The 72,089-nt window shown below is 35.2% G+C and overlaps 5 protein-coding genes across 8 annotated transcripts; all 5 read right to left on the bottom strand.

Annotated features, from left to right (window-relative positions):
• Positions 1–14,572: 14,572 nt before the first annotated feature.
• LOC110709392 (F-box protein At5g07610-like) lies at positions 14,573–16,138 on the bottom strand. The gene is made up of 2 exons (XM_021887605.1): positions 15,629–16,138; positions 14,573–15,381 (listed from the first exon to the last, which is right to left on the bottom strand). Exons 1-2 carry the CDS (start codon positions 16,136–16,138, stop codon positions 14,707–14,709), a joined length of 1,185 nt encoding a protein of 394 aa, XP_021743297.1. The 3' UTR covers positions 14,573–14,706.
• Positions 16,139–17,669: 1,531 nt separating this feature from the next.
• On the bottom strand, positions 17,670–21,797 carry LOC110709415 (laccase-17-like). The gene is made up of 6 exons (XM_021887636.1): positions 21,521–21,797; positions 19,861–20,012; positions 19,498–19,742; positions 19,169–19,297; positions 18,109–19,074; positions 17,670–17,928 (listed from the first exon to the last, which is right to left on the bottom strand). The coding sequence occupies exons 1-6, from the start codon at positions 21,653–21,655 to the stop codon at positions 17,798–17,800; spliced, it is 1,758 nt and encodes a 585-aa protein (XP_021743328.1). The 5' UTR covers positions 21,656–21,797; the 3' UTR covers positions 17,670–17,797.
• An 8,603-nt stretch (positions 21,798–30,400) lies between these two features.
• LOC110709417 lies at positions 30,401–38,030 on the bottom strand. Of its 2 annotated transcripts, XM_021887640.1 has the most exons (10): positions 37,724–38,024; positions 36,877–36,937; positions 32,535–32,639; positions 32,259–32,435; positions 31,915–32,162; positions 31,605–31,820; positions 31,432–31,515; positions 31,236–31,349; positions 30,774–31,139; positions 30,401–30,635 (listed from the first exon to the last, which is right to left on the bottom strand). In XM_021887640.1, exons 3-8 carry the CDS (start codon positions 32,635–32,637, stop codon positions 31,278–31,280), a joined length of 900 nt encoding a protein of 299 aa, XP_021743332.1. In that variant the 5' UTR covers positions 32,638–32,639; positions 36,877–36,937; positions 37,724–38,024; the 3' UTR covers positions 30,401–30,635; positions 30,774–31,139; positions 31,236–31,277. The 2 variants fall into 2 exon arrangements, with proteins under 2 accessions (XP_021743332.1, XP_021743333.1); XM_021887641.1 differs by lacking the exon at positions 31,432–31,515 and having other exon boundaries at positions 37,724–38,030.
• Positions 32,747–35,289, bottom strand: LOC110709416. Of its 3 annotated transcripts, none has more exons than XM_021887638.1 (4): positions 34,302–35,289; positions 33,905–34,210; positions 33,753–33,807; positions 32,747–33,640 (listed from the first exon to the last, which is right to left on the bottom strand). In XM_021887638.1, exons 1-4 carry the CDS (start codon positions 35,216–35,218, stop codon positions 33,629–33,631), a joined length of 1,290 nt encoding a protein of 429 aa, XP_021743330.1. In that variant the 5' UTR covers positions 35,219–35,289; the 3' UTR covers positions 32,747–33,628. The 3 variants fall into 3 exon arrangements, with proteins under 3 accessions (XP_021743330.1, XP_021743329.1, XP_021743331.1); XM_021887637.1 differs by having other exon boundaries at positions 32,747–33,648; XM_021887639.1 differs by having other exon boundaries at positions 33,633–33,648; positions 33,922–34,210.
• Positions 38,031–45,820: 7,790 nt separating the features above from the next.
• LOC110709393 lies at positions 45,821–46,174 on the bottom strand. The gene has a single exon (XM_021887606.1). It carries the CDS (start codon positions 46,172–46,174, stop codon positions 45,821–45,823), a length of 354 nt encoding a protein of 117 aa, XP_021743298.1.
• Between the last annotated feature and the right edge of the window lie 25,915 nt (positions 46,175–72,089).

The raw sequence follows: 72,089 nt of genomic DNA on the forward strand, positions 1-72,089 counted from the left end.
ACAAATAAATCTATTATTGGCGATCACTTGAATTTATAATCATATTAACCCTAAACAAGATTATCAATTATCTTATTAAGCGTGATTGCAAAAACCAAATTCCCTTTAAGCATGCATAAAAGGTGATCAAGCAATAAAGAATAAAATAATATGTATCAAGCAACATAATAAATAATCAATATCATGAATAATAATTATAATCATCATAATAAAATAATCACCATCAAAATAATAATAACCATAAATTATAACAATTATAATAATTATCATGTTCATGTTAATATTAAGGCATAATAAAAATAGCAATATCCTAGGCATGATACTAACAAGATTAATAACAAACCCTAGCATGTCAGTAAGCAATAAAAATCAAATCTGTAACCCTAACATGATACTAGCAATCATAAATATTAGGAAGAGCATAGGAAGCATCACAACAATCATATTTAATATTAAAATTACCCTAGACATGATACTAGGAATATCATAATAACAATATAAACATGATTTCTACATCATAATATCAATAAATCAATTAAAGTACTTACTTTGATGCTTCGTACCTCTTTCTAATAACAAAATACACACGTTAGTAATTTCAAGGAAAATAATAATCAAAACAATTAAATTAAATAATTGAAATAGAGATTTGGGACCAAACCCTCAGAAATTAAAACCTTTCACGTCTAGGGTGAAGGCAACTTCGAATATGGCTAGGTGTTTCTAGATCTTATGAATGCGGAATTTTGTATTAAAAAAGCCAGAAAGAATTGAATGCTAAAGAAAGAATGTTATTGATAATTGATGAATGAAAACTTGTGAATGAAGAGAGTTGATTAAAACTAATTGTTGATGAGAATTCGTGAATGATGATTGTAGATGATGAAGGTAGTTGGTGAATGATAACGGGGTTTTTAATACGATATTTATAGAAAAAATCAGCCAAAAAAGATAATTTAACAAAACAGAGTCTGAAGATCACAAAACAGGATTGGCGCCAACCCTGGCTAACTGGCGTCAGGCACCAGTGGCTAGCACCAGGCGCCAATGGCTAGCGTCTGGCGCCAAGCCTGGTTCTAGGCGCTAAGGCCTGGGGTTGGACGCCTGTCTTAATTCCAACGCGTTTTCGAAAATCTGATAAGTTAGTTTACCGTAATGGAAGATAAAATAATATAATTTTCTTCGAAAATGCTATTTGATCTTAATTAAAACTCTGAAAAGTCCTAATTGAATTAGGAATGAAAAGAACCTTCTAGAAGATTCTAGAAAACTAAAACCATTCCTAATTGCATTAGGAATGATAAATCATATTAGGCCCTCCCCTAGATCATTGGGCCGTACATAAAGCTTAAACCGGGTCCAGTTTAGTAAATTGGCCATAACTTCCTCAATATTCATCGAAATTGGGCTTATAATATATCGTTGGAAAGGTCTTTGCAAGCCCCATCCAACTACACCATTATTGGACCCATATCATGGACCAACCAAACTGGATTAGCTGTTTTCTTAAAATAAAGTTTTCAACATCAGGGAGAAGAGAAAAGAAATAAAACTTTCCGCAACACTAGACCTTTCCACACTTTCGTTTCATTCGATTATGATTCGACGTGAAAGGTACTCATCACTGGGTTTGGTTTTGGGGAGACACAAATGGGTGTCTACAGAAACCCCCACTTTGACTGAGTTTGGAGAAACGCAAGTTTCGAAAACGAAAGTCAAAGTAACGATAGGGACGGAGAATGATTCAGAACGTTCTGCGATCCTAAATCAATCTTATAACGCCGATACCTGCAAAACTAGCATTAGTTAAACAGATAAAAGAGTTAAGAAACGCGTATCTTGCATCGTCGAGCACACGTCTCTGAAAGTAACCGATTTGCTTCTTTACTGTTGTTTTGATGACCTCCTGCAAGCTAGAGAATGCCATCCCACTTGAAAACCGCTACGCCCGTAACTGCTTCCAAATTAGAAGATTGTTTCGCCTGAAACTATCCTCCTCCGCCATGATAATATTCCACGTCCAAGGGAACATCATCTGTGACAACTCTCCACAATCTAGGGAACGCCACCTTACTGTTTCGATGTTCACTCGTCTCTGAACAAAGAGCTTCTTTTTTATATGTTCACGCGTCTCTGAACAAAGAGCTTGATAATAGGATGCCCACGCGTCTCTGAGCAAAAGAGCTTTGATGATAGGAAATGTCCACGCGTCTCTGAACAAAAGAGCTTGAAAATAGGAAATGTCCATGCGTCTCTGAACAAAAGAGCTTGAATGAAATGTCCACGCGTCTCTGAACAAAAGAGCTTGAAAATAGGAAATGTCTACGCGTCTCTGAACAAAAGAGCTTGAAAATAGGAAATGTTCACGCGTCTCTGAACAAAAAAGTTTGAATGAAATGTCCACGCGTCTCTGAACGAAGAGCTTGAAAAGGATTGTCCACGCGTCTCTGAACAAAAGAGCTCGATTGATATGCCCGCGCGTCTCTGGAGCAAAAGAGCTTTTGAATGGAAATTTTCACGCGTCTCTGAACAATAGAGCTTCGGTGCTTGAATGTTTGTTGCGACGTTTGTCGATCTCTAAAGCTCGCCTGAACTTTGCTTTCGCTAAAACCAGTATGTCGGTGTTTCCGTAATGAGCCATATCTTAGGCGCTTTAAGCTAAGCGAGACGATCTTTCATCAGGTCGACCACTTATTGTGATTGTAATCAAACTGACTATTTAATCATGTCAAATTGCTTATAGGGGCTAACTGGCGCACCAAGGAACCCAAAATTGCTTTATGAAGTCGAAATCACCTTTCTGAGAGACTTCGAGCTCTGTTGTTGTTGAGATATTTCTGGCGCCAAGAATTGACACTGTCGCCAAACGCTGTGATAGGGTCTTCCATATTCTACTACACCTGTATTTATTTTTGACTATAGAACTTTGTCAATTTCTTTAATTATCTTAGGGTTGACCAAAGGCTTAAAATTATCTTAGGCTTGACCTAAGGTTTAATGTAGATTGACTCATCGACTTGACACGACTCAAGGTATAAACTTGACTCGATATGTTTGACTGACTCAAGGTTGACTCGACTCGAAGTAACATGACACATGTGACTCGTGACTCGTGTGTGCATTGTAATATGATTGTGCGACTCGAAAATGCAAATAGCAAAAATTTTCCGTTTTCCGTCATTTTTGTGGAGGGTACCAACTTTCTCCCGAAAAAGAAAGACATGAAAAAGAAAATCAAAAGTTTGAAGATGCATGTTGAATGAGCTTAGTCAAATGTCATTTGATACTATCTCTCAAGGTGCAAGGATTAATCCATCCTAGGCTATCTCAATGGTTGACTCCATGATGAAAGTATTTGGGTAACTTATGCACGGAGGCTAAGCACTTCGTGCTTCGTGATGCAATGACAATTATGGGTGATGTTGATATGACAAGGTATGCTTCAACGTTGTGTTAAGATTTCATGACAAAGGGTTCCTAAAGGGAAGTATATTTGGTCATGTATATGTGCAGTATGTGATAGTGACACTAAAGCTAGGCCACAAGAGCTAAGTGTGTGGAAAAACATATTGTTAGAAGAGCCAAATAATGGTGACTTTTAGGCTAGGTAAGCTAATGATGTAAGGACCAAACCCCCAAGTCTAGCTCTAAGTGAAAAGGGATGAGCATTGGATATTCCTTGATATGATCATGGTGCAAGTGTGTGAATGTGAATATGAATGCATGTTTATTACGGCCGCACCTCGATGTGAGGTTGCCTACGTATCCGTTAAGAATCAGGCCAAACGTAGCTCTAGCCAAACCTCGCACAAGTGTGTATACCTCAAAAAGGTCTTTTTAAGGGTTGTAACGTGGTTAGGCTAAAGGCTGAAGAAAAAGGGGATAAAGGCTCAAGACCCTAGATAAGCCCCCAAGGTGTGCAACCTTGATTTTGAATGTTTGTATTTTCATGCTTGAATTTATATTCTTTTTTAGCTCTTTTTGCTTTAGCATTTATTTTTATAAGTGTGATTAATCTCGATCATGCGGTCTATCACTCACTTGGCATTCATGTTTCTTAGGCACGGTACCGAGCACTCGATAAGAGACGCAATTTGAGACGTGTTCTTATCGAAGATATTTTCATATCAAAGACATTGGAACACTTGCCCTTTTGTTTTTTTATTATTGCTTATTTTTTGCTATTGCTTTCTTTTGAATTTGCTCAAGCTTTCTTTGGAATTGCATAAGTTGCACGCCATCCCATCCAAGGTTAGGTAGATGTAGGTTGAAAAAAGAAGGGTCTATCGTTAGACGAGGCTCAAAGTGGTTTATGAAGAAAGGATTTGTAAATTAGAAAGGCGAAAGGAGATATGATGTGGCTACAAGGGGTGCCTCAAATCATTGGTATACCTTGTGCTTAGCTCGACATGGATTTTTTTTTTTTTTTTTTTTTTTTGTAATGAAATGCAATGTGATGATCATGTGCAAGGAAATAGATGCTCATTTTATTAGAAGAAAATAAAGAATCTACAAAGTTAATCTAAGGAAAGGAAAAGATGCCTATGCTAGACTTATTGGGGAAAGAAAAGATGAAAAAGAAATAGAAAAAAGAGGCCATGAAATCTTGTCGTTGCAGCTCGCCTCTTGTCTTGTGTCATTCGCTTAATCATCACCCAATCTTCTCGCTAGCTAGAGGCAATGGGACCTTGTTTGCTTCTATGAGGTCTTGAATGAGATTTTGAAACCTGTAGCATTCATCAGTGGTATGACCGTTTCCTCGATGGTACTTGCAATAGGAATTTGGATTCCATCTCGAAGATCGATTTTCTGGTGTTGGATCCTCGGTAGGGTCAATAGGTTTGATTAATCCTCGATCATAGAGACAATCAAAAGTAGCATCGTAGGTCATTCCAACGGGTGTGAACTCTCGCCTGGGTTTCCTTTTAGATCCTTGTTTGTGAAGACAGTCGAAAGCTTCATTGTAAGTCATTCTTATTGGTGTGTATTCTTCAATGGTCCGTTTTTCTTGTGGCTTAGGAGCATTGAGTTCTTCATTAAACTCTTGGAAAGGATTTTGTTCGATAGCCATCACCCGATTTGCTAATCCTTCTACCACATTCAAGAGCATGGCAATGACATCTTGCAGTTTTCGAATTTCCTCTTTTAGACTTGACGAGTCTTCCTTGGTATTATCTAAGAAAAGACTTTCATCCTCCTCAATTATGGCCACTTCATCGAGAGAGGTCATATAAGCTGTCTTGATCATAGGCTCTCCTACAGGTGTGATAAGAAGTGATGGATCAAAGGATGCTTGGTCATCTTCAATGGCTAGAATCTCGGAAGTTTCATTGTCATCGATCAGATCTTGAATAGCTTCTTTGAGTTTCCAACACTCCTCGGTGTCGTGACCCTTTCCTTTGTGATATTTGCAATGCTTATTAGGATCCCACTTAGGTGGCCTGGCTTCTGGAACCGGATCTTTGATGGGCCCTATGGGCATGACTAGTCCTTTGTGATTTAGCTTCTCGAAAGCCGTTTCATAATTTATACCAAGTGGAGTGAACACCCTTTTTGATCTTTGGATTCGTGGTTTAGAGGTGTTTGTAGCATGTACCTCATTAACGGGAGAGGAAGAAGAAGGATGGTCGCTCTTCTTTCCTCTCGCACTATTATCTTTCAGAAGGTCATCTTCAATGTCAATGCCTATATTATAGACAGCTTTGAAAGTATTCAAGTTGTGTTGGTACTTTAAGTGCTTTGAATACTTCTCTTGGAGATTCTTGATAAACATCCTCACAGATTCTTTTTTGGTAGGAGCCTTGACCATATTAGCAGAAGTTCCCTCCATTTAGTGAAGAAAGAAGTGAACCCTTCGTTTCCCTTTTGTTTTAACATCTCAAGTTGTCTGTAGTCTGTTTCGTCTTGGATGTTGCACTTATATCTATCTATGAAAGAGTTCGTTATCGACTCCCAAGAAGAGGTTTTTTCTTTCTCGAGATAAAAGAACCATTGTTGACAAACGGTCTCGAGAGATAGTGGGAACAGAGAGGGGAAAACCTTCTTATCAATACCCTTAATGCTCATTATAGTTTCAAAAGCTCTTAGATAAAAGTAAGGATTATCCGCTGCCTTGAATTTAGGGATTTCAGTGGCGTTGAACTTATGCGGAAGGTTCATTGTCCAGCGAGACCCCTTGCGAACTCATGCCCTGAAATTTATAGTCACTAGATAGCTTGCTTAGACTCTCTTGCATGAGATCCATCTGTTTTTGCTTCACGGGATCATCGACCTTAAGTGCGAGAAGTTTTAGTGTCTCAGTCACAGTAGCCAATTGGTTCTTAAGATCATTGACTTCTTCTTGAGTTGTCATTATCTTCTTAGCCTTCCTCTTTTGACGAATCGGTTTATCAAAAAGCGAGACTTGAATAAAGAGGTTGTCCTTGATTAATCGCCCTTCTCTCCTCGACCAAGTACTGTGGGAAAGGAATTTGGGGATATTTATTGTTAATTATTTGACTCAAACTTTATTCAACATGCAATGGATGGAGGAGGTGAAGAAAGATGGAAGAATGTGAAGAAAAATTTAGATGGAGGGATATGAAGAATTATGACTAGAATGTACCCCTAACTTAAACGACGGAAAAGACCGACTCATGCATGAACCTAAGACATGGCCATGGTGATGCATACTCGAAGTGTGTGCTAAGACTAGTGAGTGTAGGTGACATGTTAAGACTCGTGTCATGACCATGTGGCTAGACTATGTGACTAAGACTTGACTAATGACTCAACAAGGTGTTATTGACAGCAAAAATTAACCGAATTAATTAGCAAACTGGTTAGTTAGACATTAGGTGATGACTCGACCAATAATTCGAACTGTCGGCCAAGCGACAGGACTGTCGTCGCATTATGGTGATTGGCGCCAGGAAATTTAGTAAATGTTTGGCGCTACACACTATAATGTGGCACTACAGCTCAGACTTTGGCGCCAATATTGGAGCTTCGGTTTGGGATTGTTTTCGGTATTATTAGTCAACTGGGGTATGCCTAAAGTCGTACTAGGTCAATTCCAATTAAAAAAAAAGACTTTATTGACTCAAATTAATTAATTAATTAATTAATTAATTAGGAAAAGTTCTTTAAGTCATTAATTTTAGTCTCAACACAAAACAACAAACGGTTAAGAGAAACATAGAATATATATGCACAACAAATAATGCACAATTAGTCAAGTAGGCACAATATAATGCAATGAGTTCGCATCCTAACCATGGCTCTAGTTCTCTAAAGTTCGGGATATGGTTTAGTCAATAGAGGGTCCATGGTTAATTGTCCAAATGCACCGCGCGGAAGCCTAACCATGAAGGGTTGGCGCGAGTGGATGGGACACCGCGAGTTTTAGAAAAAACTCACTTCCATGGTTTGGTGAATTCAACATCTCGGATGTACCCTTTGTTACACGGAGCGTTCAATCGGGTAGATGGAGCATGAATTCCCAGAGGGTTATGTCCATATGTAGAACACATATGGGTTTCAGAAAAGTGAGAAAAAATTCAATTAGGAAGTAGGATCGAACAAACAATACGAAAAACCGGTCGAAATTAGAACGCATATTTCTGGCTCGGTACTGGGGGAAATTGGCGCCGGCAAACAGAGACTAGCGCCAACTTTTAACTGCAGTGTCTGGCGCTAATACTGGCATCTGGCGCTACGACTAAAATGTTGGCGCCAAGTTCTGGCCCTTGACGCTACTTCCCACATGCCTCAGCAGCTTTCTGTGCTCGATAAAATTTTCCAGTTTCGTGCGGTGTTATTTCAGTCCTAGTTGTGAAAGATATTTCTCAAATTTCCTACGTGTAAAACCCTATGTTTTTAACTCATTACGAATGGTCTTTCCAATGAGATCTTTTTTATGCATATGACAATAATGTTAATCAAAATTACGCACATGAAATACTTAAAACGTTTCGAGTCACATCCACTCATTCTAAATCATTGCCGAAACAAATTCAGGAATTAAAATAGAAATCCTCCCCAGTGGAGTCGCCAAAAACTGTAGGGAATAATTTCAAGCTTTAAATCCCAGTAGCTTGAACCCCACTGTGATCATACACTAAAGTACGGTGGCGTCCAAAAGGGAAGAAGATAGAGCAAAAGGGTCGCCAACAAGTTTTTAAGGAACTCGTAAACCGTTCATAGGATGAAGGTTACACCCCTTAACGATCCAAGAGATCGTCAACTCCATAAGGTCATGAACCAAATAAGGGTCCGGGGATGAAGGTACAAATCCAACCTAAAAGATATTGAACCTGCCCTAATAATAGGCCTCTACTTTATTCTGATCGTATTCATGTGCGCTTTCTGACTAACATACAATTAATAGATTAACCCTAAACCTGTTTATCTATGTTGGTTGAACATTAATGCACAAATAAATCTATTATTGGCGATCACTTGAATTTATAATCATATTAACCCTAAACAAGATTATCAATTATCTTATTAAGCGTGATTGCAAATACCAAATTCCCTTTAAGCATGCATAAAAGGTGATCAAGCAATAAAGAATAAAATAATATGTATCAAGCAACATAATAAATAATCAATATCATGAATAATAATTATAATCATCATAATAAAATAATCATCATCAAAATAATAATAACCATAAATTATAACAATTATAATAATTATCATGTTCATGTTAATATTAAGGCATAATAAAAATAGCAAGATCCTAGGCATGATACTAACAAGATTAATAACAAACCCTAGCATGTCACTAAGCAATAAAAATCAAATATATAACCCTAACATGAAACTAGCAATCATAAATATTAGGAAGAGCATAGGAAGCATCACAACAATCATATTTAATATTAAATTTACCCTAGACATGATACTAAGAATATCATAATAACAATATAAACATGATTTCTACATCATAATATCAATAAATCAATTAAAGTACTTACTTTGCTGCTTCGTACCTCTTTCTAATAACAAAATACACACGTTAGTAACTTCAAGGAAAATAATAATCAAAACAATTAAATTAAATAATTGAAATAGAGATTTGGGACCAAACCCTCAGAAATTAAAACCTTTCACGTCTAGGGCGAAGGCAACTTCGAATATGGCTAGGTGTTTCTAGATCTTGTGAATGCGGAATTTTGTATTAAAAAAGCCAGAAAGAATTGAATGCTAAAGAAAGAATGTTATTGAGAATTGATGAATGAAAACTTGTGAATGAAGAGAGTTGATTAAAACTAATTGTTGACGAGAATTCGTGAATGATGATTGTAGATGATGAAGGTAGTTGGTGAATGATAACGGGGTTTTTAATACGATATTTATAGAAAAAATCAGCCAAAAAAGATAATTTAACAAAACAGAGTCTGAAGATCACAAAACAGGATTGGCGCCAACCCTGGCTAACTGGCGTCAGGCACCAGTGGCTAGCGCCAGGCGCCAATGGCTAGCGTTTGGCGCCAAGCCTGGTTCTAGGCGCCAAGGCCTGGGGTTGGACGCCAGTCTTAATTCCAACGCGTTTTCGAAAATCTGATAAGTTAGTTTACCGTAATGGAAGATAAAATAATATAATTTTCTTCGAAAATGCTATTTGATCTTAATTAAAACTCTGAAAAGTCCTAATTGAATTAGGAATGAAAAGAACCTTCTAGAAGATTCTAGAAAACTAAAACCATTCCTAATTGCATTAGGAATGATAAATCATATTAGGCCCTCCCCTAGATCATTGGGCCGTACATAAAGCTTAAACCGGGTCCAGTTTAGTAAATTGGTCATAACTTCCTCAATATTCATCGAAATTGGGCTTATAATATATCGTTGGAAAGGTCTTTGCAAGCCCCATCCAACTACACCATTATTGGACCCATATCATGGACCAACCAAACTGGATTAGCTGTTTTCTTAAAATAAATTTTTCAAAATCAGGGAGAAAAGAAAAGAAATAAAACTTTCCGCAACACTAGACCTTTCCACACTTTCGTTTCATTCGATTATGATTCGACGTGAAAGGTACTCATCACTGGGTTTGGTTTTGGGGAGACACAAATGGGTGTATTCAAGTATCTATATGTATCTATTGTAGAATTCTCTTTTGCTTTCATTAATATCAATAGAATAGTTCTTGATTATATGATTTTTAGATTAACATATCTAGAATCAAGATCATGCTGACAATTATATTGACATTGCAGGCAGCAAAAACGCTTCCACAAGAGATTTATTGGCTCAGAGTTATAGCATCTGATATTTAGTACGACCGGCTTAGAGCATATATAGGATGTTCCTACTGTGGAAAGCGAACACAACTACCACTTGGAACAGTCTATGCTTGTATAGCTTGTGAGAGGAATGAAGTGTCTGCTACTTACCGGTAAAAACCGCCTATGGATTGCATGACACAGCAAAAACAATATGTTACTTATAACAATTGAAAACAAACACTAAGTTTTCAATTTATGCAGATCCACTATTACTTTTACTGCTTCAGATGGAACAAGATCTCTGCAACTTACTGCATTTACTGAAAATTCTGTTCCACTACTTGGCATGTCAGCCGAGGATATCTATCACATGAAAGCAATGGTAAATAGTCCAAAGTTTACATTTAATAATAACAGATACCATTTCTCTTTAATTTACCAAAATACTTACTATAAAATTAATCTAAGATCTATCTATATTTCAGGATGATACTGCTAAGTTTGCCCAGGTAGCTTCTAAGCTGCGCAGTACATACTTTTTACTCAAGATTGGCCCTACAATTGCTTTGGAACAGAATAACGTTCTACAATGGGGTATAAAAGGTTTGGAGATGGAAGACACTGTCACATCTGATGGTGCAGGAAGCAGTTCTGCAAATATTTCTGCAGGGGATGGTGTCAAAGATGCATCAAAAACAGCTGACATTGAACATGATAAACGTGAAAAAGGCAATGCACCTGCAGCCACGGATAGCCAGAGCTTGAGCAAGACCATAAAAAAAGAAACAGTTGAAGCTTATGACCTATCAGTCTTCAGCCAGGAAGAGGAAGATGCTTGCATATTGGTAGAGGCAATGGCTGCAACAAGGAAACTAGCCCAATAAAGTGCAGGAGATTCTGGCTCAAAGAGGAAAAGACTGAATGTTGATGCAAGTTCTGGAACCGCTACACCAGAAAAAGACGTTATTGAGCCTCAAGTGCAGTCAGCAATTAAGGCTGCACATGTCATAAAGAAGAAGGAAAAAGATCCAACTTATCAATCAGCAGTTAAGGGCAAGGGTGTTGCCTTTGACACAGACATTGTTTCTACTGAAACAAATCAAGCTATTAAGAAGGAGAAGGAAAGCAAACGAAGAGCACTTGTGTTTCAGGAAGATGACTTGGATGACCTTTGAAGAAGAAAAGAGAGACTTATGACAGATCAGTTGGGTAACAGCTTCACTTATTAAATATTTTGCTATGTACATACTAATTAGGGATATGCATTATAAGTAAATCTTTTGCAGAATGTGGCTATTATAAAAGACATGTATCTTCAGATTACTTGTCTTAAAATAAAACCACATATAAGCACAATATCGGTTATGCTTAAAGATTTTGAAAGCTGTGGTCTTGGAAAGGAACAGGTTTTACAGAAATACCTGTTCCTAAACAACACCAATTGTTGACGTGCTAGCCTTGATACTCAATCTAAATGAGCCTAACTTTTGTTATCTGATTGGTTAAGCTTACCTATAAAACCAATCAAGCATTATGGTTTTATGTAGCAACAGGTCTCCTAGACTACCTGTTCCTATATAACACTTCTTATTAGACTAATCTATTGTTGTCTAAGTGCTTGATTAGAGTTTCTCAAGCACTAAGTATTTAGAGTATAAGAGGAACTTAGCTTAATGATCCTGTTATTGTAATCAGTAATTTCCTACTTATGATGCAAAACTAATGTGAGTATGCCTTACTATTTGATTTCCCTTTTTTAAAAAAAAACAGAATTTGACGCATAAACAACCACATCAAACGAAAACTGTATAATCAAGCTCAATTCTTCTTAATTTTATATATAAAGAAAAAGCTTATTTTGTACTAATTACAATTTACTACCCTCACTGCTAATTACATTCATTAAAGTAGTGCCATCAAGTAACTAATTACCAAGATCTAGCTTAGCAACCCAAAAAATACACCAACAACCCTTAGAACACCAGTCATAGCCTAGCACAAAAAAAACCCCTTACAATCCCTTTGTTCATCCTACCACTACTACATCTTAGCCCCAAAAAAACCATCAAGAACAGACAAAATGCAATTAGTCAGATATTTTCATACGGAACATGGATGAATCTTCACTTGCTTCTTGATTTCCTTCTTGTTGGTTCCCAAAATCAGAATCTGGACCAGAATCATCATCATCATTATAGCTATCGCTTTTTGATTCGGATGATTCATCGGAATTGACAACAACTTTTTCTCACTCTCACTTTCTGAATCAGAATTCACATTGCTTTGTGGATTCTCATCAGTTTCGTCGTCTTCCTTGGTCTCTACATCTTCATCAGTCTCATCATCATCGTCTCTTTCCTTCCCATCCTCTTCTACACCAACTCCTTCCTTAGGATTAATTTCACCATCAACATTGTTTGATTCAATCACGATAGCAGGCCATTCTCCACAGTCATTCCTTACTACTTCTCGTTTCCTTTTTTTTACTTGATTCACCTTTTTCTTTTTTGCTTTCAACCTTTGAAAGCCCTTGTTGCAGAAATTTCAAATGCCTCTTCATCTTCATCTCTATTTCCAAAGAGTACAAATGGAAACTTGCAACGTTTTCTTCTCTTGATTTCGCTTCATTACGTCTCCAAATTAGTGGCGAAAATACTCTGCCAGAGTTGGTAGTGCTATCGGTGCTTGCCATTGTTATGTCTTAGAAATTAAAAATCAAGCAAAGAACAAGATAAACTTTTAAGACACAACAAAAAAAGGGGAAAAAAAAGAGATTTCAACAGAAAATGAAAGACAGAAAGGCAGCAGACTATACTTTATACACCACGCAATAGAAGTACACACATTGACCAATCAAAAGCAAGTGAAGCAATAATGACTAAAATCTTGAAAGACGGAAAACTTTCTGACTTCCTAGATTCTAGCACTGTACATGTACATTAAAAAATGCAAGAATAGAAAGTCCCTTTTCATAGATTTCCTTATTTGCACAATATCTATACACACGTGTGTTAGTCGTTTTTCTATTTTTAGAAAGCGATTTGCTACAAATTATCTTAAGCAATAATAACATTCGAGTATTTACAAATTTTACGACCTCCCATTACATACCTAGCTAAATCTAAACTTGGTCTAAACACAAAAACAAAAGATATAATAACACCCTTTACATGCAATGGCTAAATTAAATTAGTATAGCCCGTATATTAAATAACAACATTAATCACACTCATTCCGTGTTTATAGGGCTATCGCGCGCATGGCGCGCGATGGCTCAACTAGTATATATAAAAAGGCTTTTTTCGCATAAATTTGGGTGGTAGTATGTTTAAACTAGTAAACCTGGACAAACACTTTAAATAATACTATAACTTTTAACGTGTAACTATTTGAATTATACATAATTTTTCAAAATTTCAATGACTAATTTATTATCTACCTCTAAGGAAAAGTATTATAGTCATGCACGATTATATTAGATTTATCTCGATTTATATTTTCATAATACTAATTTGATTGAAAAAAATAAGTTGAATATACTTTTCATACGTACCGAATTACTTTATTTCTTAAAAATAATGAGTCAATCATAAACTACATAATCAATTACATTAAACCATTATAACTATCAGAAATCAATCAACCACTATCAATTTTTCATACATACCGAATTACTGAAATACGATCATAACTATTGTCATACGAACGCCGGGCATCACCGTGGTCCAAAAAATAGTTTATCATTTTCAAAAATTGATTGAAAAGAGTAGATTATGCTTGCGGAATAGAAATTTTATTATGAATAGATCTATGCTTTTTGGTGTTATAGGAACGGTGGGGTGGATGATGTCATGCAAATAATTAATTGCTTAGTCAACTACATAAAATAATCAAATTTATCCCGAAGCTTCATCAAAAAGGGCATATATGATTTTTTCCATAAATTTCACGAATATAATAACAAGCATCATGACTTACGCTAACAACATGCATGCTAGTTAGGTAATGGAGGTAACGATAACAAATATATAATTCCACAACTTCCTCCATTTTTTTCCTTGCAACACTTCCCTAAAAAGAAAATGTCACAATACTTGTAACACACTATAAAAGAAAAGTTACTTTAGGGAAAACCTATGCTATTTCCTTTATTTAAAGCACATGACCCACTAAATTACACTCCTAACAACCACTCATCCTATTTTAAAGTATATTATATCATGTGAACCTCACATTTCTTAATTAAATACCGTGAAAAAGTGTGTGTTGCATCTAAAAGAAAACGGAAGAAGTACTATGTAACGAATTTGCATGTCAATGTGCATGATATTATAGAGTATGGTACTATGAATGAAACAATATAATTTTATAAACATTTGTCGGGATACAAACATTTCTCTAGACATTGACATTAAGCGTTACAAAATTACACTTATGTATACCATACACTCATATGGTCAATCGATTGGCCGAACACGTAAACACTAAACTAAACAGGGCAAATGGTTTCGAAGTACTCATGCAATATGAAGTCTCTAAACCAAACAGACTCATCAAATGGACTAATTCTCAACTGAGCGATTTTCTTTGAAGCCTTAGTTAAAGGATTGAAGTACAAAATTTCTCCAGGAATGGATACAACAAGATTTACATGGCCGATTTCATCAACTTCATTACCGTTCTCTACCACACACAGCACATTGCACTCGTAAATTCGAGAAAAAACCGATGTGTTATAGAAATTCCTTGCCATACTTGGAAAATTTGTTGCCAAAACATCCAAATCAACTACACATTTCAAGGACCAACCCGAGTAATCATCCTCCATTTGATAGAGCATAAAGTTTGGAAGATGTCTCCTTACGACTAAGTACAAATGACCATTAGATTGACCAAAGTACTCACATTCAGTCGTATCAAACTGCTTTGTACGCGGTGGCTCCGGCGTGGACTTTAGGCACCCTTGATTGATGTCGAAATATAGGCAGCTAGACGTTTGTTTGAGCCAGTGGATGGCACCCTTGCAAAAAACCCCGTGCTTGAAGTCGATATCATTTTCTTCGATGAAAGGCTCTCCTGAGGTATTCCAATAGCCAGTCTCCGAGGAATAGACTTCAATTTGGTACTTTGGTTGTAGCCCGTAAAATTTCCTAACATAAACAACCTTAAGAGAGACGAGTCAAACAACTATATGACTTTATAAACAACATAATAAAATACATTTTATTTACACTTTGGTCAAAACAATTCTCATAAGAAAATTCGAAGTATAATTAAAAAAAAAAACAGAAAAAAAGAAAAAAAGAAAAAAGGGAAAAAAAACCAACTCCGTAACATAAAATAAGATTTGAATTATATTTCTTTTCTAAACAAAAACAAATTATTTAATGTACATCGAATTTTAAATTTACCTTGTAATGACGTGACTGTTTGGGGTCGTAAGCCAAATTAAGAGCGTAAGTGCCAAAGGTGAGCCAGCTTTTAGGCAGGGGAATTTGTTTCCTTTGTAAAGTTGTGGGATTACAAATATAGTATTTAGTATCCAAAGAACAAAGTAAGAGACCATTACAAGATTGTAAAATATGTAGGTCTAAGGAATTTTGTGCTTCAACAAACTGTAATGAGCTACCAACAGTGGTTTTTTCAATGGATTCAACCGCGACATACTCATGGGACAGAGCTCGTGGCCTTTCGAAGTAATGAAGGAAAAAACCCGAAAGCAATGGAGGGTTGTCGCGTATGTGACTAGTAATGAAATAAGGATCAGAGGAGATCGAACACCATTGCTTCGACGTATGTCTTAGATTATCAACTGATCTCGATGGCAAACGTAGCAAGATTTGGGATGTAAGGTCGTAGTTGCTAGCAATGACTTCCCCTGCATCTGTTGGATTTGATGGTTGTTTCTTAATGTTGGCCATGATTAAGCCTAATGACGAACACATCTATAAATATCTATAAATAGGCAAATAAAGGTCAAAATAGACAGTTTTATAAGGTGAATTAGTCTAATATTAAAGGTCATTTTATAACAGTCTCTTAGACAAATCTGTCCACAAATTTTTGTATGGGGTGTTTATTGCTGCATATTAGTCAATTGAATGTGATTCCTACATGAATCATTCAACTCTAATGCAGATTCTTAGTTCTATATTAAGGTGTTATTCCCACATTGTCTATTTTAATTTGTGCCTTATAGTTTGTTTTATTGGTTGAATTTTATACGAAGTATATATTATAAAGTCCAGTCTCAGAATTAGTCCAATAAAAAAAAAATGTCTAGATACATTTATAATAGAGGGGTGTGAACTTGTGACTTGTACACCTGTCAAAATTGGCCTAAAGTTTTTGCCTGCGAGTTGTTTATTATAAGAAAATTAGTATGGAGTAGTAAAATTTTAAAATGTTCAAAGCACTAATAAACTGTGTACTTGTAATAATGCTCGTTATTACTCAATTTCACCAGTAAATGATGATGGATTTTAATAATATAAAATTAATAAAAACAAGTAGTATTAATCAAAGATCCCCCATTAATCCAAGATCCCCCACAAACAAAAACTATTAGCATTTTATAAAGGAACAAGGGGTTATATTAGGGGTAACACAAAGTCTCATATGTGGTTAGCCACACCGTGTAACAGAGGTTAGTTTGTTAGTGTAATAGGAGCTACTTGGTCAGTGTTAAAGAGGTTATTTTGTTAGTGTTATAGGGTTACTCAGTCAGTAATACAGGGGTTAGTTGGTAAGTATTATATGGATTACTTTGTTATTTTAGAAGTAGTCATACAGTATGCTTAGCCACATGAGTTTTGGTTTGACTTAAACTACCAATAAAGGTCAACGGAAATAAAATAAATAGATCCCTCATAAACAAAAACTATTAGCAGTCGCCAATTTGTTCTCTTAACTATTTTTTTTATACCTAAATGAGATCAGAGCATTCCGTTGGCGACTTGGCGTATTATGCCACTTTATAATTTATAGTATTTGATTTGAAGCTGACTTGAGCAACCGGCCTTAGCACGGATACGCATGGGATGAGCCTCAAAACATTACATAATCATGCTAGGTCCACCTATTCCTTTTTTTTTTTTTTTTTTTTTTTTTTAATATAGATTAGCTTGTTGAGAGAGATTTTTTCATAAGACTGAATAAGGTTCGACCTTAATATCATAGGGCAATAAGGAGAATAACTCATTACTTCTTTTGTAAAATGATTAACTACTACATTTTAATTATTGATCGAGCTATATGAAAACGAGCTTCAACAATTATAATTTGAAATTTCAAACATTGAAGTTTTTCTTGACTACCTTCGTATACATGCTAATACAAACATAGGAGTAACAAAATGTACACAAATTGACAAATTGTTTCATATCACACTGGAAAGCCTAATTCTATTTATATGACAAAAATATATGAAATTTACAATGATCTTTACTTGAATTGTAAATTCACAATATAATTGTGATGCCTTTAGGCATTTAAAGAATGCAATCAAAAGAGAAAACAATGAAATCAAACTAAAGCTATTATTATTTTTAGCCTACATTAGCTTTAAAAGAACTAGAAGTTCAACATTTTGGAAGATCAGCTGGTGGAGGTGGCAAATTTTGGTTCTTTTTCTTTCCATCTTGAACAATCCATGCCATCTTCAATCCCCAACTCGTGTGTACTTCCAAGTGACAATGCATAAACCAAACCCCTATTCGCAATCATAAGTGAGTATACATTTCAACAAAAGAAATATTTTGTACGAGTATGTTAAAGGATCAACTCAACCAAAAGCTTAAGCGGATGGTTAAGGCCCAGAAATATGTTACATAAAATTTGTGCTATTATAAATTTATGGAACAAATTTATTTTTGGTAGTTAGTTTATTTACCTGGATTGTCTGCTCGAAATCTGACAGCAACCCAACCACCAGAAGGTACACCAACTGTATTTCTCTCAATAGGATCGACCAGATTAAACTTTGTAGGATCTTTCTTAGATTCAAAGTTTCCAAACCCTTGACCAACGACGAAGAAGTTGAAGCCATGTAGGTGAAGAGGGTGACTCTCAGCCCCAATAATGCTGGTGTCCTGCAATACTAGCTCGACCTTTGTATTGTATGGTAAGGACATTACTCTAGTTCCTTTGGTTAGCATAATGTTGGTTGGAGGAGTACCGGTGTAATTAAATCGAGTGGGTGGCTTTGTTGGGAAATTAGAGGTGTACACCCCATTTGACTGTCTTAAGAAATGAGCTTGAAGTAAAGCAGTCTTAGGTTGTACGAATGAGATATTGTTGATTGCCGCGCCAACCATGGTGTTGTTAGGCCCTGAGCAGTTTTGGTTCTTAGAGCAGGGGAGTAATCCTAGGCCAACTGTGAAGAAAAAATGTCTGTCAATTTTTTTCGGAACATTTGCAGGGAATTTAGAGTTTGCAAGACTTCTTAATTTGCTAGTAAATTTCGCTGCAAATGATGTGTCATTGAAGAATGGAAGCTTAGGTTTGATTAGAGGTAGTTTAGAGGTTTTAGGCTTTTGAGAAGGATCATGATGAACATACTCAAGGATAGCCGCAGTAGTTGTATTGTCAAAAGTTGCAGGTCCAGTGGCATAAGGCCGGGCTGCCATAAGGAACGAGGCATTAGGATGATGTTTTTTCGCTCTAAGTAATACATTTGTAGTCTGTCCAGGGGTGATTAAGATAGTGTTGGCCTTAAAGGGCTTGGTATAGATGGCATCTGCTTCGACAACTGTGAGTGTGTGGTTGGCGATGCTAAAAAAGAGCTCGTTGTTGAGTGCAGCATTGACAAGGCGAAGAAGGTATGTCTTGCCTGGCTTCACCTTGAGCTTGAATGTATCTACAGCAGTGTTTAGTAGCGCGATTTTAGATGTGAGGTACTAATATATAGTCATAGTAATTTAGTTATATGTACAGTTTAGATTATATATTACCTTTAACTGAGCAGTTGTATAAGGGTCCAGGAAGACCATTGATTGTGAAGGCATCAGAAAGATTAGGGGCTGATCCTGTTTTCATTGCTTGGTTAATCACTGCTTCTGTGTCTGCTTTCCACCATTCCCCTGTTTTATTATTTAAAAACATTAGTTTACATAAAAAAAAAATCATTTAATTAAATAAATAAGGTTTCATTTGTAAAATATAAAAAAATTAGGAAAAACAATTTAATATCCATGAGTAATAATCAGAACTTTTTTGTAAAAATAATGATGGTCTAATTGTTAATGGACTTTTATTTTCTTTGTAGTGTAGGAAAACTTACCAAAAACGATTGGAACTTCCTTTAAGGGGTGAGGAAATGGATATGGAACGCCACGTTTTGGTAAAATGACAATAGGACCGTAAAGAGTAGCCCTAAGCCATGAAATGTGAGCATGCCAAAATAAGGTTCCTCTTTGTCCTTTGATAGTGTATTTGTAAACATAGCTTTGTCCGGTTTGAATTGGACATTGTGTAACGTATGCTGGCCCATCGGCCCATCCGCTTCTTAGTTGTCGAATCCCATGCCTATTTTCACAAATTTTTAAGTATATTCATTATCCATCTAATCTTGAGTTAAAATTTCTACAATATGAGATTTATATAACAACATAAGTTTTGAGCTTATATTTGATTTAAAACTTACCAGTGAATAGTAACGTTGTATTTGACATGATTAACGACCTTAATTTCAAGGCTGTCACCTTCCCTTGCAATAATTCTAGGCCCAGGGAATTGACCGTTTATAGTTACTATGCTCTTTGTTTGGCATAGCCTTGTCACATTTTGCATCCTTACCTATTAGAAGAAAAAATAAATAAATACAAAAATGCATCAATATAATAACTCAAGCAAAACTATATATAAGTGCAAATCTTTTAATCTACATGGGCCCCTTGAAAAATCTCTATCTTCTTTATAATATATAGCTTTGTGCCCCGTGCGATGCGCGGGTTGTTTATTGAATTTTAAGATAAATTTTTAATCTTTATGTCAAATTTTAAAGTATATCATTGATATAAAATTAGTTATGAATTGATGTGCTTTTGGCACGATTTGTTATCTAGTATGCATATAATGGTAATGTTGGTGCAAATGTTCGATGTAATACATTAAAAAAAAATTAAAAAAATTAGCAACAAATAAATTAAATAAAATAAATGTTCAAAATCCGTTGCGTTGACTCTCAACCCAAAACTTTGGGCAAGGATTAAAAATTTCTTGAATTGTAACCTGAAGTGACCCAATCCGAGATGACTCATGACCCGACCCTAATTGACATGTCTACATAGTAATAAAATTCAATTAGATTATAAAGTATATTATGTTAACCGATTAGTATCATATAACTAATATATAAAGCTAAACTTTTAGCCAGGTCACGAAATAGTGACACTTGGCATTCTAACTTTTCGCCAAGTGTCGTGTCACCTTGGATAGATTTAAATAGATTAATAAGATAAAAAGTTAGTTAAAAATTCTTTTTTCAATCAAATTAGGATAGAATTTAGAATAAGATGGTTAGTTTAGAGTTTTATTTTCGATAAAATACCAAATAATAAACTTATAATTAGGGCACAAGACAACATCGTATAGCATTTTAACTTTTCACCAAGAGTCACACCACATTGCATAAATATAGATAGACTTTGTAGAAAAAAAAAGTTAATTTAGAATTCTATTTTCAATCAATTAAATTGAATTATAATATAATTTTATCTTAAAATTCCATAAACAACCCGAGCATCGCACGGACACAAAACTAGTATATTATAAATGTATGTTTTACGCTTTGAATTGCTTTCTTTGCTCCAAAAATATTATGATATAAAAAATAAATTTATATGATAATTTTTTAAAATAATAATTTAATAACTTTTTTTTTTAAATAAAATTATAATTTTAAGAACTTTATTTAAACTTATCCAACGTGGCACGACACTTGACGAAAAGTTAGAACGCCAAGTGTCGCTGCCACGTGACCTGGTTAAAAGTTTAGCTTTATATATTAGTTATATGATTTCAGTTCATTTTTTCACTAAGCTTGTTAATTTGTTATAAAACATATTGATAGCCTCAGTCGAATACAAACTTATAAGGCCAAACTATCACAAAATAGATGTTTAGGATGTTGGAAGGTTGAAGTGACGGAAATTAGTCATGTTTAAGAAATTTGCACATAAAATGTCTCGTCTTGACTTTTATTTGATGCAATCAATATAAAAAATTAAACTAAAATGACATGTAACTTATGCGATAACCCTAAGAGAAAAGGATGGAAAAAAGGAAGAACCCTAGGTACGTACCTCAAACTTGTAACGTCTAGTTATGCCTCGATGCTTAGCAAGAGCGAGCTGAGGGCCAAGCCAGGAAGCACAAACTAGTAAGAAGAGTATAGAGTATAAACAAGATGATGAATGAAAAGAGCAATTAAACCCCATTTTGTTTTCTTTTATTTATTTGCCAAAAAGATTGCCTACGCAGTCAATTAAATTTGTTTGTAAGAGGTTTTTGTATTGAATGAGTGATGAAAATGAGAGAAAATGAAGTAGTTTATATAATGATATAACTAAGTAGCATGAACCTTTAAGTTGGTTACTTTAGAAGAAAGATTAAGTAGACTTTTATTAATTAAATTAGGTGATTACATGAAAACATATGCAAGTAATATAAACTGTATAGATTGAAACTTCCGACCAAATAAACCATTAAAATCACCAGATTATTGTTGAGTTTTTAGTTTAGTAGGATGTCTAAGTCATACTGTCTTTTGATTTTGATCTTAATCTCCTAATTTTGAAGGATATATTTTATTAATTAAAATTTCACTAATTGCTTTTCACTTTTTGCACATTGAAGAAACTTTTGATAGTTGGAGTAGAATATAAAGTAACCAATTATCTAACTTTATAATTATAAGAAGTGGTTTGTGATTAACTATATGACGGCTAGATTCTACAAAAACCCGATTATATATTTGTTTTTTTTTTTTTTTTTTTTAAAAACATATATTTGTTTATTTTATTCTAGCTCATCATTTAATTTGCATTTCAACGTGTCTCACAATTGTTTATGTAAATTATAGAATAAGCAAGTATATTTGTCACGTCACATAATTTGGTGAACAAGTTATACTCCGTAATAATTATTTGATGAATTTGCTCAGTAAAATTATTGTATGGTGTATTATTTTACGTTCATAACTACGTTTATGGGGTAAAGGTGTTATATAAGTTCAACATTAAATAACAATTGTTAGCACGTAAGTAATTAAAGTGTTGTAGTAAAACAATCTCTTACCACACTACAATTTTTCCCTCACTAACAAGCAATATACAAGGTATTAATAACAAAAAGAAATATACTTCGTACAAGGTATTAGATTGATCAATTGTTTGGTGAAAGTACAAATACATATCGATCAAGTCATAAATTTAAAACCTAAGAATTAACTCACTTGGTAAACCAGACAAGTACCCTAAAGGTTATAAGGTTCGAATTTGTCAAGTTAAGATGATTAGAGTTAGGGCTTGTTCCCTTCCGCTTAATTTCACTTCATTCCACCTCCTAATTTCCTTCTCTCAAATATTCATTTCACCTCGGTTCAGTTCAATTCAACTCCAATCAGTTCAGTTCAATTCAGTAAATGTGAACATGTTATTAGACTGATTAAATTAAAAGCAACAGGGAGAACTAGCTCGACTTGAAATTTGTTCGGATTTGGGCAAAACTTGGGCCGATAAGTAGCTTTGGTCTAAAATAGACTAACACCCCCTCTGGCCCAAAACAACTGACACGGTTAAACTTTGCATACATGTCGATACACTATTTTGACCTTAATTTTATACAAACTTAAATATTAAAGAAAATTATTTAAGAAGTTATATTATGAAACTTTATATGAATATCTATTTAACAACATATTGTATGATAAGATGCTTTATAATATTATTAAAAAGTTATAGTCCCCTAAAAAAAAGTTATAGTCAAAGTTAATATTTGTATTGTGAAAAAAAAAATCCAAAGTCTCATTTATTCTAGGACAAAGGGAGTATTTTTTTTCTAGTTCGGTCCAATCAAGCCCATGAAGATCTCTATAGAGGTGGGTATATTCTTAAATTATTCTTCGTGTTTCCTCTTACTTTACATGGTTGCCATGTGATAGTTGAGACGAACACTACAAGAGGGGGGGTGAATTGTATGTGAGTTCCTATTGAAAACTTTTTGCGGAATGTAAAACAGAGTGTAAAGGAACTTGCAATGCACACAATATTTTACGAGGAAACCTTTTAAGGCCCAACTGGAAGTAAAACCTCGACCATTCTAAGGGATTTCCAAACCAAACCAATGCTCTATAATAGGGCAAACTTCACAATTACAAACCTATTATAATTAGACATATACTCACAAATTACAAAATGAACTTGCTACACAGTAAGACCTTAACCAACCCAATCTAAGTCCCTAACTTAGATTCACTCATACTCACTGAGTACTACTCACTCAACTTCAATCTAGAAGCTCACAGTATTCTATGCAAAGATGAATACGCACACACACCCAAGAACCCAACCAATTACAAAGTATAGACTCTAATATATGAGAGGCAAGCTACGCATGAAACCCGAAACTAATATGACAAAGATATAGACTTGGCAAACTTACACAATTAAACACACTTCGATTTCTTCACGCATAAACTTACAAGACTTGCTTGTATAGAAAGTAGGGTTTTCAAAAGATAAACATTTAATTTTCCTAAATCCAAAAACACAGTTTTTAAGGAAATCTGTTTAGAAGAAAATCTTTTAGGAAATTTATCAAAGATAAATTATGTCAAAGAATAATATCTTTTTGTTAACCGATTTTCAAGAAATTAAATCATGTAATGAAAATCTTTTCCTAAATACTTATCCTTGTTTCCATCCTTGAGTTCATCGCATTCATTCTAGCATGTAATTCGCTAGGTGCAGTTGGTTTGTTGTATCCAAAGTACTCCTTGTTAGTTATGTCTGATCCAACATCCCTAACAGAACCTCCATGCTCTGGTTTGTTTAAAGCTCTTGACAAGATATCATCTCGACCTGTAGCAACTATTTCACCTTTTTGTACTTGGGCCTCCAATCTAATCTGTAAAACGAGGCCAAGATCATAAAGGGTTAGTATCTATTTTTAGCCGAAAAGGAACTTATATTACATTATGGTGTTTACCAAAACACCAAGAAATTGCATCAGATTGTTGCTAACTTACTATTGCATCATGGATTTCTTTATCAGCAGGATTGTCAACGGTCAGAACTCCATTCTTGACGTGAAAATACAAAATCATAAATAAACTTACTTTGAAAAAGGTATATACCTAACACAAACATGCAATAATCACTAAAGCAGAAAATATCAGAGTAATCCCCCTTCTCATACAATTCCAGTTTATTTACTGGAACTATATTGTTTCTTTGATGCATTTCATGGAGATAATGTTGGAAAGGGCGTGAGAAATTCAAAGTTAAGAGGTAAGAGTAACCATAATTTGCTATTTTTTTGTACTATGTTGCTCATTGGTAAGCACTCTGATGGAAGAAAGATGCTAGAAACCTTTTCAAATTTTACAGCCGAGTAACTAGAATTTTACTAGCCAGATCGACAATCATATAAGGCCATTACCTTCTACAATTCAATGTGGGAATATAAAATTCACATGCTACATGATGGTAGAGATGCAGGTATAAATCTAGCAACACCTAATCTCCAAACTAGAGATCCCAGTGACTGAAATCCAAGAATCACCCTTCCCTTGTTATGCTCTCATCTCATATAAGCTACTCTGTGATTGCAATTTAAGTAACAATATAAGCTACTCTGTGATTGCAGTTTAAGTCAGTACTGAGGTTCATGGAAAAGGGGTTTGATAGCTTTTCAAGCTTGACACACTACTTCATCCTAAAGAGAGAAATTCCATACTTCCAGGTTTCCTATCTAGATAGAGAGTATCAAATGATAGTGGAGCAAGTATGAATATGTAAGATTAAGCTAGCAATAAACTAAGCACAATAGTATCCTTACATTACTATTTGTTACTAAATACAGACAAGATTCTTTGATCCCCAATGAAATGTGTAATCTAAAATAATGCAACATTATTTATAGGTCCAATATATGGCATAACTTTAGAATAAACAACTAGTTACATTAGTAGTGTCATTTGAGATGCAGTAATTTTTTTTTTTTTAGGATTTACCATCTTAAAAACTTAGCCTGCTTCATATTTCACTACAGATCCTATCTTCATACATTTGGGGAGGGGGGAATTCACCAATGGTGCAAGTTTATCTTTTTATCATATTTTGTTCACCTGAATTTGATTAAAAGCAGTAGAGAATTCTACTAATGAGTTTACGATAGATATACTCCTATTTTCCTTCAGTCACATAAAGTTGCTTTTCAAGCTATACCTTAGATTTTACTTTTTTTTTTTAATTTAGATATATGAAGCAAGCACCATCAGAACCTACTTTTGAGGTTGAACAAAATAGCATATATTCAAGTTCCACTACTTCAGCCACAGGACCACACTAGGACACTTATTTACAATGGACACTAATGAACTAAATCAAACCAGAAACAATGGCAGATATCATCAGTAGGAGTATGCATCATCTAACAAAATCAGTAGTGATACACATGTTAATTATCAACCTCGTTAAATTAAAATAGCAATACTATAGTTTCTACTTATGAGTTAAATCAGAGTATACTTACAGCAGCAATAAGCAACTTGTACTTTTCATGAAGGAGTTAACATTAAGGGTTGTGTGTTGTCAAGATAGATAATGCCAATAAGAATCTAATGCCAATAAGAATCTAATGCCAATATTAACAAGCATAAAACCGAAACAAAGATGATTACCAGGTATAAAGGAGAAAAACATGAGGCATATGAACTCAGGCATATCAAAGACTCACACTCAGCAGAGGCTTGATATTATACATATCATGCCTTATCCAAGATTTTAAGAAACAAAGTCTCTCTAGCTTTAGGGGAAACAAAAGAGCTATCCATATGCCTCTAACCTTAACAATATCAGCTAAACTTTCATGACCAAGATCAAGACACCTCCTATATATGTCATTAAACTCTCATTGTTGACTCGAATGAACAATACAAGAGGGGGGGTGAATTGTATTGTTGAGGAACTAGGGTAATTTTTGCGGAATTCTTAAAGAAACTTGAACAAAACTTTAAAGTGCAAGAGAGATTTTACGTGGAAAACTTCTTGGCCCTAATCAAGAAGAAAAACCACGACCACAAGGGATTTTAGTCACAACTCTTTATAATAATAGGGCAAACAACCTATTACAAATTAAGACTTCTAAACTCAAGTTCCTCTACGAACTTAAGTTCCCCCTCAACTGATCCCTCAATCTGTTGAGCTCTCGAATCTCTCTCTTTCTCCTTGCTTCACTCAAAGCAATTTCACACTCTAGAGTTTACCCAAACTCTACCCCAATACAACTTAATATAAAACTACTAAGATGCTAAGTACAAAGACACTCAAGGACTTAAGTGGATTTTTGACTCTTTTAGAAAAGCTAAGAATCGTAATGCTCAAGTGTACTTTTCAAAACAGAAAACTAATCCTATTTATACAGGAGGAAAGCAGTTGAAAACCTTACGTTTTCCTTAGCTCCCACTATACCACAACTTCCATGAAATAAGGAAATGCAGTTCGTGGATGCTTGGGCAACAAGCTGAAGCGCACAGCAAGGAAGTGGTTCCTATATTTTCTCAACCTCCTTTACCAAGTAAAAGCCGTTTGAAAAATAGTTTTACCAAGTCAGATTTTTCAAAATGTTAGGATAAAATCAGAACATAAAATCTTTTAAGAAATAAGATATTTTACTTAAAAGATATTTTTCCGAAATAAAATAAAATCTTTGTTAAAGAAAGGAAAAATAAAATCTTTATAAACTGAAATTAAATCTACTTAAATCCTATCAATTAACAATGTACTTAACATATATACAAGAAGCCTAAAATAAATAATAAAGATACAATAGACTCCTTGGAACACAGTGAAGCTTCGACTCTGGAGCTTCAGTTTCTCACTCAAGGAACTTGGCTTCTGATTGTCTTCTATGCTCGTCCATAGCTCATCCTTTAGACTTGTTCCATGCTTCATTCTAACTCTAGAACTTCGTTGCATATAAAACATGTCAATATATCAAAGCTAATAGACAAAAGTTAAAGCCCCTATGGGTTTGCTTAGGTTCCTTGAGTCATCATCAAAACTTAAGATCAACACTCATATATGATAATGCAACTCAATCAACCATATATAAAACAGAACAACAGGTGGCTGCAAATTTTAGTGACAGAAGGACAACAACAAGACAGAATAAAAGCAAATTTTAGTGACAACAAGACATCAACAATGTAGAAGGCTTAGTGATAGCAGGACATCAACAAGACTGAGGTGAAGTACAACAAAAAGATAAAACAATCAAAATCACAGAAGGCACTTTAGTATAGATCATATTAAGGGCAGAATAAAAGCAACATATACTTACAATTTCTTCTTCAAAATATTGATAGCCAAGTCTCCCACCTCGATATTTTGAGGTCTTCTTTTTAGACCTTTCACGATTACTTTCACTCAATTTCTGCAATTAAGTTCACATTCAAAGTTATTTTACACAAAAATTAAATTTATAAAGGCATACAAAAAATAAAATAAAAAGGTAATGCCATGATGATGAACTAACACCTTGAAGTCATTAGAACTACAAGTTGTGATGAATGCCCCCCAATCATCCGGAGTTATAAAAGGATATTTCAAAGGTGGTGTATTGTTAATTGATCCATCTTTGAGATACAACCACCTAAGTCTTAGTCTAGTCTTGAAAGCTCTCCATCGAACACAAGCTCGATTTAGTATCCATCGTTTGCGACCTTCAAGGACATAAAACCCCCTCTACATTCATATAATGTCATATATATATATATATATATATATATATATATATATATATATATATATATATATATATATATATATATATATATATAGAATTGAGATCATGTGAGAACCAAGGTGAATAATAGGAACTAAGAACCAATCTCAGCCATTGATCGCACTCAATCTGGTGGTTCACGTTTCATTCGCATTCATTAATGGCATTTTCGTAATTATGCGTTTTTTGCAACTTTTTTCCAGTTTTTAAACTTTTAAGGCAATTTCATTTACTTTATGACTGATTTCATTTACTTTTACTAACTTTTTATTTACTTTTTAGAAATGAAATTGGGAATCAGATTGTGACATTCAAATATTACAAAAATGTCATTAATGACACATGAAGCATGTGAGCCGTCGGATTAACATGATCTAAGGGCCTAGATTAGTTCCTAGTTCTTATTTTAGCCTTGGTTCTATATACATAACCCTAAACTTTTTTTTTATTATGTAACATATGAACTCAGTTTACTTACCGAGATATTGTCATACAAATGATATATGACTGCTCGTGGAACATCTAATCACTTGTTGTAGGTGGTACTTACTCTTTCACGCACAACTACACCAATATAGGTGGAAAAATGAACTCTATGACTCCCAATAGGGATTTTTTTGGTTGGATGCCATTGTAAAGGGATTTTGGAGCCAACATAGATAGCTTTTCCAACCATTTTAAGCACCATGCGACCTCTTTCTTCCTCGCATTCATTGTTGTCAGAAATTTTGGTTTAACGCACTTGCTTTTTTTTCGAGCCATCAACCTATTGAAAAGATAAAAAGAAAAAATCACTTTGATTATTTAACTAAATAAAATGCTATAAAAACCATAACGTGAATTAAATATTAATATATATATGGTAATGAGAAATGATTTTGACAAGAAAACATTTATAAATCAAGTTGTATAAACAAAGTAAGACTTGAAAATTAATGTTACCACCTAGTAAGTGAAACACACCTCAAATACATAAGGACTTATTGTGTCCACGATTTCTCTTTTTCCCCTTTTTTTCTTTGTCAACCCACACGCCTTCATTGTGGTCATCTCTAACTGTAGACACCCATTTCTGTCTCCCCAAAACCAAACCCAGTGATGAGTACCTTTCATGTCGAATCGTAATCGAATGAAGTGAAAGTGTGGAAAGTCTAGTGTTGCGGATAGTTTTAATTTCTTTTCTCTTCTCTCTGCTTTTAAAAACTTATTTTAAGAAAACAGTCAATCCAGTTTGGTTAGTCCATGATATGAGTCCAATAGTAGTGTAGTTGGATATAGGTTGAAAAGATCTTTCCAACGATATATTATAAGCTCAATTCCGATGAATATTGAGGAAGTTATGACCAATTTACTAAATTGGGCCCGATTTGAGCCTTATATGCAGCCAATGATCTAGAGGAGGGCCTAATATAGATTTATCATTCCTAATGCAATTAGGAATGGTTTTAGTCTTCTAGATTCTTCTAGAAGGTTCTTTTCATTCCTAATTCAATTGGCATTGATAAATTGACTTTTGTTGACTTTTTTAGAGTTTTAATCAGAACAATCTGATTTCAGAAAACGCGTCAATAATTAACACTACAACATTTACCTTCTTGTGCCATGGGTATATCCGTGGCTAGCCTTCAAATTTCCCATGGCACAAGTAATTAGCCACGGGTATTTTGGTCGTGGTATGCTGTGGCACAAAACCCTGAGGCTAGCTTTCTAGCCACTGGTATATTAACTCCCATGGCATATCCATGAACTAGTGCCATGGTTTTTCCCATCGCCAATTTACCACTTAGACATGAGTTCTCCTGTGGCTAAAGTAACAATTAGCCACGAGTTATCTTGTGGCTAATAGCCTACTGAGCACAAGTAAATGATGGCTAATATATTACATTAGCCATAAGCAATCCTATGGCAAACAAAAAAATAAATAATAAAAGACTACATTATTAGCTACAGATAAATTTATGTGTATCAAGTGAAATTGCCACAACATTTCATACCTCAAACCATTTACATAGCCATAACACGTCTTGTGGCTAAATAAAATACCTTGACACAACCTTAGCCATGGAAATTAGTAGCCAAAAAAATCTGTAATGTCCAACTAGTTTAACAGACACATTTTGTATGAGATTTGTGGTAGAGATATAATACTTATATTATATTATATTTATAAGATATAAAATTAAACATATAAAAATAACATTAACTTATACTTGTAAATATTTATACCAAATAATTAAAATCCCAAAAAATTACATCATACCATCACTAGTTTATAAAGTCATGCTTTACAAAAGATATCATTTGTCAATAATGTCTCAAAAAATATTGTTAATTCAATGGCCTTTTATATCCCCTACATCATCTAACCTGGTGAAGCAGTAAGTTCCTAAGTTCTTGACATAGTCATCCCTACAAAAAAAAAAAAAAAAAAAAAAAAAAACAAAAGAAAAAAGCGGTTAAAAATGTAAAATATTTTAATTATTGGTGTTCCATATAAACCTTAAAAGTAAAAGATATGTAATTAAGTATTGGTAAAAAAAAACTTACTAGTGATCAAATTAAGTTGTCTTAATGATCATGGTTTGCTGATGGTGCTCCAAGCTTCTCACACAACTTCTTGAACCTTTCCTCCCACATTTGATCACGTTCAGCTAATTTTTCCTCTATTTTTTCTTCCATGGCGTTTTTAACTTCTTCAACTCTTTCGTCAGCTTTTTTCTCAATTTCTATAACCTGATTAGCAAGATTGATACGACTTGGTTTCTCTTTAAAATGATTTGTAATGCTTTTATTTCTTCCATAAGCACGCAGATATCCATGTTTTTCTTCACCAAGTATTTCCTTAAAAATTTGTTCATCGGACATATTATTATGACCATCTTCTCTCTCTTGTATGGAGTTTTTCAACTTTGACTGCATTTAAGTGGACAATCAAGTGGATTAAAAAATCATTAACATTATCATAAAATCCATTTTAAAAGATAAGAGTTCACAATTTATAACCCATACCACAATCTCCTAGTTTTCAGCAAACTTCACAGGATCAACAGGTTAACTTGATGTTCTTTGTCGTGATGCAATCGAAATTTCAGCGCGAGTAGGTTCTCGATTAAGTTTCTTTCTCTGCAATAAAGATAATTTGTTATTTTGTAACTTCTAAAGTATGATCAGACAAAAATCAAACATGTAGTTGTATAATACGTACTAATTCATCAGCAATTCGAGCAAAGCTTTTTGTTCTTGAGTAGTGAGGAATCTTCAATCTAGATCTATTCCTTTGACTTAGATTCTATAACAAGAAATGTACTTTGTATTTAATTGTCATATAATAATACAAGATAAGAACTGAAATGTATATTAATGACACTAACGAGTTACCTTGAAATCTGGTGAGTGCCAAAGTTTACACAAGTATAACCAATCTCTTTTTGCAACATTTTTTGGCTTATTTTTTTCCCTCTGTACTTGGTTAATCAATTCAGGATCGTCGTAGTATATAGCTTTTAACTTCCTTCTGTAGTCACGATATAGTGCATTCATATGCCTGAGAATGAACTCTTTGCGCATTTCTGGTTGATCCATTGTGAACTTCTCCTAGGTATTAGGTGATGAGAAAATAAGTTAGAATCATCTTTAATATATACATACACATATACCTTTAAATAATAAGGTTGAAAATAATTTATACCAGCACAACATTCCATGCAAAATCAATATAATGGTCTTCAATGTTCTTCCACTCTGGAACTCCCAAAGGACAACAAGTGCGATTTCGAACGGTTTGACCCAAAAAATATGTAAATAAAGAAGAATTCTCACCAATCGGGCGACAATCCTTATCAAATGTCACATGTAGTTTCTCTCCTGGCATTAGATTTATGAGTTTTCTACAGCAAACATTCCCTCTTTTTTTCTTTGTTGGACGACCATGTTGAGCTTTAAAAGGTAAGTAAAATTAGTATATATCAACTTGAAAGAATGGTATCAGATATAAAAATCAACACCATACACTTTTATAAATTGACTACATACATGCTTCAACAACCGCCTTAGAAGTTTGTGTAGCCACCATCTGGACACTCCTCAGGTCATTATCATTGGCTTCTTCATCATCCTCACTAAATGGTTCAACAGGTTCTTGAAGTTCAATAAAACCCTCAACACTAGCTGTATTTTCATTTCTTCTTGATGTAGAATCCAATGTAGTAGCTTTCAAAAAAAAAAAAAAAACAACATATGCATGCATAAATATTCATACTTAGTATAGCTTAAATAATAATAGTAATTTACAAAAATAAAGGTACTTACATGTATTAGCAGCCATCACCCCTTGATCATCTTCATTATCTCCAAGATGGGTATTATCTTGAGAGTTCCTAGAAGAAGTAGGAAAATATTTTGTTCTGCCCATAACTAGATAAAATGAAAACAATCATTATAGTTATACCCCATGTGTTACAGCTGTAACTTAATATTGTCATAGTAGTTATATAAATTAACAAAAAATATTAAACCACAGGGAAGCAAATGTGCAAGCACTACAATAATATAAACTTCAGAAACAATCTCTTACAACAAGAGAAACATAACAATTAGCACATTTAAATAACCATGGCATTAGTCATTAAGAGTCACTATCATCACTATCACTACCAATACTATCACAATCAACGTCACTTTCACTATTCTCAGCATCAATCTCATCCTCTAACTCATCATACTCATCTTCAGAATCATCATTGAACAATTCACATTCATCTTTAGGCTCATTATCCTTAGTAGCTTCAATAACCAGTTCTTCAATATCATCACGCGTGTCATCAGAAATTTGAACTATGTCTCCATCCTCTTCTCTAGATTGCATAGTTGGAGTCCTTATTTCATCTTGTTGACAAGCATCTAAATCATCTTCCTGGTTATCTTGATTCAAAGTGCATTCAGATGATACATCATAGCTATGTCGCGCTTGTGTTCTAATAGCAACAAGCCAATTTGGATCAAAACCATCTCGAACATAAAATACTTGTTGCGCTTGACATGCAAGAACAAAGGGCTCATGAGTTTGCAATTTTCTCTTTGTATTTACACTCACAATGTTATGCTTATCCACTTTAATTCCTTTTCCAAAATTACTAACATCCCACCAGTGAGAATTAAATAAGACCACCCGTTTACCATCCAAATATTGCAAAGAAATGATTTCAGTTAAAACACCATAATAGTCTAAATTTCTTGCATCCGAAGCTCCTTCGACTAATATTCCACTATTTTGATTTGTCCGCCTTTCTTTAAGTGCCTTTATATGAAATCGAAAACCATTAGCGATATATCCATTGTAACGCTCCACACCCATCAAAGGACCAAAAGATAATGATCGCAAGTCTTTTGCCACCTAACTATGTTTATCCGGCAAACTGTTCACCTATAAATAGGATATCAACAAAAAAAATCTTACAATGAAAAATTCATATATAATCTATTGAATATATAATATAAGAGGAATAGATGTTGAATAAAAAAACATACACGCTCACGAAACCATTCTGAAAACTCGTTCTCATTCTGCCCTTGTTCATATTCTCTACATAAAATGTATGATTTTTGTCGTTAGCTATTGCATTAAAATAATAGTTACTAATTTCATAAAATTAGTAACGTAAGAGAAAAAAAAATATTACCTTAGGAAAGGTTGGACCTCATCACAATTTTTCAAAACATAATCTCGAGCCTTTTCCCACTCTTCTTGTGTAAGACACTTTGATTTTTCTTTTCCAAGTGAAACGCCAGACGGTGCAAATATTGAAAGACCCTCATAATCATCACTAACACTATCAGAATTTCGTTCTTGTTGATTAGATTTAGTCTCAACATTATGCAAATACTTTGAGCAAAAAAATAAACATTCTTCGAGAATATATCCTTTTGCAATACTACCCTCTGGCCGAGCTTTATTACGAATATAATCTTTCAACTTCCCTAGAAATCTGCATAAAATTATATGCATATAAAATAAAGTGAGGCAAAGTCATAAAATGTGCTAATTATCAAAATCAAAACAAAAGAAATGTTTCATACCTTTCAATAGGATACATCCATCTACTCTGAACAGGCCCTCCAATTTTTGCTTCACCAACAAAATGTACACACAAGTGAACCATAACATCAAAGAATGATGGAAGAAAAACCTTTTCCAATTTGCACAAAGTCACAATTATGTGATTCTCCAGACAATCAAGATCCTCTACGTTAAGTGATTTCGAACACAACTCCTTGAAAAAAATACCAAGTTCAACTACTAAATCATACACTTGCTGGCAAGATATCCCTCTAATGGCAAGTGGCAATAATTGTTGTAGAAGAACATGACAATCATGAGTCTGAAGACCAGACACCTTACGCTTCTTAATACATTTGGAAAAATTTGAGGAATAACCATCTGGAACTTTAACTTCCTCCAAAAATTTACACACTTTATCTTTTTCACCAGGAGATAATGTGTACATAGCAGGGGGTATATGCCATTTCCCATTAATCAACTTTGGATGCAACTTTTTTCTTATTCGGAGTTTTTTTAAATCATGTCTAGCCTTTATGTGGTCTTTACTCTTGCCTCGAATGTCTAACAATGTGCCAAGAATGTTATCAAAAACATTTTTTTCAATGTGCATTACATCGAGATTATGACGCAATAAAAGTCGACTCCAATATGGGAGTTCAAAGAAAATACTAATCTTTCTCCAATTATCAGCTCTCTTTGGATGTTTTACATCTTTGCCAAATTTTAAATCTTCAAGTCCACTCATTTGGGCTAACATCTCATCTCCGCACAAAGGCTTAGGAGCTGGTCGTCTCTCTACTTTTCCATCAAATGTCTTGCTATCCCTCCATTTATGATTAAGAGGCAAAAAACATCGATAATCCATGTAGCATATTTTCCTACAATTAGGCAATCTAAAGGAAGAAGTACCCTTACCACAAGTAGGACAAGCCATATAACCTTTAGTAGACTAACCAGACAAATTCGCATACGCTGGAAAATCATTTATAGTCCATAAAAGAGAAGCACGCATAACAAAATATTCTTTTTTAGATGCATTATAAGTTTCAATCCCACATTCCCATAAATCTTTCAACTCATCAATTAAGGGGCGAAGATACACATCAATATTATTCCCAGGAGCTTTTGGCCCAGGAATTAACAAAGATAGCATCAGATAAGGTTGTTTAGTAAACATCCATGGAGGAAAGTTATAAACAGATAACACAACAGGCCATGTACTATAGTCACTTCTTTGTTGGCCAAAAGGGTTAAAGCCATCAGATGCTAAACCTAACCTAATATTACGTGGGTCAGAGTTGAAAGTAGGATCAATTTTATTAAGGGTCTTCCAAGCTTCTGAATCTGCAGGATGTCGCAAAATTTCATCTTTTACTCTACCCTCAGAATGCCACCTCAAATCAGTTGCAGTATCAGAAGACATGAATAATCTTTGAAGCCTAGGCTTAAGTGGAAAGTAACGTAGTACCTTGCGAGGAATTTTTTTATGATTTTTGGTGACATTTTTTATTACTTTCCATCTAGACAAACCACATACTTTACAAGTCTCAAGACTCTCATTCTCCTTCCAATATAACATGCAATCATTCTCAAAAGCATCAATTTTTTCATAACTAAGGCCCAAATCTTGAATAATTTTCTTTGAATCATGGTATGTTGTTGGCAAAGTGTTACCTTCAGGCAAAGCCTTTTTTACTAATTGCATTATATTAGTGAAAGCCTTATTAGAGAGACCATTAACACATTTGATTTGAAACAAATTAACCACAAATGACAACTTTGAGAAACCATTGCATCTAGGATACAACTGTTGTTCAGCATCTTTTATTAATTTTTCAAATTGTTCATGTGTCAGACTAGGCTTCTTAGGCTCTTTGTGACTATTACTAGATATGTTGATGTCATCACTCATATCATCTTTATCAAAGGGATTATCATCAGGATGTCCTAATGCATCATGAATCATCTGGAACATGTCACCATTAAAATGCTCCGTACTATCATTTTTAGCCCTTTTGGTACTGGAGTATACTCCCCATGATATATCCAACGTACATATGATTTTACCATTCCATATCCCAACAAATCAGCTCTCATTTCGTCTTTGTTCTTGTGTTCAGAAAAATGACATTTTTTACAAGGGCAAGACAATTCATCCTCATCGTCAAAATCACAAAAGGCAAAATTAAGAAACTCTTCTATTCCCATTCTATATAAAGGACAAAGTGTGTCAAGTAACAACATCCACTCCAACCTTTTCTTCAATATTTCAGAACAATCCATCTTGAAAATAAATAAATAAATAAATAAATAAATAAATAAATATCATTACAAATTTAATAGGAAAGATAAATGAAAACAATATAGAACAATAGGCCTTGTTAATCACGTAGGCCACATCATTAACATTATAACATTTTTAACATGTAGTGTGGCAAATGATCAATCAAATTCCTAATATATAACAATAATTAATGATCAATTAAAAGGAAAAACATGTTATAATATGTCAAACATAATCAAAATTAATTCTAAAAGATGGTGATCCATAGACATCTTATAGAATACAAAGATATGAAAGGTTGACTATACCTTATCCAAATGCACTGCAAAGTAGATATTATAAATTTGGTTGGAATGACACAAAGATAAACTACAACAAAACAGATAGAATTAGTTAAAAAAGCAATCATCTCATAAACTATATGTAGCCAAAACTTTGCATCTTTAGTGATTAAAAAAATAAATTATATATGGCCAAAATAAGAATTAGATATTATATTATCTTAGACATGTAACTAAACTAATCCACCGTAACCCACTATAAAAAATAATGTGCGTAAAGTAAATACTTCACAACTTACTAAAGTTAGGCAATCTATAAACATACAAAGCAAACTCTATGACAGAACATGAGAATCAAGTAAATTCTTACATTACCACCATCTTAACAAACAACACTTCATTTCTAACTTGAACTTAGTGTCTTTGTAATTGCTATATCTTTGTATTTTATAACAATTCCAATTACAATGAAGCAAATTTTATAATAAACAAAACCAAAATAAAGAGCATTTACTGATTATGTACTGCATGTTGCAATTTATTAGAATTAGATTTAATAGAGCATCTTTTAAAAAAATTAATTTTTTTTTTAAAAAAAAAACTAGTATAATATAGCCTCTAAAAATGTAGATCGGTAAATAAAATATGAACAATATCCCCTAACTAACAGTGGGATTTGAGATAAACCCCTTGTATAATAATCCATGGAATTTTCTTAATTTTAAAGACCCCATATCAAACAAACCCCATCAAACTAAACAATAATAATGATTAACCATGTTCCCAATTCAATCTAAAATGAAATACCCAGAAATTCAAAAGTAAGGTTTTTTTGACATAGAAACTAAAGTTAGGAGGAAGATGAACAACTCGCCAAAAGAAAGGAAGAAATGAATTTCTGAGCCGGCGTGTCCCAGTGGTCAGCGTACCAAATTAACCCAAAGCATCAATTTTTAAAGAATTTCCCAAAATTGAAGTAATGAACCATTAATTTTGTGAAATTTGTTTCTTAATTCAAGAAAAGGGAGAGGATTTTACAACCTAGGAGGAAATTGGAATTAAATCCATGGCGGTAAGTGAGGAAGAGTGGGAAATTTCTAGAGTATGAGTATCCTAAAAAATATAATAAGAAAGTTAGGTTTTATATGTGAGAGAATATATGTCCTTAAAAAACATCACTTTATCAACAATGAGCTGTTAAGTGATGCGTTTTATCTACATTGAAAATTTTCCTCTAAAATTATGACTTGCTTATAGGAGGGAAAATTCCCGCTACATTTTTGGTGGGCTTGTTTAGCTAAAATGTAGCCACGGGATAAATTGACTGTGGCTAAAACTTTATAAAATTTTATGTAAAGTTTGCCACTAATATTCTCATGGCTACAAAAAATACTTGTGCCACAATTATTTGATTTCCCGTGGCTAATTCCGGGCCACTCCTGCGGTAATAGAATCAAAGAAAGAAAGAGACCAGAAGAGTTTAAACAAGCGTATTGACTGCGGGGAATCGATCTCAAGGGGCACAAGAGTGCTTTTTGTTGTAGTGTAAGTTAGCGCCAAACTCTAGCATTAGCGCCTGACGCTAAGCTTGGCGCCTGGCGCTAATGTCAGCGTCTGGCACTAACCTCGTTTTACGCGTCAGAACTCTGTTTCAATTTTTATCTTTTTGGCTGATTTTCTCTATAAATAGCCTCCTAAAAACTCCATTTTCATTCACCAATTCTCTCTATTTCATTCACCAATTCTCTCTATTTCATTCACCAACTCTCATCAAGATTCTCTTGATTACTCTCTCTCTCCCTTTTCTAAACTAGCCTTTTCTCAAAATACAAAATTCTACATTCACAAGACTTAGGTACACCTAGCCATATTCGAAGTTGCCTTCTCCCTAGACGTGAAAGGTTTTAATTTCTGAGGGTTTGGTCCGAAGTATCTATTTCAATTATTTAATTTAATTGTTTTAATTATTAATTTCCTTGAAGTTACTAACGCGTGTATTTTGTTATTAGAAAGAGGTACGAGGCATCCAAGTAAGTACTTTAATGGTTTAATTGATGTTACGATATAGAAATCATGCTTAGATTGTTATTTTAATTCCTAGTATCATGTCTAGGGTAACTTTAATATCAAGTATGATTAAAAGTATGATGCCTTTTATGTTAGTTCTTCCTAATATTTATTATTATTAGTATCATGTTAGGGCTATATATTTGATCTTTAATGCTTAGTGACATGCTAGGGTTTGTTATTAATCATGTTAGTATCATGCCTAGGATCTTACATTATTATGCTTTAACATGATTAATTTAATTATTATGATTGTTATTTCAATTATTATTATTATTATGATTATTATTATTATTATTATTATTATTATGTTGCTTGATATTTATTGTTATTGCTTGATCACGCCTTTTATGCATATTTAAAGGGAATTGGTACTTGTAATCACGCTTAATAAGATAATTAATAATCTTGTTAGGGTTAATTTGATTATAATTCAAGTGATCGCCAATAATAGTTTATTTGTGCATTAATATTCAACCAACATAGATAAACATGTTTAGGGTTAAACCTATTGATTGCATGTTAGTCAAAAAGCGCACATGAATACGATCAGAATAAAGTAGAGGCCTATTATTAGGGCAGGTTCAATCTCTTTTAGGTTGGATTTGTACCTTCATCCCCGAACTACCAGTCATGGTTCAAGACCTATTGGAGTTGACGATCTCTTGGATCGTTAAGGGGTGTAATCTTCACCTCGTGAACGGTTTACAAGTTCCTAAAACTTGTTGGCGACTCTTTTGCTCTATCTTCTTTCCTTTTGGACGCCACCGTACTTTAGTGTATGATCACAGTGGGGTTCAAGTTTGAGATAACGCTTGAAATATTCCCTACACTAACATATATTAAAATATCATCTGTAACATCAACCTCAATGTGTACTTGCTCCTTTCTCCTAACATAACCATCATCCAACACACTATCTTCATCATAATCATCAAAAACATGTCGGGGCTTTGGTGCTATAACTGCTGACATTCTCTTGTTCGATGGGTCGGTCATATAAAAGATTTGTCTTGCCTGACTTGCTAGTATGAAAGGATCTTCTTTGTGACCAACTTTTTTTCAAATTCACCAATGTAAGCCCAAACCTATCATGTTCAACCCCATTGTTATTGTCGACCCATTGGCATTTAAAAACAAGTATCAAAAAGTAGAGTAATGCAGCTCACAAATCTCTTTGATGACCCCATAATAGTTCATCATACCACACACAGGATTCTTGTTTTTAGCACTAGCGAAATGCATAGCTTCGGACTCTAAAGTAACCCCACTATTCTGCATAGTATTAAGTTCATCTTGAAACCTTGTGTAAAATGTGCAACCGTTAATAACATAAGTAGAATAATAAGTTGCACTAAAATCGGGTCCAAATGCCAAACTCTTTAGTCGATTAGAAAATGGAGTCAAAGAATCTATGAGCTCCTTCATTACATAATCCTTCAGCCAACTAATAAATGACCTACTATGTTCAGCAGCTAATGACTTCTCATTTGCTCTCCTGTTGCTTTTCCTCAAGTAGCTCATGTGTTTCTCAACATACGGCATAACTTCATCCTCATTATGAGAATGTATAAATGAGCTTATGCCAATCAACATAGGATAGGTCATGTACTTTACGACTTATGGTCCCTCACCATCCATTCTTCCACTATAACGAGATACAGGAAACTCTATCTGTATTGCATTTAGCACATAGTCATTGGAATAAGCAAAAAAATTTCGTAAAATAGTCGTTCGACAATACAACCTTTAGGATGAAAAGCGTTCTTCATATATCCCTTATAGTTTCTCATTTTCCTTTCAAAACACCATTGATTTCTCATGTGAACTGGACCACAATATCTTATCTCTCTAACCAAGTGAATCGGTAAATGGATCATGATATCAAAAAATGATGGAGGAAAAAACATCTCCAATTGACACAAAATTGCAACAATTTCATCCTCTAATGCAGTCAACTCTCTTGGATCAATCACTTTGCTATAAATCGCATGAAAAAACCCGCAAAGTCTAATTATAGCATAACGAACATTTTTAGGCAGAATAGAACGAATTGCTACAGGTAACAAGTGCTGCATTAAAACATGGCAATCATGAGACTTAAGTCCTACAAGTTTCTAAGTTTCCATGTTCACAAGGCTACAAATATTCGAAGAATAACCTTCGGGCACTTTTACTCCAGCCAATCTTTCACAAAACTCGATTTTTTCTTTTCTGGACAATGTGTAAGTAGCAGAAGGCAAGTATACTCGACCTTTCTCATTCGTAACAGCATGCAATTCATCTCTAATCCCCATATGCTTCAAATCATATATAGCTTTTTTTACCATCCTTGGTCTTACAAGGATATTGAGTAATGTACCAATCAAACTATCACACACATTCTTCTTAATATGCATAACATCAAGTGAATGTATCACAAAGAGAAATTTCCAATAGGACAATTGCCAAAAACATGAACACATTTAGAAACCCTTTTTAGAAAGAGTGGATTTGTGTTTCTTTCTAAAAGTAATTTCAATGTCCTTCACCTTTTCGAAGACCTCTTCACCTAACATGACTTTTAGTCGCCCTTTGAATTCTTGTGTCCCATCAAACGCATTTTTTCTCCTTCGATATGGATGATCAGACGGAAAAAATTGATGATGAACCGGATAAACATGCTTTCCAGATTCCTTTAACCATTTCCCTTTGCAATCCTCCATACCAATAGGACAAGCTGTTTCCCCTTTCACATTATACCCCGAAAGATTTCCATAAGCCAGAAAATCTTGAATGGTGAAAAATAACATTGCTTTCAGATTAAACTTCTCATTGCGATGTGCATCAAACACTTCCACACCTTCTTCCCAAAACATAATCAAATCGTCAATAAGAGGTGCCAAGTACACATCAATGTCATTTCCCGGCTATTTTGGCCCTGAAATTAGCAACGAAAGGAACATATACCTTCTCTTCATGTACAATGACGGGGGTAAATTGTAGGTCACCAACATAATGGGCCAAGTACTATACGTACAACTCATGGAACCAAATGGATTGAAACCATATGTAGACAATGCAAGGCGTAAATTACGCTTTTCATACGCAAATTCGGGGTATTTTGCATCAATAAACCTCCATTGCGGAGAGTCAGCCGGGTGTCTAAGCATTCCATCGTCTACTCGACCATCAAAATGCCATGTTAACTTCTTTGCATCTTCTGCTTTTGAAAATAACCTCTTAAACCTTGGTACTATCAGAGAATACCATAAAGTTTTGGCAGGTACTCCCTGATCCCCTTCCTTATACCGTGAGGCTTACAAATTGGACAACTCTCTAACGATTCATATTGATTGTGATACAATACACAATCATTAGGGCAAGCATGCATTTTCTCATAAGGTAAACCCATAGAGATTAGTGTCTTTTTTGCCTCATATGTACCAATAGGAAGGACATTGTCTTTGGGAAGCATGTCTTTCACCAATTCCAATAACACATTAAAACTTGTGTCTGTCCAACCATGACCAGCCTTCAAATTGTATAATTTGAGTATGGCTGATAACCTTGTGCACTTGGTACAACCTTCATACAATGGTTTTTCAGAGTCGTTTAACAAGCTCTCCAACATGGAAGGGTTGTTATCTAATTAATCCTCAACTGCATGCAACATGTCCTCCAACCGATCACCCTCATTATTATTATGAACTTCGCGCACATCATCCCTTTTCTCACCACTACCACTATCTTGTATGTCCCTAAACTCTCCATGCCAGATCCAACGGGTATATGTTTTATCAAATGCCCATTTACTCAAATTATTGAGAATTTCATTCGGTCTCTTATTCAAACAATTATGGCACATAAAACAAGGACAACGTGGCTTGGAGCGGCCTCCACTGTTTTCTACTGCAAATTTAATAAATTCCTTAACCCCTGCTTCATATTCAGGGTCACCCGACTTTGATGTTGATATCCAATTTCGATCCATTTCTAACCACCAAGAACAAGACCTCAATTCTTAAAAATATCACATATGTAAAGCTCGTATAAAGGCAATTTGGAATATAACCACAAGATTTACAACATCTATAAAACAATATATATAAATAAAATAATAATTGCATGAGTATATTAATATTGTAAAAAAGTTGAAAAACAAGATTAAGATAAATTAACTTAAAAATATCACATATGTAAAGCTTATATAAAGGAAATTTGGAATATAACCACAAGATTTACAATATCTATAAAAATATATATATGCATATAAAAAATAATTTCATGAGTATATTAATATTGTGTAAAATTCGAAAAACAAGATTGAAATAAATTAACGTACCTATGCAAAAGAATAACACCTCAAATACTCTATCACGGATCAAATACGCGCTTCAAACAAACATTTACTTAAAATTGTACTCACTTCAAAAAAACAAATATGATATTCATTAAACAATAGCAATTTTGGGATCCATTTTTTTTATTCATTTTCTAAGCACAAACAATATACTATACAAAGTAAAGAATAGTAACATGGACCACTAGTCATTTACTATTTATTTTTTAATGTGAGCAGCATGAACATCAAATTTGAGGAGCTTCCATATTCATGTTCTGTCATTTTTTATAGCACATATTTTTGACATGCAATTATTTTAGGAATCCTTACATATGGGGTTAGCTTATGTACTTTATTTTATACACCTTTTACAAAGGTACAAAACGGAACTTTTGCGGGAAAATCAAATCCCTAAGAACTACTATATATAACTGCTCGTATCTTAAACAAAGCTCTCTAAGCCAAATAACCTAACTAGTAGAATAAGACGATTAACATACAAATTTTATGCCAATAGATACAATAGAAAAAGTGAAAAGAATTTGAAATTAAAAAAGCCAAACAAAATTTCAAATTGTAATCAAATCATTATGCATTTTTATAACAGTATTCTTCTTATATAGAAAAACAAACAAGGCAACCTCAATAAAACAGTAGAAAATGAACAAAAATCATTTATTTTTATGAATTATATTTACCACATACATAGTTACAACAGCCAGTAGAGGGAAAACTGAAAAGAAAAAAAAATACCTTCTCCAAAGATAGGGTTTTAATCCTACAATTGCAAAATTCTTAAGATCCAACAATTGAATGAAAAATCAAATTAAACTTGAGTGGTTGAATTGCGGTTGCTACGGTGCGCCGGAAGATGGAGTGCGAACGATGGAGTGTATGAATGCGGTGGTGTAAGAATGGAGTGAATGCAATTTCTGTTCATGCGGTGCAGCCAAGGATGGAGTTTGAGTGCAAGATACTGCGGTACATGTCGCGTCGGCAGCCTTTAAGTGGAGGTGGACGAAGGTACGCCGGAAAGTCGAGAAGGAGGTAGCGCCATCTGAGTGATCGACTAATTTGATCGACAATAGAGTAATGCAAAAGCAAAAAAATTGGAGCAGAGAAAGTGAAATTTTAGGGATTTTGGCGGTTTAGAATTAGGAAAAGCAGAGACCGGTTATTACTTTTCACTGGTCTCTCCCAATTTTTAATTTGAAAAAATAAAAAAAATCACCAAGAGACCGGTTTTCTAAAATAATTGGTCTCACACTATTTTAATTAAAAATAAGAATATTCTAAAAAACCCCAAGAGACTTGTTATCTTTTAAAAAATGGTCTTTTGAATTTGTTTTGAGACCAATTATTAATGGTAAATGGTCTCTTAGAACAAAGAGACCGCTTATGTAGTAAACAGGTATATTATATTGGGTCTGTTTGGCCAATTTTGTAGTAGTGAGTGTGCTTTTCAAATGAGGCAAGAAACTCCAAGGTAGGTTCCCGGTACGTGTTGTAGGCCTTGGAGACAAAAGTGTTTAGCCTTAGATTGTTGAAAAAGAACCAACAATCTTCATCTATGCCTAGCTTGGTTGTTGTGGGTTTATGGTAGTGTTTAGTGGGGAGGATTTTTCTTGATTGAAGGGCATCGAATTTGGTTTTGTGGTTTCTAATTGAGAATTTGGTTGGAGGCAAAGGTGGTGGTTGTTCCACATTTTGAAGGGGTTGGGAGGATGAACCTCGTGGCTCCTTTCCACTCTTCCTCTTCTTATAACTTGTTCCAACCTCCATCTTTACTTCTCAACAAACAACACTCACAACTCCTCAATCAAATTCAATAAATCCACCCACAAATTACACAAAGCAAACACAACAAGCACTATACTTCTCAAACTCCAAACAACACAAATTAACCAAGAACACCACAAGAATTTCCAATAAACAACTTCACAACAACAATCAACCAAAAGTTAGAGCAAAACTAACAACAAAATTCATCAAATCAAGCATGAAAAATCACCAAACAAAAATCACAAGAATTAACCATGAAAAACATCCAACAATTGCTTAAAAATTTAATAAAACTAGAAAGGAGTAGATTATACCAACTATGAAGCCAAGAATCAACTCCAACTAGCCTCGAAGAACAAGAACTCCAATGGTTCTTCAAGGAGTAACAATGGTGGAGCTCCGAGAATTTTCGGATTTTTTATGATGGAGGTTGAAAATTGTTGATGAATTTTTTGTTTTATGAAAAAAAAATTGATGAAATTGAGATGAGAATGAAAGATTTTGATGGATTTTTGGTAGTTAGGGTTGAGGGTTTAGGGGTTTTTAGAGAGAGAATGAGAAAGAGAGGAGTGAGTAGGCGAAATGAAGGGGAAAGATGCCCCAATTCAACATTTGAAACCCCGCAGGCCGCCTAAAAGGAGTCAAAAACTATAAACAAAACCGACCAAAAAGAAAAATAAAGAAAAGAGGAGTCAAAAACTTGGGTTGCCTCCTAAGAAGAGCTTCTGTATGAGGTCACTAGCTTGACCATGAGAAAAATTCATCAAGGGGGAGGCTTAGGATCCAAAGGATCAAGCATTAGATATTCAATGAGACCAACTTCTTCCTGCTAAAGTAGTGCTTCAAACGATGACAATTGACCATAAACTTGTTACCATCCGCATCTAACTCAAAGGAACCATAAGGAGTAGTCTTCGATACCACAAAAGGATCCGACCACTTGGACTTGAGTTTACCCGGAAACAAACGAAGCCTTGAGTTGAAAAGCAAAACCTTATCTCCAACCTTAAAGCTCTTGTTTCGTATATGTTGATCATGCCGCTTTTTAGTCTTCTCCTTATAAAATCTTGAGCTCTCATAAGCATCATTTCTAAGCTCTTCAAGTTCATTGAGCTTAAGCAATCTCTTCGCAGCGGCCAAAGACAAATCCATATTGAGTTCCTTGATGGCCCACCAAGCCTTGTATTCTAACTCAACTAGCAAGTGACAAGCCTTCCCGTAGACCAACCTATAAGGGGTCGTGCCGATTGGAGTCTTGTATGCCGTCCTAAGAGCCCATAGTGTGTCATCGAGCTTGAGAGACCAATATTTCCTTGCTTGATTTGTTCACCATCCTTTCAAGTAGATTCTTGATTTCACGATTCGAGACCTCCACTTGTCCTTGAGTTTGAGGGTGGTAAGGTAATCCAACCTTGTGATGAACGTCATATCTCTTGAGAAGAGCTTCAAAGTTCTTTTTGGCGAAATGGGAGCCTCCATCACTAATTAACACCCTTGGAACCCACAATCTAGGATAAATGATCTTCTTTAAAAGCTTAAGCACAACCTTGTGATCGTTGGTAGGAGAGGGTATGGCTTCAATCCATTTTGTCACATAATCAACCGCTACCAAGATATATAGATTTCCACAACACTAGTAGAAAAATAGCAATAGGCAGCCCCCAAATGGAACCGGTTCAGGCCAAATCGGTGGCCAAAACCAGTCTAAAAATGGGCGGGATTTTAGGCCAAGAGCAATGGCACCGGTTCATCCCAAACCGGTGCCAAAAATGCAAAGGGCATCGGTTTGAACCGGTGCCACTAAATCGGTCCCATTTTTTAAAAAAAAAAACCCCGCCTCTTTCCTTCTTCCTTCTTTTTCTCTTTCATTCATTTTCGCAATCCCTCACCTGCAAAACCCCTCACCTCACCTGCACTCTTGCCGCCACCGTCGCCGGCCATTATCACCGCCGCCACCCCTGCCCTTCTCTTTCTCCCCTGACCTTCTCTTTCTCCCCTGCCTTGCTGTTTCTCCCCTCATCTCAACCCCCTCCACCGACCTCATCTCTTCTTTTCCCGCGCCACCGCCCTAAAGGTCGCCGCCGCACCACCGCACCACTGACCACGGAAGCTACTCCATCTCTCCTCCCTTCAAGCTACATTAAACTACAATAATTTGAGTGTTTTAGGTATAATTTTTTTTCTTTATTCACAATAATTTTCCATTTATGTACTTATATTAATTTGTTTTGCATGTTGAAGAATCGTTAGGCAAATTAAAATTTAGGTTAGAATATAATTTTACTTCAATTTGTTTCAATTATTGGTTTTTTTATTAGGAAATTGTGAAAATATTAGAAATTAGTAACCTTGTTACTCATTTAGTTGGATATTAGTATGTTTTAATGGTTAATTTAATTTGTTTTGATGTGTAATTTTGAATAAAGTAGAGAATATTAGCCTTGTTACTTAATTAGTTGAAATATTGTTTGTTATAATGGTTAGTTTTAAGTTGTTTTGATGGGTAATTTTGAATAAATTAGAGATTAGAAACCTTGATATTAAATTAGTTGAATTTTAGAATGTTTAAATGGTTAATTTAAAGTTTTTTTGATGGGTATTTTTTATTAAATTAGAGATTAGTAACCTTGTTACTAAATTAGTTGAATTTTGAAATGTTTTAATGGTTAATTTTAAGTTGTTTGGTATGGGTAATTTTGAAAAAATTAGAGATTAGTAACCTTTTAAGTTTAGCAATTTTCAATAAATAAAATGAATTTTGAACAAAGTAGTGAATACATAGTTTAACAATTGTTAGTTCGAGGAATGATGTGTTTTAGCTTAGAAATAAATTAGTGAATTGACATGTTATGAGAAAGAAATAGTACATACATAATATTTAACCTAATTTTTGTTTTTTGTTTTTTTACTTATAGATTCATATGTGAATTGAAGCACGAGTTAAGCTTGAGGACTACATATTGAGCTCAAGTGGGTAGTTGCTATATTGGTATGACTTATAAACTTTACTTAGCTATATTTCTTTCTATTTATCCATTTAATAAAAGTTTATTCATGAAATTGCAACTTATGTATTGTTTAATTGCAAATAAATACAACAATATATAGAATACTTGCATCATCATATGCCTAGATACCCGTTCAAGCTTTCTCATTAGGAGAAAGTCTTGAATAGTCCCCGGTTGGGATTGTTCTTGAATGTGTACTCTCACTTAGGTGGTGAATGTATGTTTTTTTTTTCGATTTTAAGGAACATCTTGGCTTACCATTTCCTCACTATGTTCTCTAGGCACATATGTGGGTAATTAATTATCTACATCGTGTACTTGGAGAACTAGGGGGAAATGCTGCCGGATTTTCTTTAAAATTGGAAAGTTGACATACATTCACTAGTGAGAGTAGACTTTCAAGGATGGGTTAGGTTGGAGTGATAAGGACCCATTAGAAACATGCATTTTTTCACTATATGAATTGTATATTCACGTTTTGTACTTGAATTTGATTTACATAAAATATGTAGCAATTACACATTATTCATTATATGTTGCTATATATGTTTAGAGACAATTTACTAAATGGAGAAGGATCGTGGTTGGATGTATGGTAGACGCGATACATTGGAATTTTGGAATGGGGTTCAAGAGTTTTGCGAGAGGGCTTTAGCTTATCAACGCAAACTGGGTGGCAAAGACCTTTAATGTCCTTGTGTTGATTGTAATAATGTGAATGTGGTCGATAGTGTTGAAATCATTAGAGATCATGTATTATGTCGTGGGTTTAGGCATTTATACCATGTGTGGATTTGGCACGGAGAAAGTGGAGAGTACAGTGGGGATCTTGATCGGAATGATGTGCGTGTTAGAAGCAATAAGATTCAAGTGGACGAGGAATACGAGAATGATGACTATATTGTTGATAATCGTGAGGATGGAGCCGATGATGGTCAGGCGGGTGAGGTCTAGGATGAACAAGTGGATGAGATGTTACATTCTGTTGAAGGTGGAGTGTTTGAGTTATTATCGGAGGCTTCCAAAAATCCTTTGTATCCCGGGTGCAAAAAATACTCCAAACTATCGGCCGTGCTAACACTTTTCAACATTAAGTCGAAGCATGGGTGGACGGACATTAGTTTTACTTCTTTGTTGACCGCATTAAGTGATATGTTGCCTGATGGGAATGAAATTCCTAAGTCTTACTATTACGCAAAGAAGCTCATGTGTCCCTTTGGTTTGGAGTATAAGAAGATACATGCATGTCCTAATGACTGTATTCTGTATCGAAATGAGTATAAACAATTGTAGGAGTGTCCACGATGCAAGCGGTCGCGCTACAAGCGCATGAGTTGCAATCTTGGTACGGAGGGACCTCCTGCTAAGGTGTTGTGGTATCTTCCCATTATTCCAAGGTTTAAGCGTCTGTTCTCGATACCAAAAGACGCTAAAAACTTGAGGTGGCATGCAGAGGGAAGAAAGAAAAACTGAATGCTGAAGCATCCAGCTGACTCTCCACAGTGAAGAACATTGATTTGAAGTTTGAGGAATTTGGTGATGAAGTCGAAAATTTAAAGCTTGGGTTGTGCACAGACGGGATGAATCCATTTGGCACTCTTAGTACCCAACACAACACATGGCCGGTACTTTTAGTGATTTATAATTTGCCTCCTTGGCTGTGCATGAAACGTAAGTATGTAATGCTTTCATTGCTAATAACTGGTCCTAAGCAACCTAGAAACGACATAGATGTTTACCTTGCGCCGCTTATTGATGACTTGAGAAAGATGTGGGACGAAGGGGTTTCCGTTTTCAATGCTCATCAGAACGAGATGTTCACATTGCGTGCAGCCCTTTTGTGGACCATGAATTACTTCCCTACATATGGCAACTTGTGTGGGTACAAGGTCAAAGGGAAAAAATCATGCCCCATATGTATTGATGACACATCAAGTGTATACCTTACTCATTCTCACAAAGATGTCTACCTACGGACTTGAAGGTTCCTTAGGCGTGATCACCCGTACCGTAGGCAGAAAAATGCTTTTGATGGAACAGTGGAAGAGGATACTGCGCCTAAACCATTAACTGGTGCTGAGATTTATGCTCTGGTGAAAGGGATACGAACGGTGTTTGGAAAATCAGAAAAAACTGTGGTCTCAGCTGCTCTGTTTAAGAAAGAATCAATCTTTTGAAAGCTTTTGTACTGGAGAGAACATGGCGTTAGGAATTGTCTTGATGTGATGCATCTAGAGAAGAATGTATGTGATGCTCTTTTGGGAACGCTTATGAATATCCAAGGCAAAACAAAGGACGGAATGGGTGCACGGTTAGATTTCAAAGAGATGTGGATTCGTCCAGAATTGTAGCCTCAAGAAAAGGTTAGAAAGGGGAAGGAACCGAGAAAAGAAGATGAAAATGTTTCGAAAAAAGGGAAGGAGAAGAGAAAGGGAAAGGGAAAGGCCAAAGATGCGTCAAAGAAGAAAGTTGAGGGTAAAGGGAAGGATGAAAAGAATTATTTACCCCCGGCTTGCTATACATTGTCAAAGGTAGATAAACGTATGTTTTGTGCATGTCTGTACGGCATTAAGGTTCCATCAATGTACTCATCTAACATGAAAAGATTCTTAACCTTAAATGGAGAATTGAAGCTGACAAGTATGAAATCCCATGATTGTCACATTATGATACAAGTATTCCTACCGATTGCAGTCCGTGGTATTCTACCGAAACACATGAGGGAAGCGATTACAAGCCTTTGTTCGTTTTTCAATACAATTTGTAGCAAAGTTCTTGATCCTTGTACACTAGATGCTTTGCAAGCAGATGTGGTTGTGACTTTGTGCAAATTTTAGATGTATTTCCCACCCTCATTTTTTGACATAAAGGTTCATCTGGTTCTTCATTTGGTGCGTGAGATTAAGTTGTGCGGTCCAGTGTTCATGAGGTGGTGCTACCCTTTTGAAAGACACATGAGTACATTACAAGATAAAGTACGGAACCGGGCTCACCTTGAAGGAAGTATGATGCAAGGGACCGTGGGTGAGGAGATAGGTAAATTTGTGGCGGACTACATAGCCCTTGCTCAACCTATTGGTCTTCCTACTTCTCGACATGAAGGTAGACTTGATGGTCATGGCACAATTGGGTCGAACCGAATGTCACCAGACCGAGATCAGTTCTTACAAGCACACCTTTATGTGTTGCACCATGTTTCAGATGTGCACCCATATTTAGACGAGCACAAGGCTAGTTTGCGTGATGAATTTCCATCGAAAGGTGAAAGGGCACTTATGCAGTTGCATAATAAGAGGTTTTTTCATTGGTTTTTTGATCGAGTAATGAGTGGATTGGATGATACTAATGTTACCGATACAGTACGGTGGCTTGCGTACGGTCCTAGGGATGATGTTCGTTCATTTGAGGGATATGACATCAATGGGTACACTTTTTAGACCAAGGGTCGTGATTTGAAATCTTCCTCCACCCAAAACAGTGGTGTAACGCTTGTGGCATCGTCAAGGGAGTTTGTAAGTTCTAAGGATAAATAACATGTCGATGCAGAGTTGTCATACTATGGTCGAATTCAAGAAATATGGGAGCTTGATTATTGTGACTTCACGGTTGCTCTTTTCAAGTGTAAGTGGGTTGATAATATCAGGCGTACGTCAAATATGAGAACTTTACTCTTGTAGATCTTGGCCACTTGAATGATAGTGCGGAACCATTTATCCTTGCATCTCAAGCTAAGCAAGTGTTCTATGTAACTGACCCAGTGGATTTAAAATGGTCTATAGTGCTAGCTGGCAAAAGAAGAATCCTAGGCATTGGAGATGTTGAGGATGAGGAAGAATATGATGCGTTTGATGATTCAGCACCTTTTCCTAGACCTGTTGTACTAAATGACATAGACAACGAAGCAGGTTATATGCGATCACACCACAACGAAAGAATTTCAGATTAAGGTAGTTTGATTAAAAGTTAGTAATGGTTTCATTGCAAATATAGTTTAGTTATCATGTAAATAGGAGCATAAGTAGGCGAAAATGAACATAAACTAACATGTTTGTAGTTTGAAATTGCCTAAGTGTACTCATTATCATGCATATACAAGGTTATAGGACCATAAGTAGGTGAAAATGGCTTAAATAGCTTCTACTTAACCCAATTCCTTTTTTTTGTGTATGAACTAACATTAATTCATTCCAAAAACCTATATTCATTATATTTAACATGTTTTTAGTTTGAAATTGCCTAAGTGTACTCATTATCATGCAAATACAAGGTTATAGGACCATAAGTAGGTGAAAATGGCTTCAATAGCTTCTACTTAACCCAATTCCTTTGTTTTGTGTATAAACTAACATTTATTCATTCTAACAACCTATATTCATTATATTTAACATGTTTGTAGTTTGAAATTGCCTAAGTGTACTAATTATCATGCATATACAAGGTTATAGGACCATAAGTAGGTGAAAATGGCTTAAATAGCTTCTACTTAACCCAATTCCTTTGTTTTGTGTATGAACTAACATTTATTCATTATAACAACCTATATTCATTATATTTAACATGTTTGTAGTTTAAAATTTCCTAATTGTACTCATTATCATGCATATACAAGGTTATAGGACCATAAGTAGGTGAAAATGGCTTAAATAGCTTCTACTTAACCCAACTCCTTTGTTTTGTGTATTAACTAACATTTATTCATTCTAACAACCTATATTCATTATATTTAACATGTTTGTAGTTTGAAATTTCCTAAGTGTACTCATCATCATGCATATATAAGTTTATAAGACCATAAGTAGGTGAAAATGGCTTAAATAACTTCTACTTAACCCAACTCCTTTGTTTTGTGTATGAATTAACATTTATTCATTCTAACAACCTATATTCATTATATTTAACATGTTTGTACTTTGAAATTGCCTAAGTGTACTCATTTGCACTTATACTATATTATACACTAATATTGTTTTATGATTGCTTTGACAGGTGCTTACATGGCGGACGATCATGACTCTCATTGTGTAGAGGACATTGACGATGATGAGTATGAGTTTGAGTACGAGAATGAGGACGAGGACGATGATGAGCCTTATGATGTGAATAAGGAGGATGACTTGGGTGAGTCAGAGGATTAGGCTCAAGATGAGTTTGAGCATAGGCTTGAAGAATTTGAAATTTCAGCTAAACGTGCACCGCCTATTGAAAATACAGCACGTGAGATTGTTAGTGAGAACCCGACTCCTGAAACTCACGGCCAAGGACAAGATAAAAACAACACAGGTGGTGGAGGGGGGGTAAAGGCACCGGCTCAAAGAAAGGGAAGGGGTTCGACGAGAAGTTTTAAGAAACTAGACGGTCCCATGGTCATGGAGTATGACAACAACGGCCAACCCGAGCCCAAATGGCGTCGACAATATGCTAATCAGGTTGGCATGTGTGCGCGGAAAATCCCCATTACACTTGTAATGCGGCAAGTACCTCCGAGTTTGATTCAAACATTTTGGGATGATACAAGGGTAAGTGTGTTTTTGGCACATTTAGACAATTTAAGAAACCTTAACCTTATGGTTGTTACTAAATAGAAACTAATAATTGGTTTTAATTTGTGCTTGCAGAGGCTGTTTTCTATTCTTAATGATCCCGAGAAGAGAAGGGTGTTTGAATCTTTATTAGCGGAAAGATTCAAAGGCTTTAAGACCAACTTGACTAATGGGTGGATCTACAAGAAGAAGAAGAAATCAAATAAGAAGAAATCTGATGAGGATGACCTTCTCCCGTGGCAAAAATGGCCGACCGTGTCAAAAGATGACTGGGAAGAGTTCGTTAGAATGAAGACTCAAAAGAAAGCCATTGTAAGTTTGTGTAAATCTGATCTCAATTAAATAATAGCTTGACTCTTTTTGTAGCAATGATACTAACATTTGTTTTTATGTAGGAACTTCGAGAGCAAAATAAAAAGAATGCAGAGATGAAGGAATACGTCCATCGTATGGGGCCGAAGACATTTGCTGAAAAGAGACCTAAGTGGGTCGATAAGGGTATATACCCTAAATCGCTTCTAGTGGCATCGAAGGAACCCTCTAGTTCCACGATCACTACTTTGGTGAGTCGTGCTGGTGATTTCTTTTTTTCTCTCCATACGTTTGTGTAGGTAATATTTCAAGAATTATCCCTAGCTTGAACCCCACTTTGATCATACACTAAAGTACGGTGGCGTCCAAAGGGAAGGAAGCTAGAGCAAAAGAGTCGCCGACAAGTTTTAGGAACTTGTAAACCGTTCACGGGGTGAAGGTTACACCCCTTAACGATCCAGGAGATCGTCAACTCCAATAGGTCCTGAACCATGACTGGTAGTTCGGGGATGAAGGTACAAATCCAACCTAAAAGAGATTGAACCTGCCCTAATAATAGGCCTCTACTTTATTCTGATCGTATTCATGTGCGCTTTCTGACTAACATGCAATCAATACGATTAACCCTAAAACTGTTTATCTATGTTGGTTGAATATAATGCACAAATAAAACTATTATTGGCGATCACTTGAATGATAATCAAATTAACCCTAAACAAGATTATTAATTATCTTATTAAGCGTGATTACAAGTACAAATTCCCTTTAAACATGCATAAAAGGCGTGATCAAGCAATAAAAATAAATATCAAGCAGCATAATAAATCATAATAATTATAACAATAATTATAATCATAAAATCATAATCATAAATCATAATAAAATAATCATATCAACGTTAAAGCATAATACTAGCAAGATCCTAGGCATGATACTAACAAGATTAATAACAAACCCTAGCATGTCACTAAACAGTAAAGATCAAAACTTTAACCCTAACATGATACTAACAATAATAAATATTAGGAAGAACATAGGAAGCATCATACTTTTAATCATACTTAATATTAAAATTACCCTAGACATGATACTAGGAATCAAAATAACAATCCAAGCATGATTTCTACATCATAATATCAATAAAAACCATTAAAGTACTTACTTGGATGTCTCGTACCTCTTTCTAATAACAAAATACACACGTTAGTAACTTCAAGGAAAATAATAAAATCAAAACAATTAAATTAAATAATTGAAATAGGGATTTGGGACCAAACCCTATCAAATCTTTCACGTCTAGGGCGAAGGCAACTTCTAACTATGCTAGGTATGTCTAGTGCTAATGTATGAGGAATTTTGTTTGTAAAAGGCTAGGATTAGAAAGAGAGAGAGAGAATCAAGAATTTCTTGATGAGCGTTGATGAGAATTGGTGATTGAAAAAGGGAAGATATGACCTCTATTTATAGAGAAAAAAGAGGATTGAAGAATAATAAAAGAATCCGAATTCGAATCGAAATAGAACTCGATGGACAACAGTTTTTGCGGATTTTGTTTTTATCATATCTTTTGATCCATAAGTCCAAATAAGGCATATGATATGTCGTTGGAAAGTTCTTGAAGTCTAATTTCCAATTCAATTAAAATCATATTAAAATATTTTTGTATATAAAAAGATATGGCCGAAATAGTGAGACGATATCAGTTTTGGATAGAGTTTCATATCTCATTCATATCTTTTTCGTTATAGCTCGGCTTTAATATTATAATATATCATTGGTAAGATAATTTCAAGATCTATCCAATCATATAAAATTTGGATAAAGATTATGAGGCACGAAAATAAAATCTGACTGTCTTTGAACATCTTTAAATTCGAATAGAATTAGGATTAAAAAAAAGGAAAGTTTTTATTTAACTCAAATTCTTTAATTCTTATCTTTTCAAAAAGGATAATTAAGATCTTTTAGAAAATTATGGAAGCTTCTAATTAATCCTAATAAGTTTAGGAATAGGATTAAACCTTTGGACCCTCCACATGATCATTGGGACGTAGGTAAGATCCGGTTCGAGCCCAGTTTAGTATTTTGGCCATAATTTCCTCATTATTCATCGGAATTGGGCTTATAATATATCGTTGGAAAGGTCTTTTCAAGCCCCATCCAACTACACCATTTTTGCACCCATATCACGTACCAAACTAAATTGGAATGCACGTTTTTCAAAAATAGGATAAGAAAAAAAATATTTTCAAAAACAGAAAGAAGAGATATTTTAATAAAAACATCCTCATAACTAGACTTTTCACACTTTCGCTTCGTTCGATAATCAAATGACGTGAAAGTTATTCATCACTTGTTTTTGGTTTTGGGGAGACACATTTGGGTGTCTACAGTTTGATAAGGAAACCGGAAAATGGGTCATCAAGGGTCCGGAAACCAATAAAATGGCAGATAAGCTTGTAAGTTACCTATGAACTGCTGAATTTTAAGTCACTTTTGTATCTAAATCACTATACAAACCATTTATTGTCTTACTGACCTCATTTTCCTTTTACTATAACTTGAGCACACTCAAGAGCTGGTGGAGGGCAAAATTGAACCAAGTGTGGAGAATGACCCTTTCACCATGGATTTGGGAAGGCCATACCATCTAAGACGAGTAGTAGGTTCGGGAGGGTCATTGCTTGGATGGAAAAAGGTGATGGGTCCAGAATACACGAAATCGGGTAGATCTCGAGCCAGTGTTAACTCACCGGGGGAGTTGGATGCCAAGGTGGCATCAATTAAGGAACAAGTACGCAACGAGTTAGTAGATGAATTCAATGCTTGGACGAAGCAGATGAACTTACCGACTTTTCCGTTCCTCGCGAGTACCCCCAGTCGACTCATGTTCTCAACCTAAAGGACAAGGAGAAGGTGATAGACATAGAGGAGATGAGATACGTGGTGAAGATGTGCCACCTGAAGTAAAATCAATTGGGTTATTAAAAGTTTTAAAATACTTAGTTAATTGAGATCTGAGGTGGCATGATTGATGTACTGTTGCAGGTTCCTACTCCTACACAAGTGGACTCGAGGGAGCTTGATAATCCAACACTACATGAATATCCAGAGTTATAGGTGATTTGTAACCCTCTACCTTAATGAATTTTGTTATATTATCTATGTTGTAGTAAAAGTCCTATTTAACTATCTTCTTTTTATATATACTTGTGTAGGAAGACACCCAGTGTGTACTTCTAGCCCCGGGGCGTGCAAATAGTATGGCGTTGAGTTAGGTGGCGTATGGTAGTGCCCAAGCGACGACCGGTGCTACGGCGGGGCCACATCATTACTCGGTTGGGATCGATTCGGTGGTTGAGGGGTTCGAAGACATCCCATTACCCGTACCGATAGAGGAGGTTGAGATAACAAAGATTTGGCAAGCTATAGATAGCTTTGTTGATTGGCCATGTGCGTGGGTCAAGTTGATTAATAAGGAGGTAAATTATTTATTTCTCAATTTTTTAAGTGTTAAATAACCGTTAGGCATTCTGAAAATAAAACTGCCCAAATAACACGACTCCCCGGCCCCCATCTCCGATGTCGAGACAGCGACAGCCTCGGCTGGTGCTCCCTGCCCTGCTCCGGCCTCCGGAGTAGTTGCCCGGGCAGCTCAGACCTCGGAAGCCGCTGCCCGGGCAGCTCCGGACTCGGTAGCCGCTGCCGGGGCTGCTCCGGCATTGGAATCACGCAGCCCCAGGAGCGGCTGTAGTGGCTGAAGCAGCCCCGACAGCGCCTGCCTATTTTCTTCATTTCTCAACTTATAAACTTATTCATTCCCAAACCATCTCATATTACATATTTATAAGTGATTGTGAGTTGAAATTACATAAAAGAAGCAAAGTTCTAAGTTTTTGGGCCCATTTCATCAAAATAAAGCCATTTTGAGCCGAATTAACTTATAATATGCCTATTTTCTTCATTTCTCAACTTATAAACTTATTCTTTCTCAAACTATTTCAGATTTCGCATGGAAGCAAAACTTCAAAGAGAAAGAGGGTGGACAAGACTAAAAGCATTGATTAACCTAAGAAGAAGCTAAGTGAACAAAGGTCCAAGAGTGAACAAGCGTCGAAGTTGCACTCTTCGAAAGGTTCACCCATGCAACCTACACCACTAGTTGATGTAATCCCCCGTATTTTAAAAATATTTTATAAATAAAATTTTAATTTATTTATAATATTTATTAGTTATTTTCCGGAATTTAATTTCAAAAGTTTCAAATTATTAATCTGGGTCGAAAATTATTTAAACAAATTTTTTTATGCACCTTTATTCTACAATTTATGTCCAATCAAACAAGCCTAACCCATTTGTTTACTTAATTGACCCATTATTTTTATGAGGCTCAATCTTTCTTTTTACCCTACAATAATTCTCTCCTATAAATACCCCATGAATCTCCAAAAATTTCCAACACAAAAAGGTTAGTCTTATTTTCATCCTCCTTTGTTTCATTATTTTGCTTAATGTTAATTTAATTGTTTTGGGTTTTGATTTTAGTATAAAGAATATATTTTTAGTATCAAATTATATTTTGATGGTATAAAGATTATAAATTTCAGATTATATTTATGTTATAAATTTTCATATTTTATGAATTATAAACCTAGGGTTTCAATTTATTCCAGATTATTTTGAACACGTAGATTCGTGTTTTAATTTTTAGATTTTCGTTCGTTAATATTCTCCCGTTTTAATCCCGACCAGATTGTGAACTCATCCTATTTTGATGAAAAAATAGTGTTTTCCATGTGTAAACAATGTTTTAAGAAAAAAAAGACTCACTACCTTTGGTAGTGAGAACCACCTTCATGTGGCCAAATTCAGCCTTTAGAGATGATTTTCGGGCAATTTGTGATTTTAACGAAGTTTTTTTATACTTAAAATATTATTCTTGAGTTTGATTGATAAAATTAATTATGTTTAAAGTTAATTAAGCATAAATATATGTTTTTATTGAAGTTTTAAGTGCTGGAAATAGTTTCTAATTTAAGTATTACTTTTGATGTTTTATAAAGAGGGTTTAATCACCCATTAAAAAGGGAGATTATTAGGGGTTTTTAAATAATTTTAAGATTTTTATTAAACTTTAAACTTGCTGTAATTTCATGTATAAGAGTGTATTTTAAGGTTTTTATGAGGATAATTTAAAGAACTATATATAAGCCTTTAATTTTAACTAAAGGGAAGGTTTTAAAGTGTTGTTTGATTTGGATTTTGAAGGTTTTAAAGTAAGTTCGCATTGCTGTAAATTTGATTGATTGGGTATAAATTGAGATGTTATTATTTGGTTTAGGAGAGGAGTTTATTGAAGGTAATTTCTAGATAGTAAAGTGGCATACCAATTTGTTTACTCAAGGTACGTACAAGTTATGAAACCTTGCTTGTAGGTGCTTGTTTAAGGACGGATCGAGAACTTAGTATCATGTATAGGGATGACTGAGTTAGATTGTTTGGTTATACATTGTGAAATTCATATGATGTGCACTATTTTATATTACAAGTATTATTTGTGCTCTAATTATGCAAGGTGCGCTTAGAGGCAAAGGTATGCAATTGGTGTAAAGATTAATTTATTACTCATTCATGATTATGCAAATAGGATGAGTAAAGGAAGAATTCAAGTCTTATAAGACGAGGTTAAGGTTTTGGGGTGCCTTATGCATTCAAGGTGTTTATACACCGAGGTAGTTAAAGGAAAAAATAATAAATGTTGCTTGTCACTAATAAATCAAGAATTGAAATTGAAAAGTAGTTTTACTTGATTGAATTGATATTGGATTGATTGTATTGTTTGCATATGAGTCATCACCAAGCCTAAACTTGTAAATCACGTAAAGTGTAAGATGGATGAGCAATAAAACTCTAGATTGGTGCATATCTGGAGTAATGACAATCAGGGGTTGGGGTACATGGGGTATTAGCCATGTACTTTTATCGAGGCCGTCTGATCTACGAGTCTCCTATTTCAAATATTATTTTTCTAAAACTAGGAGTTAGGTGAGATCTCATACTAACTACGGTCACAAAGTCGTGCCCGTGGTCGTTGGATGTTTATTGATGTTTCCGAAAGGAGACATGGGGTTTTTCTTTTATTGATGTTCCAAATGGGACATGGGTTGGTCAACCTTGTCTATTGCTAAATCCAATGAAATAAATAAATAAGTTAGTTAATATCAACTAGTGAGGTCTTAATAAATTTGATAATTGAGTCATGTGTTGAGTCTGTATTTAATCATGCTTATGCTTGATTATTAGTAGCATGTTAGGGATTTCTTTTATGTTTTGAGCTTGTATGTACTCAGCTTTGCTGATTGCGTGCTTTACGTGTCTTTCTTTGGTCATGGCCTTCGCCTTTCAATGACCCTGTGACGATCCAATTTTTACACTTGTAATATTGGGGAGCAGATTAACCACAGGTTCTTACACATGCAGCATTCATCAAGGTTGTGGGATTTTGAGTGGAGAGTTGGTTATTATTTGCAGTTTATTTCTTTTCATAAGTTTGAATCTTATTTAAACTCTAGTTTTATTTATTTACTACTTTTGTTGGGTTTTGAATAAGGGCCTTAATGGTTCCAGCTTGTATCATTTAATTTGGTATTGGTTATTGGTTTTGAAACTTATTTATAACTGAGTTAGTTTTTCCGCTACTATTTTCTAATAAAGCCTTAACGTTTGAACACGTGGCGGTAGCACGCCAGTAATTCTGTTGAATATTGTTCAGGGTCCTCACAGGTTTAAAAAGAGAATTATTGGGGTGTTACAGTTGAATACATTGTTCTTCAATCGCTCTCTGCTGACATGATCTTTCTTCACAACTGTGCTTGTCATTTGGTCGATCCCATGGAAGTTGCACTTCCTAAGGCAATGTTCCACTATGATGAGGATGTAGTTTCATGGATCAACAAAGAAGATGTGAAGGAATTTCTACGTGGTGTAAAGCTTAAAATTTCCCTCATTCAAACATTCATGAGGTACTTCAATGCCCACATAATCTACACTTTTTTAAGTTATTCAAATTTATGGTGGTTATCCTACATGTGATTAATTATTCAATGTTCATGCACGCAGAGCACTACAGGAGCACTTAACTGAAACTGATTCTCCTTGTAAAGTTGGGTGGTTATGCCCTGAGCAGTTATCCACTACTAGAATCATAGGCAACCCCCCATGACGTGTTGTACTATGTTGAGCAAAGTATCAGGGAATCAGCATGTGCGGGAGACAAGTTCATATTCGCCCCATGTTATAAAGAGTAAGTCTAACCATGTCAAATTCAATCGATTTGGCCTCATTATATGTTGACTCCTAAATATTAATTTGCTTGTCTATTGTGAACTTATGTAGGGAGCATTGGAGCCTCATGGTGATTTATAATTCCAATAACACAATTTATCACCTTGATTCAGCTCGATCATTGGAGAAGTGGCTCGTGAAGTCTATATTGCAAAAGTAAATATATATAGCTACCTAGTGATGATTATTGCTAATAATAACTAATTTAGTAGTCATACGACTAATCAAATTTGAATTTACTTTATTTACTACAGTGTTATGAAGAAGCTACATTGTCGTGCTCCAAAGGGTCCAACATGGAAGTCATTGTTGGTAATTTACATGATATTGTGATTATCTTCAAAATCTATGTTAGTAAATATTTGCTAATTTCCTTTGCATGTTTCAATGATGTGATTTGTTTATCATATGCTAGTGCGCACAACAAGAATATGGACTTGATTGTGCTTTGTATGTGATGAGATTCATGCTTGACATTGTGACTCATTGTACGGACACTCAACAACTTGATGAGGTAAGTCCTAAAACTTAATAAAATTCTATATTGATGTGATTTCTAGCCTTAGACACCTAATATTACCCAACATTGACACGTTATGATAAATAATAAGGTCATTTGACAAGAAAGGTAGAAAATGGGCTAAATAGAAGTCATTTGGGCCATATTTGGGCCATTTTGTGTTAATATGCTCTTTTGATGTGATTTCTTTCCTTATACACCTATAACTAGATAATATTGACATGTTATGAGATAAATAAAGTTCACTTAATAAGAAATATAGGAAATGGGCAAAGTAAAGTCATATAGGCCATATTCGGGCCATTTTGAGTAAAAAGCGTCTTAAACCTTAATAAAATGCTCTTTTGATTCAATTTTAGGGCTTAGACACATAAAACTAGGTGTCATTTATGAGAAATAAATAGTCCATTTGATAAGTAATGTAGGAAATGGGCTACATAGAAGTCATATAGGCCATATTTGGGCCATTTTGAGTAAAATGCGTTGTTAAACTTAATGAAATGATATATTGATGTGATTTTTAGCCTTAGACACCTAATATTACCCAACATTGACATGTTATGAGAATTAAAAAGGTGATTTGACAAGAAAGGTAGAAAATGGGCTAAATAGAAGTCATATGGGCCATATTTGGGCCATTTTGTGTTAATATGCTCTTTTGATGTGATTTCTTTCCTTATACACCTATAACTAGATAATATTGACATGTTATGAGATAAATAAAGTTCACTTAATAAGAAATGTAGGAAATGGGCAAAGTAAAGTCATATAAGCCATATTCGGGCCATTTTAAGTAAATAAAGCGTCTTAAACCTTAATAAAATGCTCTTCTGATTCAATTTTAGGGCTTAGACACATAAAAATAGGTGTCATTGACATGTTATGAGAAAGAAATAGTTCATTTGATAAGTAATGTAGGAAATGGGCTACATAGAAGTCATATAGGTAATATTTGATAAAATACATATTGTTTTGCCTAATTAATTAATTCTAACATAATTTTTTTGTATTTCAAGTTTTGCAAGGTCCAAAAGGATGGTCCGTTGACAATGAAGGAGCTTAATGAAGTTCATGACATGTTGGCGTCTTTTATCACCTTGAACATGTAAATGGCATTTTAATTGTAATTTTATGTTAACTTTTGAACTATATTATTACTCATTATATATTTACTTACTATCATTTGTATATATATATAACACTTTTTTTATTGTATTGCGTTTGGGAATATTTATATCTATATATATACATGAATTCTTGTTTTTAATATATTTTTGTATCTTATTATAATATTTAATAATATTATTTTTATTAGTCTTTATAATAATAATATTATTAATTATTTTATTTGATATAATTGCTGGAATTACAGGTTATTATTATTGCTGGAAACAGGATTTTTTTTTTAAATATTATTCTACGAAAAATGGAAAAAAAATTATTGAGTAAAAAGGCACCGGTTAACCGGTGCCAAAACTAGCTACCACACAAAAAAAGGCGGGAGAATATTTTAGGCACCGGTTAACCGGTGGCGAAAATAGTTAAAGGCACCGGTTCACCGGTGCCAAATCAAGAATAGGGCACCGGTTTTAAACCGGTGCTAAAAAGGGGGGTATTTGGTACCCCCCACATAGAATGCGGTTCAAACCGGTGCCTTAGACCGGGTTTGAACCACTGCCAAAGGCTATTTTTCACCTAGTGCAAGAAGAAACAAAATGCCCCATAAAGTCCACCACCCAAACATCAAAGGGCTCAAATTCCAAGACATTTTGTAGAGGCATTTCATCCCTTTTGGTTATACCACTACTTCTTTGACACCTATCACATTGTGAAACGAACTTGTGAGCATCCTTATGCATTGTTGGCCACCACAATAGAGATTGAGAAAGTTTTGCCACCGTCTTATCAACACCCCCATTTCCTCCACATGGTAGTGAATGGCAATGCTCAAGAACTCCTTCGATTTCATGATCCGGAACACATTTTCAAAAAAGGCCATCTCCACATTGAATGAACAAGTATGGATCATTCCAAAAGTACCTCCTCACTTCCTTGAAAAACCTCTTCTTTTGTTGAGAATAAAACTCTGGGGGAATGACTCCAGAAGCAAGATAATTGGCGATGTCCGCATACCAAGGGCTACATGTTGAAGCCATAGCCATGAGAGTTTCAAATCCTATCTCATCATTGATTGGTACATCACTTTTGTTCTCAAAAGGTATCCTAGACAAATGATCCGCAACATAATTCTCCGCTCCCTTTTTGTCCCTCATTTCCATGTGAAAATCTTGAAGAGAGAGAACCCAACGGATAAGACGAGGCTTTGCTAACTTCTTAGTCATGAGATATCGCACCGCAATATGATCCGTGTACACAATCACCTTAGAGCAAATAAGATAGGACCTAAACTTATCAAAGGCAAACACAACCGCTAGCATTTCCTTCTCTGTTATTGTATAGTTCATTTGAGCTTCATCAAGAGTCCTACTTGCACAGTAGATGACACATGATTTTCCTTCTTTCTTTTTCCCAAGCACGGCACCCACTGCAAAATCACTCACATCGCACATTATCTCAAAAGGCAAGCTCCAATTCAGAGCTTGCACAACAGGAGAGGAAATAAGAGCTTCCTTGATCTTATGAAATGCCTCAAGGCAAGCCTCATTGAAGTTAAAAGCAACATCCTTTTTGAGTAATTCGGTCAAAGGTTTGGCGATCGACGAAAAATCTTTGATAAATATCCGTTAGAAACCGGCATGCCCAAGAAAAGCTCGTACTCCCGTGATAGAAGTAGGAGGGGGCAACTTCTCAATCACCGAAACTTTGGCCGGATCAACTTCAATGCCATTTTTTGAAACTTTATGGTCGAGGAAAATACCCTCCTCGACCATGAATTGGCATTTTTCCCAATTTAAAACCAAACTCGTCTCTTGACACCTTTTCAATACTTTTTCAAGGTTAAAAAGACAAGTGTCAAAAGACAAGCCACCAACACTAAAATCATCCATGAAAACTTCAATATCTTTTTCAAGCATTTCGGATAAAATGGAGGTCATGCATCTTTGAAAGGTAGAAGGAACATGCATAAGCCGAATGTCATTCTTCGGTATGCAAATGTCCCATATGGACATGTGAATGTAGTTTTCTCTTGATTTCTTGGATGGATAGGGATTTGGAAGAATCCGGAGTACCCATCCAAGAAACAAAATAAAGCATGATGAGAGAGTCTATCAAGCATTTGGTCCATGAATAGGAGAGGAAAATGATCTTTCTTGGTGTTTTTGTTCAACCTCCTATAATCAATACACATTCTCCACCTGATCAAGATTTCCTCTCCTCTTTCACCATTGATTATGTTCATCCCACCTTTTTTTGGAACTACAAGAACCAGACTAACCCACTTGCTATCGGAGATAGCATAGATGATGCCCGCCTCACGTAGTTTCAAAATTTCTTTCTTGACAACCTCTTGGAGGTTGGGGGTTCAACCTCCTTTGAGGTTCAATGGAGGTGGAATGATCATCTTCAAGACGAATACGATGCATGTATAAAGAAGGGCTAATACCCTTGATATCATCAATTTTATACCCTATCACATCCTTATATTTCCTCAAAACATCAAGTAGATTTTCCAAATCAAGACCATCTAGGGTAGCATTGACTATAGTAGGGTATTTTCCCTCTTTATCAAGATAAGCATATTTCAAAAAAGGGGGAAGGGGCTTGAGTTCTACCTTGGGAGGAGGCTTAGAACTCTCCTCCAATTTATCCTTCTTGGACTCAAGCTCGATCTCAACTTGTTGTTCAACCTCCTCCTTTGAGGATTCCTCCATTGCCATGACAAACTCTTTTGCCTCTTGAGAGTGAGGATTCCTCCATTGCCATGACAAACTCTTTTGCCTCTTGAAAGTGGAACTCTTCCTTTCTTGTTAGAGCTTTTACCATTGGATCTTGAGGCTTCATCATGACCCTCCCGAAGCGATCAAACTCCTTATTCACAACATCAACTCTATAGAATTTTTTAACCATGGGGGTCTTGAGCAACTTAGAAAACTCAAAGACAATCTTCTCATCGGCCACCTCACATGTGATGGTGTTGTTCTTGCAATTGATGACCTCCCACAAAGTCTTAAGGCTTCACGTCCCAAGATCAAAGGAGTGTTAACATCTTCCTCCATATCCATCACTACAAAGTCACAAGGCACGTAGATTTGTCCCACTTGAATTGGAACATCCTCAAGCTCTCCACAAGGTAATTTCACCGACCGATTGGCTAATTGAATTTTCTTCCTTGTAAGAATCATCTCTATATTGAGTTTTTGAGCAATGGATAGAGGTATTAAACTAACACTTGCTCCAAGATCGGCTAAGGCGCCCCTAGCTTCCATGTTCCCGATTTTCACAGGCAAAGTGAAGCTTCCCGGGTCTTTTTCATTCTTGGGCATCTTATATTGGACAAGGGCACTCACTTGATGTGGAAGGGTCATAAGCTCATCATTGAGCTTCCTCTTGTTGGTGAGAATATCTTTGAGGAACTTGGAGTAAGATGGCATTTTTGTCACAACTTCAATGAAAGGGAGTTGATGTGCAAATTCTTCATCACACTAAGTGTAGACACCCATTTGTGTCTCCCCAAAACCAAACCCGGTGATGAGTACCTTTCACGTCGAATCATAATCGAATGAAGTGAAAGTGTGGAAAGTTTAGTGTTGCGAAAAGTTTTAATTTCTTTTCTCTTCTCTCTGTTTTTGAAAACCTATTTTAAGAAAACAGCCAATCCAGTTCGTTTGGTCCATGATATGGGTCCAATAGTAGTGTAGTTGGATAGGGCTTGAAAAGATCTTTCCGACGATATATTATAACCCCAATTCCGATGAATATTGAGGAAGTTATGGCCAAATTACTGAACTGGGCCAGGTTTGAGCCTTATATGCGGCCCAATGATCTAGAGGAGGGCCTAATATGAATTTATCATTTCTAATGCAATTAGGAATGGTTTTAGTCTTCTAGATTCTTCTAGAAGGTACTTTTCATTCCTAATTCAATTAGCATTGATAAATTGACTTTTGATGACTTTTCAGAGTTTTAATTAAGATCAAATAATGTTTTTGAGGAAAAATACGATTTTATCCTCCTGTACGGCAATTTCTATCTGATTTTAAGAAAACGCGTGAATTTCTGAGTCAGCACCAAACGCCAGGAGTAGCGCTCGACGCTACGCTTGGCGTTTGGCGCTAGCCTTAGCGTCTAGCGCCAAGGTCAGCGTTTGGCGCCAACTTGGTTTTTCGCGTCAGATCTCTGTTTTAGATATTTTATCTTTTTGGCTGATTTTTTCTATAAATAACGTGTTAAAAACCCCGTTTTCGATCATCAATTCTCATTAATTCCAATCAATTCTCATCAACTCTCATCAAGAATTTCTTGATTTTCTCTCTCTTTCTAAACCAACCCTTTTATAAACAAAATTCCTCATACATTAGCACTAGACACACCTAGCCAAGTTCGAAGTTGCCTTCGCCTAGACGTGAAAGTTTTAATATTTCTGAGGGTTTGGTCCCAAATCTCTCTTTCAATTATTTAATTTAATTATTTTAATTATTATTTTCCTTGAAGTTACTAACGTGTGTATTTTGTTATTAGAAAGAGGTACGAGGAATCGAAGTAAGTACTTTAATGGTTTTTATTGATGTTATGATATAGAGTTCATGCTTAGATTATTATTTTGATTCCTAGTATCATGTTTAGGGTAAATTTAATACTAAGTATGATTTCTATGATGCCTTTTATCGTCTTTCCTAATATTCATGTTAGTATCATGTTAGGGCTAAAGCTTTGATTTTTATTGTTTAGTGACATGTTAGGGTTTGTTATTAATCTTGTTAGTATCATGCCTAGGATCTTGCTATTATTATGCTTTAACATTATTATGATTATTTTTATGATTATAATTTTTATAATTATTTATTATGATGATTATTTATTATGTTTCTTGATTATTTATTGTTATTGCTTGATCACACCTTTTATGCATGTTTAAAGGGAATTTGTACTTGTAATCACGCTTAATAAGATAATTAATAATCTTGTTAGGGTTAATATGATTATAACTCAAGTGATCGCCAATAATAGTTTATTTGTGCATTAATATTCAACCAACATAGATAGACAGGTTTAGGGTTAATCTTATTGATTGCATGTTAGTCAGAAAGCGCACATGAATACGATCTGAATAAAGTAGAGGCCTATTATTAGGGCAGGTTCAATCTCATTTAGGTTGGATTTTTACCTTCATCCCCGAACTACCAGTCATGGTTCCAGACCTATTGGAGTTAACGATCTCCTGGATTGTTAAGGGGTGTAACCTTCACCCTGTGAACGATTTACAAGTTCATAAAACTTGTTGGCGACTCTTTTGCTCTATCTTCTTTCCCTTTGGACGCCACCGTACTTTAGTGTATGATCACAGTGGGGTTCAAGCTAGGGGTAATGCTTGAAATATTCCCTACAGTTTTTGGCGACTCCACGGGGGAGGATTTTTATTTTAATTCCTTAAATTTTTTTCGGCAATGATTTAGAATGAGTGGATGAGACTCAAAAAGTTCTAAGTATTTCATGTGCGTAATATTGATTAACAATATTTTCATATGCATAAAAAAGTTCTCATTAGAAAGGCCATCCGTAATGAGTTAAAACATAGGATTTTTACACGTAGGAAATTTGAGGAATATCTTTTACAACTAGGACCGAAATAATGCTGCGCGAAACTGGAAGATTTTATCGAGCATAGCAAGCTGCTGAGGCATGTAGGAACTAGCGTCAGAAAACAAAGTCTAGCGCCAATTATTTGACTTTAGCGCCAGGCGACAACTTCTGTCGTTTGTTGGCGCCGGCCTATGTTTGTTGGCGCCAAGTTCTTCCAATACCGAGCCAGAAATATGCGTTCTAACTTTGACCAGTTTTTAGCACTGTTTGCTCGATCCTACTTCCTGATTGAGTTTTTCTTATTTTTCTGAAACCCATATATGTTCTACATATGGACATAACCCTCTGGGAATTCATGCTCCATCTACCTGATTGAACGCTCTGAGCAACAAAGTGTACATCCGAGAATGTTGAATTCACCAAACCATGGAAGCGAGTTTTTCTAAACACGCGGTGTCCCATCCACTCGCGCCAACCCTTCACGGTGAGGCTTCTGCGCGGTGCATCCGGACAATTAACCATTGACCATCTTTCACTAACCCATATCCCGAACTTTAGAGAACTAGAGTCATGGTTAGGTTGCAAACTCATTGCATCATATTGTACCTACTTGACTAATTGTGCATTATTTGTTGTGCATATACTATGTTTTCTTAACCGTTTGTTTGACTTGTGTTGAGATTAAATAAATTAATGACTTAAAGAACTTTGCCTAATTAATCAATTAATTAAATAATTTGAATAAATAAAGTCTAATATCTTAACCAGAATTGACCTAGTACGACTTTAGGCATACCCCTGTTGATTAATAACACCAGAAAAAGTCTTAGATTGAAGCTCCAGTAATGGCGCCAAAGCCTGAACTGTAGCGCCACTCTGTGGAGTGTGGCGCCTGGCGACAGCTCTGTCGTCTGGCGCTACACTGCAAAGAGAGGCGCCAGTCCAATTGTTTTGACGACAGTTCGGATTATTGATCGAGTCATCACTGTGTGTCTAATTAACCAGTTTGCTAATTAATTCGGTTAAAAAAATTACTGCCAATAATGCCTTGTTAAGACATTAATTGAATCTAGTCACATAGTCTAGCCACATGGTCGTGACACGAGTCCAAGTATGTCACCTACACTCACTAGTCTTAGCATACACTTTGAGTACATATCACCATGACCATGTCTTAGGTCCATGCATGAGTCGGTCTTTCCGTCATTTGAGTTGGGGGTACGTTCTATTCTAAATTCTTCATATCCCTCCATCTACATCATTTTTCTTCACATTATATTCCAATATTTCTTCACTTCCTCCATCCATTGCATGTTGAATAAAGTTTAAGTCAAATAATTAACAATGAATATCCCCAAATTCCTTTTCCACAATACTTGGTCGAGGAAAGAAGGACGATTAATCAAGGACAACCTCTTTATTCAAGTCTCACTTTTTGATAAACCAATTCGTCAAAAGCGGAAGGCTAAAAAGATAATGGCAAGTCAAGAAGAGGTCAATGAACTTAGGAATCAATTGAATGACGTGACTGAGGTGTTAAAAGCTTTAACCCTCAAAATTGATGACCCTGTGAAGCAACAACAAATGAACCTCATGCAAGAAAGCTTGAGAAAGCTATATAGTGACTATAAATTTCAGGGCATTAGTTCACAAGGGGTCTCGCTGGACAAGGAACTTCTTCCGCATAAGTTCAATGCCACTGACATCCCAAAATTCAAGGCAACAGATAACCCTTACTTTCATCTAAGAGCTTTTGAAACCATAATGAGTATTAAGGGTATTGATAAGAAAGTGTTTCCCTCTATATTTTCTCTATCTCTTGAGACCGTTTTTCAACAATGGCTCTTTTCCCTTGACAAAGGAAAAACCTCCACCTGGGAATCCATAGTAAACGCTTTCATAGATAGATATAAGTGCAACATCCAAGACAAAACAGACCATAGACAACTCGAGATATTAAAGCAAAAAGAAAACGAAGGGTTCACTTCTTTCTTCAACAAATGGAAGGAAACTTCAGCTAATATGGCCAAGACTCCTATCGAAAGAGAATCTGTGAGGATGTTTATCAAGAATCTCCAAGGGAAGTATTCAAGGCACTTAAAGTACCAACACAATTTGAATAGTTTCAAGGCTGTCTATAATATAGGCATTGACATTGAAAATGGCCTTCTGAAAGATAATAGTGCGAGAGGAAAGAAGAACGACCATCCTTCTTCTTCCTCTCCCATTAATGAGGTACATGCCACGAACGCCTCTAAATCACAAATCCAAAGGTCAAAAAGAGTGTTCACTCCACTTGGTATGAGTTATGAAACAGCTTTCGAGAAGCTACATCACAAAGGACTAGTTATGCCCATAGGGCTTATCAAAGATCCAGTACCAGAAGCCAGGCCACCCAAGTGGGACCCTAATAAGCACTGCAAATATCACCAAGGAAAGGGTCACGACACTGAGGAGTGTTGGAAACTCAAAGAAGCTATTCAAGAACTGATCGATAACAATGAAACTTCCGAGATTCTAGCCATCGAAGAAGATCAAGCATCCTTCGATCCATCACTTCTTATCACACCTGCAGGAGAGCCCATGATCGAGACAACTTATATAACCTCTCTCGATGTAGTGGCAATGATTGGGGAGGATGAAAGTCTTTTCTTAGATAATACCAGGGAAGACTCGTCAAGTCTAAAAGAGGACGTTCGAAAACTGCAAGACGTCGTTGCCATGCTCTTGAATGTGGTAGAAGGACTGGCAAATCGGGTGATGGTCATCGAACAAAATTCTCGCCAAGGGTTCAATGAAGAACTCAATGCTCCTAAGCCACGGGCAAAATGGACCATTGAAGAATACATACCAATAGGAATGACTTACAATGAAGCTTTTGACTGTCTTCACGATCAAGGTCTTATTCACTCCATTGGTCCCAGTCAAGACTCTCCACCTGAAAAACGTTTTCCCAATTAGAATCCAAATTCCTATTGTCGATACCATAGAGATCGCGGTCACACTACTGAAAGGTGTCTCGCCCTCAAGGATCGTGTTCAAGACTATATTGATTCAAATCTCTTTCATGTTCCTCCGCGCGACAAGAAGGCCAAGATTAGTAACGATAGTAACAGTGGCTGTAATGCGAAGAAGAACGACCATCCTTCTTCTTCCGAAAACACCTACTCTAGTAACAGTGTTGGTACTCTCTACCTTAATGAGATCTTAGCCATGGATAATCGAGGATTTAGAAAGCAACAAAAAAGGGATTTTACCCCTATTGGAATTAGCTACGATGATGCTTTCGATCGACTCCATGCCAAGGGACTCATTACTCCTATTGGACCTCTTCAAGATCCCCCGCTTGAGAAGAGATTGCCTAGTTGGAATCCAAATGTGCGCTGCAAGTACCATCAAGGTAGGGGTCATGCTACTGAGAGATGTTGGAAGCTAAAGGAGGCTATCCAACATTTGATTGATAATAACAAGTTTCCCATACCACCAGTTAACAAGAAGAGCGAGTGATGATAAAGCAAACAACACAAGACAAGAGGCGAGCTTCAACGACGAGATTTCATGACATTTTTTTTCTTCTTCTTTATTTACCTTTTCCCCAATAAGTCTAGAATAGGCACCTTTCTTTTTCCTTAGATTAATTT

Source organism: Chenopodium quinoa, unplaced genomic scaffold (genome assembly GCF_001683475.1).
Source record: "Chenopodium quinoa cultivar QQ74 unplaced genomic scaffold, ASM168347v1, whole genome shotgun sequence".
In the NCBI taxonomy this organism is placed as follows: Eukaryota; Viridiplantae; Streptophyta; class Magnoliopsida; order Caryophyllales; family Amaranthaceae; genus Chenopodium; species Chenopodium quinoa.

Coding starts and splice junctions, on each gene's coding strand:
- LOC110709416 (XM_021887637.1), bottom strand. CDS start 35,218: ATGGCTTGTCCTACTTGTGGTAAGGGTACTTCTTCCTTTAGATTGCCT. Junction 33,808..33,904: donor GAGGTCCAACCTTTCCTAAG/GTAATATTTTTT, acceptor CATTTTATGTAG/AGAATATGAACAAGGGCAGA. Junction 33,649..33,752: donor CAGAATGGTTTCGTGAGCGT/GTATGTTTTTTT, acceptor TCCTATTTATAG/GTGAACAGTTTGCCGGATAA.
- LOC110709415 (XM_021887636.1), bottom strand. CDS start 21,655: ATGGGGTTTAATTGCTCTTTTCATTCATCATCTTGTTTATACTCTATA. Junction 19,743..19,860: donor TACAACGTTACTATTCACTG/GTAAGTTTTAAA, acceptor TTGTGAAAATAG/GCATGGGATTCGACAACTAA. Junction 19,075..19,168: donor ATACAACTGCTCAGTTAAAG/GTAATATATAAT, acceptor ACACTGCTGTAG/ATACATTCAAGCTCAAGGTG.
- LOC110709417 (XM_021887640.1), bottom strand. CDS start 32,637: ATGGGCAGAACAAAATATTTTCCTACTTCTTCTAGGAACTCTCAAGAT. Junction 32,436..32,534: donor GGTGATGGCTGCTAATACAT/GTAAGTACCTTT, acceptor TTTTTTTGAAAG/CTACTACATTGGATTCTACA. Junction 31,821..31,914: donor TTGCATGGAATGTTGTGCTG/GTATAAATTATT, acceptor CCTAATACCTAG/GAGAAGTTCACAATGGATCA.
- LOC110709393 (XM_021887606.1), bottom strand. CDS start 46,174: ATGGATTTGTCTTTGGCCGCTGCGAAGAGATTGCTTAAGCTCAATGAA.
- LOC110709392 (XM_021887605.1), bottom strand. CDS start 16,138: ATGGCCAACATTAAGAAACAACCATCAAATCCAACAGATGCAGGGGAA. Junction 15,382..15,628: donor AACAGTCACGTCATTACAAG/GTAAATTTAAAA, acceptor GTCTCTCTTAAG/GTTGTTTATGTTAGGAAATT.